General features: G+C 38.1%; 5 protein-coding genes across 5 annotated transcripts; 4 read left to right on the top strand and 1 right to left on the bottom strand.

Moving 5' to 3' along the window:
* The first annotated feature begins 14,832 nt into the window (after window positions 1-14,832).
* Window positions 14,833-21,973, top strand: TAAR2 (trace amine-associated receptor 2). The gene is made up of 2 exons (XM_005551855.3): window positions 14,833-14,890; window positions 20,978-21,973. Exon 2 carries the CDS (start codon window positions 21,053-21,055, stop codon window positions 21,971-21,973), a length of 921 nt encoding a protein of 306 aa, XP_005551912.2. The 5' UTR covers window positions 14,833-14,890; window positions 20,978-21,052.
* A 403-nt stretch (window positions 21,974-22,376) lies between these two features.
* On the top strand, window positions 22,377-51,585 carry TAAR5 (trace amine associated receptor 5). Its single transcript, XM_005551854.3, has 4 exons — window positions 22,377-22,424; window positions 30,100-30,277; window positions 30,863-30,959; window positions 50,444-51,585. The coding sequence occupies exon 4, from the start codon at window positions 50,491-50,493 to the stop codon at window positions 51,502-51,504; it is 1,014 nt and encodes a 337-aa protein (XP_005551911.3). The 5' UTR covers window positions 22,377-22,424; window positions 30,100-30,277; window positions 30,863-30,959; window positions 50,444-50,490; the 3' UTR covers window positions 51,505-51,585.
* On the top strand, window positions 30,159-31,238 carry TAAR3 (trace amine-associated receptor 3). The gene has a single exon (XM_005551856.4). It carries the CDS (start codon window positions 30,185-30,187, stop codon window positions 31,214-31,216), a length of 1,032 nt encoding a protein of 343 aa, XP_005551913.3. The 5' UTR covers window positions 30,159-30,184; the 3' UTR covers window positions 31,217-31,238.
* LOC102136854 (trace amine-associated receptor 4-like) lies at window positions 40,242-41,285 on the top strand. Its single transcript, XM_005552061.3, has one exon. The coding sequence runs from the start codon at window positions 40,242-40,244 to the stop codon at window positions 41,283-41,285; it is 1,044 nt and encodes a 347-aa protein (XP_005552118.3).
* Window positions 51,586-68,688: 17,103 nt separating the features above from the next.
* TAAR6 (trace amine associated receptor 6) lies at window positions 68,689-69,726 on the bottom strand. The gene has a single exon (XM_005551853.3). The coding sequence runs from the start codon at window positions 69,724-69,726 to the stop codon at window positions 68,689-68,691; it is 1,038 nt and encodes a 345-aa protein (XP_005551910.3).
* Window positions 69,727-72,089: the final 2,363 nt, after the last annotated feature.

Below are 72,089 nucleotides of genomic sequence, written 5' to 3'. Positions count from 1 at the left end.
TCTTTAGGTGTTTGTTTATGTCGTTTGATAAAATTTTAAAATTTTTCCATAAACAACTGGCACATGTGTCTTTAAAGGTACTTTTTCTATTTTTTGATTATGTTGCAAAGATAATTTGTATTTTACAAATTACGATTTTGAGTCCTTTCTTGTCACTAGACAGAAAAGCAATATATTTCTGTATTTTAATTTTTTAAAAACTTTTATTTTAGGTTGGGGGGGTACACATGAAGGTTTGTTACATGTATTTTAATATTCTTAACTGGCAACCTTGCTAATCTCTCATATTAACTCTAAAAATGCATACGCATACTTGGATATTTTATATAGACAGTCATATCATTTGTCAATCATAACAATTTTTGTTTCATTTTTCTAATCTTTGTAAATTTTCTTCCAGCTTTACTACACTGGCTAGGGTCTCCAGCAAAAGCAAGAAATTGAAATGGCTTTAGAGCAAGCTTGTTCAACTTGCAGCCCAGGATGGCTTTGAATGTGGCCCAATACAAACGTAAACTTTCTTAAAACATGATGAGATTTTTTTTTATTGCGTTCTTGTTTTTTTCAGCTCATCGGTATCATTAGTGTTAGTGTATTTTACGTGTTGCCCAAAACAATTATTCTTCCAATGTGGCCCAGAAAAGCCAAAAGATTTGGAAACCCCTGCTTTAGAGGGTTCTCGAGACTTATTTCTCATCTTCAAGGAAATACTTTTAATGCTTCATCATTACATAACATATTTGCTAAAATGCTTTTTATTTGTTTTTATAGATACCCTTCATCAGGTAAATTGCCATGTTTTCCTAGTTTGCCAAGAGGGTTTTTTAAAATCATAAATAAGTTTGAATTTTGCCATGTGTCTGTTGAGATAAGTAAATGATTGTTCTCTCTTAATTTGATATTGTGATAGATTACTTTAAGTAATGTCTTTATGTCAAAAAATCAAACTATGCTTATGTCCCTGGGGTAGACCAATGTAGGTATAATTTATCTTTTTTTTTTTCAAGTAACTTGGAACTCTATTACTGTTGCATGTATAGGTAAGATTATGAGTAAGATTAAACTTTAATTTTTCTGTCTTGTACATTCTTGTCAGGATTTGTACCTAGTTAATGCTATCTTCATAAAATCAATTGGCAAGTTAACCATTCTCAGTGTCCTGAATAGTTGGTGTAAGATGGGAATTATTTGTTCCTTGAATATTCAGTAGAGCTTGCCATTGAAACCATCTGGACATGACATGGAGTTTTCTTCATAGGAATACTTAAAACGACTAATTCCTTTGTAATGGTCAAGGACTACTTACTTTGACATAATGTGCAGGTACCTGAAAAACTAATGTCCTTAATATTGTGCACAAAGAATAATAGAGTTGATGGAAAATAGGATTAATGGCAGATCGCCCAAGTACTGTGTAGCACTGTAGCACTGGAACCAGGGACCTAATAAAAGCAATGAGAAGCCTTACAAAAACACTAGCAGACTGAATATCTGTGGGCATTTGCACTCAGCTTCATAGTCAATATCTTGGAGCCTAGAGCTCACACTTGTTCCTTTAAATTGTGGGTCCGCGTGTGCACTTAATTTCAATAGAGATCAATTTAGTTAAAAACATTAAAACTGAAAACTTAGCCTAGGGAGTGCCATTCATTATCAATCAAAAAAATTTTTCGACGCTGGGGGAAATGACTTCACAGCTTTTCCATCTCAATTCTCAGCTTCACCAGACAGCTTAATGCTGTAGAAACTCTGGCAATTTTCATGGCCACCAAAGCAGCAACTGCTTGAACTTCAGGAACACTCATAAGGTCTCCATATACTGTCAAGGCATTTTTTTCAATTGTGAGGTTTAGCATAATCACTTGAAAACATGAATGTGTTGGGGAAAATCATATAAGAACCAACAAATCATTCTGAATTATATTGAGATCATCCTCCTACATATCAATTAGATATGAACACGTTTTTCTTATAGAAATACATGCTGTTGAACCACAGACTGTCTTCCATTTCTTCTTGAGTCAGTTTGCGCAAAATTCATTTTCCCCCAGGATTTGTCAGTTTCACATAGGTTATCAAGTGTATCAGCAAAAGTTATTCAACACATTTTCTTATTGCTTTTTAAATATTTGCTAAGTATGTAGATATGCCATCTTTTTAACTTCTGAGATTGTTTATCTTCCCTCACCACAACCTAGCTTTCTTAATCTTCTAACTATAAGTTCCAGGCTTTGTTGATCCTTTCTATTGTGTTGTTTTTCTGTGTCAGTCATTGCTCCAACTCTTCTTTCCTCTTGTTTCTTTGGGTTCTACACTGTTCTTTTTCTAACTTCTTAATTTGAATGATAATTGAGTTAATTTTAAGTCTTTTTTTCTTTTCTAACATGAGCAATTTGAGAGAAAAATTATCCCTCTAAGTTCTGCTTTGGCTGCCTTTTTCAACCCTTAATAAATTATTCGTTTTCCAGTTCAAACTAAAATCTAATTTAATGTTTGGTTCTTTCTTTAGTTAATGAATTGTTTAGAAGTATGTGTTTTTTTATATCCACAGATAGGGAATATTTCTAGTTACCTTTTTGTTGACCTATTTTTACCTTCTTGATTCATGCTCAGAGAATGTGATATAAATGATTTTAGTTGAGACTTTAGTTTATATTTCAACATTTTTATCAATTTTGTGAATGTTTTGTTTACACCCGAAATGTGTGTTTCCTACAGTTGCTTCATACAATGTTTTACAGATTTTGCTCAGGTGTAGCTTATTTAAAATCTTACTAGGCCAGGCGCTGTGGCTCATGCCTGTAATCTCAGGACTTTGGGAGGCTGAGGTGGGCAGATCACGAGGTCAGGAGATCGAGACCATACTGGCTAACACGGTGAAACCCCGTCTCTACTAAAAATGCAAAAAAAAAAATTAGCCGGACGTGGTGGCAGGCGCCTGTAGTCCCAGTTACTCAGGAGGCTGAGGCAGGAGAATGGCGTAAACCCAGAAGCGGAGATTGCAGTGAGCCAAAATCATGCCACTGCACTCCAGCCTGGGTGACAGAGCGAGATTCTGTCTCAAAAAAAAAAAAAAAAAAAAAAAAAATTAAGGCCGGGAGCAGTGGCTCATGCCTGTAATCCCAGCACTTTGGGAGGTTGAGATGGGCAGATTACAAGGTCAGGAGATCGAGACCATCCTGGCTAATACAGTGAAACTCTATCTCTACTAAAAATACAAAAAATTAGCCGGGTATGGTGGTGGGTGCCTGTGGTCCCAGCTGCTCTGGAGACTGAGGCAGGAGAATGATGTGAACCCGGGAGGCGGAGCTTGCAGTGAGCCGAGATCCCGCCACTGCACACTCCAGCCTGGGCGACGAGGGAGACTCCGTCTCAAAAAAAAAAAAAAATCCTACTAATGTTTGCCAGTTCCAGGCAATATTGATGAATAGGAACAGTTCAGGTCTGTGGCTCCCAGAGAGACCAATGCAGAAGGCGGGTGATTTCTGCATTTTCAACTGAGGTACCTGGTTCATCTCATTGGGACTGGTTAGACAGCAGGTGCAACCCCCAGAGGGTGAACTGAAGCAGGGTGGGGTGTCGCCTTACTCAGGAAGCACAAGGGGTGGGGGAACTCCTCCCCCCAGCCAAGGGAAGCTGTGAGGGAGGGTGCCATGAGGGACAGTGCTATCTGGCCCAGATCCTATGCTTTTCCCATGGTTTTTGCAACCTGCAGACCAGGAGATTTCCTCGGGTGCCTACATCACAAGGGCCCTGGGTTTCAAGTACAAACTGGGCGGCCGATGGGGCAGACACCAAGCTAGTTGCAGGAGGGTTTTTTTTGTTTTGTTTTGTTTTGTTTTTGGATCCCAGTGGCACCTGGAACACCAGCTAGACAGAACTGTGCACTCCCATGGATGGGGGGCTGAAGCAGGAAGCCAGGGAGTCAAGTGGTCTTGCTCAGAGGGTCCCACCCCCATGGAGGCCAGCAAGCTAAGATCCACTGGCTTGAAATTCTTGCTGGCAGCACAGCAGTCTGAAGTCAACCTGGGACACTTGAACTTGGTGTGGGGAGGGGCTTCTGCCATTACTGAGGCTTAAGTAGGCAGTTTTCCCCTCACAGTGTAAACAAAGCCACTGGAAAGTTTGCACTGGGCTGAGCCCACCACAGCACTGCAAAACCGCTGCAGCCAGCCTACCTCTCTAGATTGTTCCTCTCTGGGCAGGATATCTCTGACAGAAAGGCAGCAACCCCAGTCACAGGCTTACAGATAAAACTCTGATCTCCCTGGGACAGAGCACCTGGGGGAAGGGGCAGCTGTGGGAACAGCTTCAGCAGACTTAAACGTTCCTACCTGCCAGCTCTGAAGAATCTCCCAGCACAGCACTTGAGCTTTGCTAAGGGACAGACTGCTTCCTCAAGTGGGTCCCAGAACCCGGTGCTTCCTGACTGAGACACCTCATACAGAAGAGCTCTGGCTGGCATCTGGTGAGTGCCCCTCTGGGACAAAGCTTCCAGAGAAAGGAGCAGGCAGCAATGTTTGCTGTTCTGCAGCAGCTGCTGGTGATACCCAGGCAAAAGGGTCTGGAGTGGACTTCCAGCAAGCTCAAGCAGACTTGCAGAAAAGAGGCCTGACTATTACAAGAAAAACTAACAAACAGAAAGCAATAACATCAACATCAGCAGAAAGGATGCCCAGGCAAAAACCCCATCCAAAGGTGCTCAGCATCAAAAAGATCAAAGGTAGATAAATCCACGAACATGAGGAAAAACCAGCACAAAAAGGCTGAAAATTCAAAAAACTGGAATGCCTCCTCTCCTTCAAAGGATCGCAGCTCCTTACCAGCAAGGGAACAAAACTAGATGGGGAATGAGTTTGATGAATTGACAGAAGTAGGTTTAGATGGTGGGTAATAACAAACTCCTCCGAGCTAAAGGAGCATGTTCTAACCCAAAGGAAGGAAGCTAAGAACCTTGATAAAAGGTTACAAGAACTGCTAACTAGAATAACCAATTCTGAGAAGAACATAAATGACCTGATGGAGCTATAAAATACAGCATGAGAACTTCATGAAGCATAAACAAGTATTGATAGCTGAATCAATCAAGCAGAAGAAAGGATATCAGAGATTGAAGATCAACTTAATGAAATAAAGCATGAAGACAAGATTAAAGAAAAAAGAAGGAAAAGGAATGAACAAAGTCTCCAAGAAATATGGGACTTTGTGAAAAGACCAAACCTGTGTTGGATTGGTGTACCTGAAAGTGACAGGGAGAATGGAACCAAGTTGGAAAACACACTTCAGGATATTATGCAGGAGAACTTCCCTAACCTAGCAAGACAGGCCTACATTCAAATTCAGGAAATACAGAGAACACCACTAGGACACTCCTTGAGAAGAGCAACCCTGAGACACATAATCGTCAGATTCACCAAGGTTGAAACAAATGAAAAAAATGTTAAGTGCATCAAGAGAGAAAGATTAGGTTACCAACAAAGGGAAGCCCATCAGCAGATTTCTCTGCAGGAACCTTATAAGCCAGAAGAGAGTGGGGGCCAATATTCAACTTTCTTAAAGAAAAGAATGTTCAACCCACAGTTTCATATCCAGTCAAAATAAGCTTCATAAGCAAAGGAGAAATAAAATCCTTTACAGACAAGCAAATGCTGAGGGATTTTGTCACCACCAGGACTGCCGTATGAGAGCTCCTGAAGGAAGCATTAAACATGGAGAGAAAAAGCTGGTACCAGCTACTGCAAAAACATACCAAAATATAAAGACCAACAACACTGTGAAGAAACTGTTTCAACTAATGGGCAAAATAACCAGCTAGCATCATGATAACAGGATCGAATTCAAACATAACAATATTAACCTTAAATGTAAATGGGCTAAATGCCCCCAGTTAAAAGACACAGACTGACAAATTGGATAAAGAGTCAAGAACCATCAATGTGCTGTTTTCAGGAGACACAACTCACATGCAAAGACACACATAGGCTCAGAATAAAAAGATGGAGGAATATTTACCTAGCAAATGGACAGCAAGCAAAAAAAAAAAAAAAAAAAAGCAGTGGTTGCAATCCTAATCTCTGATAAAACAGATTTTAAACCAACAAAGAACAAAAAAAGACAATGAAGGGTATAACCTTTCAGTAAAGGGAGCAGTGAAACAAGAAGAGCTAACTATCCTAAATATATATGCACCCAATACAGGAGTACCAGATCCATAAAATAAGTTCTTAGGGACCTACAAAGAGACTTAGACTCCCACACAATAATAGTGGGAGACTCTAACACCCCACCATCAATATTAGACAGATCAACAAGACAGAAAACAAACAAGGATATTCAGGACTTGAACTCAGCTCTGGACCCAGCAGACCTAATACAGAACTCTGCACCACAAATCAACAGAATATACATTCTTCTCAGCACCACATAGCACTTGTTCTAAAATTGACCATGTAACATGAAGTAAAACACTCCTCCGCAAATGTAAAGCAACATAAATCAGAACAGTCTCTCAGACCACAGTGCAATGAAATTAGAACTCAGGATTAAGAGACTCACTCAAAACCATACAACTATGTGAAAACTGAACAACCTGCTCCTGAATGAGTAGTGGGTAAATAATGAAATTAAGGCAGAAATAAATAAGTTCTTTAAAACCAATGAGAACAAAGACACAATGCACCAGAATCTCTGGGACACAGCTAAAGCAGTGTTTAGAGGGAAATTTATAGCACTAAATGCCCACAGGAGAAAGTGACAAAGATCTGAAATCGACACCCTAACATCACAATTAAAATAACTAGAGAAGCAAGAGCAAACAAATTCAAAAGCTAGCAGAAGACAAGAAATAACTAAGATCAGAGAAGAACTGAAGGAGATAGAGACACAAAAACCCTTCAAAAAATCAAAGAATCCAGGAGGTGGTTTTTTGAAAAGATTGATAAAATAGATAGACCTCTAGCCAGACTAATAAAAAAGAAAAGAGAGAGGAATCAAATAGACACAATAAAAAATGATAAAGGAGGTATCACCAGTGATCCCAGAGAAATACAAACTACCATCAGAGAATACTATAAACACCTCTATGCAAATAAACTAGAAAATATAGAAGAATTGAATAGATTCCTGGACACACACACCCTCCCAAAACTAAATCAGGAAGAAATAGAATCCCAGAGTAGACCAATAACAAGTTCTGAAATTGAGGCAGTAATTAATAGCCTACCAACCGAAAAAAGCCCAAGTCCAGACAGATTCACAGCTGAATTCTAACAGGTAGAAAGAGGAGCTGGTACGATTCTTTCTGAATCAATTAAAAAAGAAGGACTCCTCCCTAACACATTTTATGAGGCCAGCATCATCCTGATATTGAAACATGGCAGAGACACAACAAAAAAAGAAAATTTCAGGCCAATATCTCTGATGAACATCCATATGAAAATCCTTTAAAAAATATTGGCAAACCGAATCCGGCAGCCCATCAAAAAGCTTATCCATTACAATCAGGTAGGCTTCATCCCTGGGATAAAAGGATGAATCAACATATGCAAATCAATAAACTTAATCCATCACATAAACAGAACCTATGACAAAAATCACATGATTATCTCAATAGATGTAAAGGACTTTGATAAAGTTCAACACCCCTTCATGCTAAGAACACTCAAGAAACTAGGTATTGATGGAACATATCTCAAAATACTAAGAGCTATGTATGACAAACCCATAGCTGATATCATATTGAGTGGGCAAAAATTGGAAGTATTTACTTTGAAAACTGGCACAAGACAAGGATGCCCTCTGTCACCACTCCTAGTCAACATAGTACTGGAAGTTTGGGACAGGGCAATCAGGCAAGAGAAAGAAATAAAGGGTATTCAAATAGGAAAAGAGGAAGTCACATTGTCTCTACTTGCAGATGACATGATTGTACATTTAGAAAACTCCATAGTCTCAGTCCAAAACTCCTGAAGCTGATAAGCAACTTTAGCAAAGTCTCAAGATACAAAATCAATGTGCAAAAATCATAAGCATTCCTGTACACCAATAACAGACAAACAGAGAACCAAATCATGTCTGAACTCCCATTCACAATTGCTACCAAGGGAATAAAGTACCTAGGAATCCAACTTACAAGGGATGTGAAGGCCCTCTTCAAGGAGAACTACAAACTACTGCTCCAGGAAATAAGAGAGGACGTAAGCAAATGGAAAAACATTCCATGCTCCTGGATAGGAAGAATCAATATCATCAAATTGGCCATATTCCCAAAATAATTTGTAAATTCAATGCTATTCCCATCAAGCTAACACTGACTTTCTTTACACAATTAGAAAAAAACTACTTTAAATTTCGTATGGAACCAAAAAAGAGCCCACAGAGCCATGACAATCCTAAGCAAAAAGAACAAAGCTGGAGACACCATGCTACCTAACTTCAAACTATACTCCAAGGCTACAGTAACCAAAACAGCATGGTACTGGTACCAAAACAGATATATAGACTAATGGAACAGAACCGAGTCCCCAGAAATAACAACACATCTACAAATAATCTGATATTTGACAAACCTAACAAAAACAAGCAATTGGGTAAGGATTTCCTATTTAGTAAGTGGTGTTGGGATAACTGGCTAGCCATATGCAGAAAACTGAAACTGGACACCTTCCTTACACCTTATTCAAAAAGTAACTCAAGATGGATTAAATATTTAAACATAAAATGTAAAACCATAAAACCCTTGAAGAAAACTTGGGCAATACCATTCAGGACATAGGCACAAGGAAAGACTTCATGACTAAAGCATCAAAAGCAATGGTAACAAAAGCCAAAATTGATGAATGGGATCTAGTTAAACTAAAGAGCTTCTGTACAGCAAAAGAGACTATCATCAGAGTGAACAGGCAACCTACAGAATGGGAGAAAAATTTTGCAATCTATCCATCTGACAAAGGACTAATATCCAAAGTCTACAAGGAACTTAAACAAATTTACAAAAAAAAAAAAAATCATCAAAAAGTGGGAAAGACTATGAACAGACACTTCTCGAAAGCAGAAATTTATGTGGTCAACAGATATATGAAATAAAGCTCATCATCCCTGGTCATTAGAGAAGTGCAAATCCAAACCACAATGAGATACCATCTCTCGCCAGCTAGAATGCTGATCATTAAAAAGTCAGGAAGCATCAGATGCTGGAGAGGATGTGGAGAAATAGGAACACTTTTATACTGTTTTTGGGAGTATAAATTAGTTCAACCATTGTGGAGGACAGTGTGGCGATTCCTCAAGGATCTAGAACTAGAAATACCATTTGACCCAGCAATCCCATTACTGGTTATATACACAAAGGATTATAAATCATTCTACTATAAAGACACATGCACCCATATGTTTATTGCAGCACTATTCACAATAGCAAAAACCTGGAACCAACCCAAATGCCCATCAGTGATAGACAGGATAAAGAAAATGTGACATATATACACCATGGAATACTATGTAGCCATAAAAAAGAATGAGTTCATGTCTTTGCAGGGACATGGATGAAGCTGGAAGCTATCATTCTCAGCAAACTAATACAGGAACAGAAAACCAAACACCACATGTTTTCACTCAGAAGTGGGAGTTGAATAATGAGAACACATGGATACATGGAGGGGAACGTCACACACCAGGGCCTGTCAGGGGGTGAGGTCAAGGGGAGGGATAGCATTAGGAGAAATACCTAATGTAGATGATGGGTTGATGGGTGCAGCAAACCACCATGGCACATGTATATTCATGTAACAAACCTGCTCATTCTGCACATGTATCCCAGAACTTAAAGTATGATAATAAAAAAATCTTACTAATATCTAATCCACTTATTCTATTAATTTTGCTAGATGTATATCAAAACATCTCCCACAAATATAGATTTTGTCTGTTTTCTCTTGTAGATGTCACTTTTACCTAATATTTGGAAACTTTGTTATTAAATCTAGAAATATATCTTCTTGGTAAATGAAACTCTTTTTTACTATTTATCCTTTTAATTTGTAATGTTCTTGGCCTTAACATATTTGTTATCTGATATTAATATGAGTATAGATGCTTTCTTTGGTTTACATTTTTCTGGTATATGCTCTTTAAAACTTTTACTTCCAAATTTTCTTTATTCTTATGTTTTAGATCTATGCTTAAGACAACTTACAGTGAGATATTTCTTCTTCTATCAAATCTGATTTTTTTGTATCGATGAGAGGAGTTGTAGGAATTGAGGTCAGATAGATATCTGAGGGCCAGATCATTCAGGATTTTATGCCAAAGTAAGAGCCTTATCTCCATTTTTAAGAAGTGAAGCCATTGGTGAGTTTTGAGGGTAATCATGTCATGCATATCTTTCTTCCTCCAGGTCTTCCTTATTTCTTTTCTTGCATCTTTCCCCCCTTTCCTCTTTCCTTCCTTCTTTTTCTTCTTTGATTCCTTTCTTCCCTTTTCCCATATATTTTCCTCATTTTTGTGGTATAATTTTTTTTTAATATAAAATCTACTTTTTTAGTGTATATTTGGAGTAGGGGAGGACACAGACAAAAATGAAGTGGGAACAGCGTATAGTAATGCAGCATAAACTGTGTTACTGAAGTCTCAAGGAGCGTACCCAAAAAACCTCAATGAGGAGCATCTGAGTGGCTACAAAAGCTTTCACAATGACTGCTTTAATAATTCAGAGAAGTTAACAAGTCTTTATCAGACCTAGGTAATACTAACTCCACTTATTTCAGACTTAAATGGTTAATACACATTTTAAAATATCTTTAATGTGGATTGGATTTCAGAAACAGTAGGAAACATTTCAAGCCAAGTATCAGTGATTTGACTGGAGGATAAACTGTGATGTTTGTTTTCTATATATCATCATAAGATACAATGAGAAAAGTTAATTTTTTTTTTTTGACTGAAATAAAGACTGGCAGAAAGGAAATCCCCAAAGGTTCTGAACTAAGATATCATCTCTGAAAGACTTTTTAAATGTCATAAGAGGTATGAATTTTTTTAAAAGCAGTTTCATCATTTTATAATTATTCCTCAATCAACATCATTCTAGAGGTCTTAAACAGTGCGATATATTAAGAACAAAGAATTGAAGACTTAAAGTATTGGAAAGGGAGAAATAAAATAATCATGATTTGCAGATGATATGATTGACCACATGGAAACCAAAAGAAGCTACAGATAAAATTTTTTTAATGATGGAAGAACTCTGCAAGTTGCCTGGATACAGTGTGGACCAACATACAAAAATCCTATTGAATGTCTGCAAATAGAACATGCCTTTTTAAAAAGTCATAAATAAAAATTATGAGGTATCTAGAAATAAAGCTGTCAAGAGATGTACAAGACCTACTTGTAGACTATTAAGAAAGTTTACTGAAGAGTATTACATAAGACCAAATAAATGTGAAGCTAGTTCAAGTTTATGGAGAGGAAGACTTAATACTGAAGAGATGTTAATGCTATCCACTCAAGATTTAAACATAGGTTTTATGAAACTTAGAAGGCTAATTAATATAGGTGCTTAAAACACAAAAATAACCGTGACACTTCAGAAGAATGAGGAGGAAAGGAAGAGAAGAAGAGGAGGAAGGCAAGGAGAACAAAAAGAAGAAGAAAAAAAAGAAGTCTTGGTCTATTAATTTAAAAAGTCAGCATGAAGCTATGGTAACTAAGACAATATGGTTTGTGCAACAATATACAAGTTAGTAACTTAGATGGAGAGCTCAAAAGACAGCTACGGACTTTGATATATGACATATCTGCAGGGATGATCCATGGAGAAAGGAAGGTCTACTCAATTAGTGGAATTGCAAATAATGGTTTACATGAAAAAATTAAATTCTGTCTTTACTTCATACCACATGTAATTCCAGATAAATTAAAAAGTTAAATGTTAAAAGTAAAAGTTTGAAATTTTCAGTAGAAAATATAGATGATTATTTCTCTGACTTTGAAGTAGTGAAAGAATTCTTAAATTAAAAACACATAAAAAAACATGAAAGATTGAAAAATTGAGCTATATGAAACAACTTTCGGTTATCAAAAAATGCCTGAAAGGCAAAGGCAAGCTATCCACTGGGAGAATATATTTGATACATATGTAACTAATAAAAGTTTATTATTAAGTATATAAAAAGAATTTTTTTGTTGTTGTTTTTAGACAGAGTCTCACTTTGTCACCTAGGCTGGAGTGCAGTGGCGTGATCATGGCTCACTGCAGTCTCAACCTCCCCAGGTTCAAATGATCCTCCTCCCTTTACCTTCACAGCTGCTAGGGTTGTAGGCATGCACCACCATGCCAAGCTAATTTAAAAAATTTTTTTCGTAGAGACAAGCTCTCACTGTGTTGCCCAGGTTGGTTTCCAACTCTTTGGCCCAAGTGATGCTCCTGCCTCAGCCTTCCAAAAGTGCTGGGATTATAGGCATGAGCCACTGTACTCAGCCATAAAAGGAATTTCTATAAATCCAAAAGGAAAGAAAAATCGGCCAAAAAAAAAAAAAAAAAAAAAGGCGGGATTCCACAGAAGGATAAACAAATGACAGTAAATACATTTTCTACCTCTCTGGTAATCAGGAAAATGCGAATCAAGACTGCAATAAAATACTGTGTTTTACTTGTTAAATTACTGTCACAAATTTAACTTTGAGAATACTATGTATTGGATATAGGTCAATAGAATTTCTACATGTTGATTGTGAGGATATAAATCAGGATAGCCATTTGGAAACACAATTTGGTTTTGTCTTGTGAGAATGAGTATTCATATTCTTTCTGACTTTGCAATTACTTTCTCATGCATATTTCCCAGGAAATTTCTTGAATATACACGCTCCAGGAGATTTGCATTAGAATTTTCAAAATAGCACTGTTCATTGTAGCTAAAAAACTAAAAGAAAATGCAAATAACAATTGTTAGAAAAGATTTGTTAGATGGCAGTGAAATGAAAGAAGTGCAGCTACAAGTAGTATAAAGTTAAATGAAAAAATAAGAGCAAAACAAATTCCAAAAGACAGTAAAACACATTCCAAAAGGCAACATGATATCCATTTTATAAAGAGTTCGAAAAACAAGCCAAACAATGTTTTGATTTATTTATATACATATACACGACACAACTATTAAATGAATACCAAAAATGATAAGCACAAAAGTTAAGAGAGTAGCTACCTGAGGTGATAGGCAGAAAGTACCATAGAGATGTATACAAGCTATTGTTAATCTAGTTCACAGTCATGTATGTTCATTTTGTTAGAAACAAACACATAAGGAAAGCAAGATGTAATTGGCATAATTATTGTAATTAATTCAAATTCTTTGTACCTGAGTTTCATTAAAAAATGTGAACTTATCTTCATGATCTACCCCTTTTCTTTAGCGTAAGGTACAAAATAAGATCATATTTCTTTGTAATATTCAAATTAATTTGCATTTTTCCCATTTCCCTTGGGGGCTTGTCTTTTGGTTATATTCTCTGGGGACTGAATCCAAAGACTGTTTTCTCAGGCTGCCAGCAGGTGTCACTGTCGAAAATAGATGGTCACCCTGTCTGATGATGCCATTCCGACTGCCATGATGTGGAGACACCAGGTTGTGGGGGGAAGCTGTGGTTTCTAAGGGCTTAGAAAAAACCAAGAGGAATGAGCTGATACTCATTACATTTGCATCACTGCAGAGCTGTTATTCTTAAATCTTGTGTTCAGGATTGGAGACACTGGTTCTGAAGACTTTTCTTAGGCTCAGCTGTATATTGTTTGTTTCCGGGCTTTGATTTTAACTTCTCATCCCTGGTTCTCCTCCTGCCATTTGTCATGGTCTGTCCCGAGCTAATTTTTTCAATTTTTTGTAGAGATGAGGTCTCATTATGTTGTCCCGGCTGGTTTTGAACTCCTGGGCTTGACAAGTCTCATTCTCTTTGCTCCACATAAGTTCCTTTGCGTGTTAAAAATACACATTAAGTTCTAACCTTCCTCTCCTGCTTGTCTCCCATCTACATAATTAAAAGAGAACACTTAAGTAATTCTTTACAGAACCCAGGAAATTTGTTCAAAATGACTTTTGGTCTCTCCCAGAAGAAATAAAAGTTACTGGCAACTTTTGAGTAGCAATGTGTTTTGCTATTTCTATGCTTTTGGCTAATAGGTATAAAGATTTCTTTTAAAAATACTTTCATATACATGATCTCATCTTATTGATAATATAAGTCATTATTTTATCTCATCTCATTCACAATGTAACTATGAATATACTTCGAGATGAAAAGAGATATTTTGTTGTTGTTCCTCTTTCACCTCTTCAAGAAGAGCTACTAGCCAGGCGTGGTGGGGGCATGTACCTGTAGTCCCAGCTACTTGGCAGGCTGAGGCTGGAGGATCGCTTGAGCTCAGAAGTTCAAGGCTGTAGTGAGCTGTGATCATGCCTGTGCATTGCAGCTTGGGTGTCAGAACAAGACTTTGTCTCTAAAAAAGAAGAAGAAGAAAAAAAAAACTACTAAGGGAGGTTCAGCCAGGACTAGCTATATATTTTCACAAGGTCCAGTACAAAATGAAAATGTAGAGCCCCTTGTTAGAAAGTTATTAAGAATTTCAAGAGATCACATCAGAGCATTAAGTTAAGCATGACTTCTTCAAAACTCAGTTCCTTGTATGACTGCACAATCTGCACGCCCATGCAGTAGCCCTAGGCAGAGCTGACCCAGATCACACAGAGCACTGTAATTTTTATTCAAGCAGGACCCTGGTTTCTTCTAATGACCAGGGTTATATTTCATCTACATCTGGGATATCTTGCCTCCCAAGGCTGTCCCATCAGAGCAACATGAACTTTCACATTCCAAAAGAACACAGACAAAAAAGGTAGGCCCTTAAACATGAGTAGATTTAAACCAGTAGCATCTGAGACGATTTTGGTATAATCATGTGAATTATTTACAAAGATAATAATTATGCTAAATTCCTCCAGATCTAAAAGTGTTGATGAGTTCTTTTAATCACATTTATACAAAGAAAAAATGAGGAAAGCGATGGGTAAGCCCTCAGTGACTAGCATGTGAGACAAAATATGGACTGTGACTGTCAGATCTTTCTGAAATGATAGAGGACAAATGTCCATTTTTCTGCTTGAACCAGAGATCCCATCCATGTGTGGTTGAGATCAGGCTCCTTAGAACCCTGCATAACTCAAGGGCTCAGAATTGTTTTATGTAATAGCAGACTTAGAGTCTTAAATGCTGTAGGTGATAACAACTTAGGTAAGCGGAGACTCCTGGGAGGATGGAGGAGTGGTTTAAGCACATTGAGCTGTTAAACTTTTGAATGACGAGGATTTTGTTTTCGTTTTTTTTTTTTTTTTCACTTTCACATTTAATACCCTTAAGACGAATTGTTAAGTTATAAATCAGCACAACTCACATAGTTTAGGTCTTCTGGTTCCATACAAACATTAACAGTAGTTAGAGAAGAAACAAAGAAAACAGTTCGTTCAGTAAGGAGTTAACAATGGAATCTTCTGCAGTGAGACAGGTATGTGGAAGATGAGGGATCATGAAACAAAGATCTGTTTTCTCTTCCTTGAGGTTTCCTTAAGGAGTAAATTTCCATCCTAATAATGCTGTCGATTGCTGGTGCATTGGGTCTTTCTTTTTGAATTTTGGTCATGTGTAGAGAGAATGTGAAGGCATGTGGAAGATTGTGGAAGGTGCAGGACTTAATATGAATCTGTAATAAAAGGCAGTCATTTTAATATGTGAACGAAATAACACGCTGCCTTCTGGCAGTGTAACAAGTTTCCTGGGAAGAATATTTAGAACCCTGGAAAAGGTTACCTCCTTATAAGTGGCTGAGCAAATGATCTATCACTGTCTTAACTATTAAGTGTTTATAACTGTCTTAAGTATTAAGTATTAAGTATTAAGACAGTTACCTGGCCTTTTTCCTTACAATCCCATTTCCTCTCTTTCTTAGGAGAAGTCTTTTCTGGTCAAATGTGTCCTTGAACGTGGTGATTATTTACAACAATGAAGGAAGGAAAAAAGGAAGGAAGGAGGGAGGGAAAGAAAGTAGCTTTTGATAGCATGCTATATATCAGGCATTGTGCTAAGGCTATTCGTATTATATATTATACCATCCATTTAATATGTTAAGATTCATTAACTTTAAATATTTGATAGAAATTGAACAATCAAAAGAAATCAACAGCTTAGGTAAGGGCAAAATAATTCAAGGAAATGAGAAATAATGATTAGCTGGCAGAAAGACATAGTGAAGTCCATTAAGTCTTAAAAGTGGTTACTAGGCAGGGCATGGTGGCTCACGCCTGTAATTCCAGAACTTTGGGAGGCCGAGGTGGGCAGATCACGAGGTCAGGAGATTGAGACCATCCTGGCTAACATGGTGAAACCCCGTCTCTACTAAAAATACAAAAATTAGCCAGGCATGGTGGCGCATGCCTGTAGTCCCAGCTACTCAGGAGGCTGAGGCAGGAGAATCACTTGAACCCAGGAAATGGAGGTTGCAGTGAGCCGAGATCATGCCACTGCACTCCAGCCTGGGCTACAGAGGGAGACTCCGTCTCAAAAAAAAAAAAAAAAAAAAAAAAAAGGTGGTAGTTACTAAAGCAGAGGAATATTTATTTACTAATGAAGCAGTAATCAAATCTAAAGACTAGGCAAAAAGAAAAGACATCACATAAGAAAACTCAGAAAATTCTGCTTCCTCCTCCCTACCCCTTAAAAAATAATAATAACAAATAATAAAAAATTTAGAAAAAATAGAACACTCCTTATATTGTGCTCATGGTTCTGTAGTTTGATCACTTTCTCAGGGAATATAGAAAACACTTTTATTTTAACAATTTAGTAGAATAAAGTTTATTTATTCATAAGCGGAATGGGCAAACAATTCATTATGTTACAAATCTTTATTTCTTTGTGTCTGAGCTTCTTTCAGAAACATAGCAGCAATGACGACAAGATCTGACTTTCCATTTAACTCTACGGCAATCCATGTATCTATAGATGCTTACATTAACAAGTTTAAAAAATAGAAAAAATGACCCTTGAAAACTATAACCTTTAAAATACTGCTTTTACATTTATCTTTCCTTAGACAACAAATGTGAAAGATATGGTTTTTGAAAGGTTCAAACTGATGATAAATGTCACATGAAGGAACTACCTCAAATAAATTATGGCGGATGTGATATTTAAATGGAATTAAAATTATTATTTGATGAATTCATCAAATAATCATTTGATACACCCCTCCATACTTTGTGGCATGTGTATGAGGAATTCAAGTGTGAATGTAGACATCATATTATGTGTTTCAAAGAACTTTAGTACTTAGAGCTAATTATCTAATTAAAATTTCTGACGGTTAAAAGGAAAATTAGTCAAGCTCTGCAGCCTATGACTTTAGACTTAGAAGGATTCAGCATGATTTTAACAAAAGTGGGATGGCAAGATGATTAATAATATCAAAGTGATTAAGCCAGGGACACAAAGAAGTTTGCAGGCAATTAAATCTTAAAATGTACTGTTGTTGGAACAGAAAATCAAGCACCACATGTTCTCACTCATAAGTGGGAGCTGAACAGTGAGAACACATGGACACAGGGAGGGGAACATCACACACTGGGGCCTGTCAGGGGGTGGGGGGCAAGAGGAGGGAGAGCATTAGGACAAATACCTAATGTATGCGGGTCTTAAAACCTAGATGATGGGTTGATAGGTGCAGCAAACCACCATGGCACATGTATACCTATGCAATAGACCTGCACATTCTGTACATGTATCCCAGAACTTAAAGTAAAAGAAAAAGAAAACAAAGTATTGTTGTGAAATTGCCTTTAGCACAAGAATGTTGAATGTGTTTTAAAAGGACATTATTTGTTGTTGTTTTTGTTCTTTTTTTTTTTTTTTTTGCATTACTTTCTAAGAAGTAAAGTGATTTAAAAATAAACCAACAAATTTTGCTTTGGATTTCCTATGCTTTTTAATGAGCATACTGAAGATGGTCAGAAATCCTTTTTTCTTTTTGATAATACTGCATTTTCTCTCAGTATTTTCTTCTGTGGTGATGCCTAACTGGTCAGTAGGTGGCTAACAAGAAATGACAAGTAACTAAAAACCTTAGTACCAAGAAGGAGGGAAATCTCTCACCTCTCTTTTGTTTTTCTTGCTATCTTTTTTTTTTCTGTGACAATGTTAGGAAGAGCAAAATGCTATATGTGCATGTTAGAAACCACTACTTTTTAATGTGTCTGTTTTTTAATTTTTATTTTTATGTTTTTTAACTTTTATTTTAGGTTCAGGGGGTACATGTGAAGGTTTGTTACATAGGCAAACTCGTGTCATGAGGGTTTGGTGTACAGATTATTTCATCACCCCTATATTAAGCCCAGTACCCAATAGTTATCTTTTCTGCTCTTCTCCCTCCTCCCCTCCTCCTCCCCACTCCGGCCCCAAGTAGACCCCGTGTCTGTTGTTTCCTTCTTTGTGTTCACAAGTTCTCATCATTTAGCTTCCACCTATAAGTGAGAGCATGGAGTATTTGGTTAGAAACCCCCATTTCAGCTGCTAAAACTGAATATAGTTTAATAATTGGTTGTACACATTTTAGACAGATCTGGATAAAACTGTTCTGATGAAACTCTTTCATGGATAAGTCAGCTGTTTCTGTAAACAGCATTTAGGGTGTCGGCAGAGACCTAAAATGCAGTTTGGTAGTGTTTCTATTTTGTGGTATGCAATCACCCAGGTAGCGGGTATAAAGACCTTTAGTTCTATTGCTCAAATACGTCCCATCATGTATCAGGCCGTTAGTTCTCTGCAAGTGGGGACAAGGCCCCCGAGGAGGAAGAATAACGAGGAGAAAACTGCCTTGGAGTCGCCACTTGGCATCAGTTGGAGGAAGCTTTTAATTTCAAATCTGTACTCACTCTCTTGTAACTAAATTAATTACTTTAATTAAAAAAAAATCATTACCCAAATTTAAGAACAAAGTGGGAAATCCCTTTTGACTAATGCTGGCTAAGAACACTGGCTTGAGGTACAACAGTGGAACTAGCAACACTTTCTTCTCTCACTCTCTTCTCCCCTCCACCCTGTATTTTCTCTGCGGTGTTTTAGGGGTCCTGAGAATTCCTTTTAGAAGGTCACGGAACACATACAGCCTTGTGTCTTTTCTTCATCCTACCTTCTGTGTAGAACAGGCTTTTTCTCTTCTGTTCAAACCCTACTCACCTATTGAGACCCAGATCAAAGTCATATCCTTGCTGGAACATTCCTGTGTAGCCCAGCCTGAAACGATCTTGTCCATTTTTGATCTTTGATTGTACATTTTGCCTAGATCTCTTTTTGGTCAGGTAATTGCCGCTGTTGCTTTCACCTGTGGTGCAGAATCACGTAGGTTTTAAGTGTTGATGTGCTTTGTCTCTTCAGCTGCATTCTAGAATCTCTGCTGCAGGGTTTGTCTTCATGCTTTCTTCTTCCCTTCCTTGTGTCTTGCATATTGTGGCCATTCAAGAAAAATGTCTTACTCTATTTGTGATGTGCTCTTATATCATAGAGGCCGAGAATTTATTGGTTTATCTCTTGGAAACTCGTAAGGTCTGATATGTGTGAGGTCACTGAAGGCCAAAGGCATTTCCACAATATTAAGATTTATGCTTTATAGACAGCTCTTTTTTCCCTAACATCCTTTTTCAAAAGAAAATTATTCTAACTCATAAACAAGTTACATTTCAAATATGTATGGAAAGAATAACATGCAGATTTTAATATGTAAAATGAGCATTCTGGGCCAACACAAGGAGGGCATGTGCTTAATTTTCTTGCAGTGGAGACGGCTTGCTTTCTAAAAGCTCTCTAGCCCTCTGCTCATAGCCTTGTGTGTGGCCTACGCATGGCAACTTGTCAGGCTGTCATTGCACAGGGCTCTGAGGAGGTGCAGTTGCTCTTCACAAAGAACTGAGGGTAGTCCAGCTTTGGTCTCCGCCCACCTCTGACTTAGCTGCTCTGGCTGATGCAATGCTTGTTAAGACCTCATGATTTGCCTTATAGATTGACTCTACCAGATAATTAGGGGTCATTAAATAATTCTTCCCCCTTAAAACAGCATTGGTATGAATAAAACAAAACAAAGCACAGTGAAAATAATAGAACACAAGATTGAAATTTTTTTCAAATAATAACCTCCTGATCCCACAGGTAATAGATCACAATCAAATCAAATCTCATTATATATTTCCAACTCCTTGGAGGAAGAAGTACACGTATTGTCTAATAGATATCCATTCTTCCTACACACGTAAGAGTTAGCTCAATAATTTGATTTTTCTTCTTTTAAATTTCAAAGCCTGGCATAAAGTAAGAGCTTCCTAAATGTTGATAGTATAGAGGAAAGTATGGAGTAAATAATGATCTTTTTTTTTTTTTTTTTTTTTTTTTGAGATGTAGTCTCTCTCTGTCTCCCAAGCTGGAGTGCAGTAGTGTAATCTCATCTCACTGCAACCTCCACCTCCTGGGTTCCAGCAATTCTGCTGCCTCAGCCTCTTGAGTAGATGGGATTACAGGCACGTGCCACCATGCCTGGCTAACTTTTGTATTTTTAGTAGAGATGGTGTTTCACCATGTTGGCCCGGCTGGTCTCAAACTCCTGACCTTCGGTGATCTCCCCGCCTCGGCCTCCCAAAGTGCTGGGATTACAGGCATGAGTCACCACACCTGGTCAATAACCATCTTTTAAGCCAATCAGGTTACAATTCTACAAAATTACAAATAAAGGTTAAAATAAGTAAATGGGAAAGATCATGAGTAATATTGCAGCATAAATCATCTTCCTTGATTCTTCTCTGCCTTTCTTGAGTTTTTCTATGAAAGCATATATAAAACATAGAATGTTTATATTCTGACAAAATTCTATCTGTTCCTTTTTTTGAAGGAAACATTCAATTGCTCTGAATATGGAAATAGATCTTGCCCAGAAAATGAAAGGTCTCTGGGTGTCCGAGTGGCCATGTATTCATTTATGGCAGGAGCCATATTCATCACAATATTTGGCAATCTTGCCATGATAATTTCTATTTCCTACTTCAAGCAGCTTCACACACCAACCAACTTCTTCATCCTCTCCATGGCCATCACTGATTTCCTCCTGGGATTTACCATCATGCCATATAGTATGATCAGATCAGTGGAGAACTGCTGGTATTTTGGGCTTACATTTTGCAAGATTCATTATAGTTTTGACCTGATGCTTAGCATAACATCCATTTTTCATCTTTGCTCAGTGGCCATTGATAGATTTTATGCTATCTGTTACCCATTACATTATTCCACCAAAATAACTATTCCAGTCATTAAAAGATTGCTACTTCTATGCTGGTCGGTCCCTGGAGCATTTGCCTTTGGGGTGGTCTTCTCAGAGGCCTATGCAGATGGAATAGAGGGTTATGACATCTTGGTTGCCTGTTCCAGTTCCTGCCCAGTGATGTTCAACAAACTATGGGGGACCACCTTGTTTATGGCAGGTTTCTTCACTCCTGGGTCTATGATGGTGGGGATTTATGGCAAAATTTTTGCAGTATCCAGAAAACATGCTCATGCCATCAATAGCTTGCCAGAAAATCAAAATAATCAAGTGAAGAAAGACAAAAAAGCTGCCAAAACTTTAGGAATAGTGATGGGAGTTTTCTTATTATGTTGGTTTCCTTGTTTCTTCACAATTTTATTGGATCCCTTTTTGAACTTCTCTACTCCTGTAATTTTGTTTGATGCCTTGACGTGGTTTGGTTATTTTAACTCCACATGTAATCCGTTAATATATGGTTTCTTCTATCCCTGGTTTCGCAGAGCACTGAAGTACATTTTGCTAGGTAAAGTTTTCAGCTCACATTTCCATAATACTAATTTGTGTATACAAAAAGAAAATGAGTAAACTTATTCTGCATGAATAAATTGGAGCAATAAACTCGAATTTAGAAGAATGAAGTTGTTTAAAATGTGTGTTTTTGTGCATGTGTGTATTATTTTAGCTACCATAGAAAGCTCTTGGTTTCTAAGATGAGAATAAAAAAATGGAAGCTTCTCTTTGAGCCCAAAATCCCTGCAATAGTTTTCAGAATTCTTTACACATCCACTACTTCCTGGTAGAGAAAAAAGAAAGAAAATTAGAAAAGTAAAGAGAACATGGGGGAAAGCCAGAGATGGAGCAAAGAGGACACACAAAAGCTTTTATACTGTTCAAAAAGGGTCAAAACATAGGCTGAGCTTGGGAACTGCTTGTCCCCCACTCCACCACAGACACTTTGTGTGATATTCCCATTTCATTTTTGTTCCTCAGTATCTTATCAGATGTACTTTGGAACATCAGCAACTAAAAATGATAGGTGAGTAAATATGGAAATAACAATTTCGAAAACCCATATTCTTCCAGGAGTCAGTTATGTGTTAGCTGAGGGTTAAGCCTTTGCTAGATTCTGCTGTTGTGAGAACAAACGTTTCTTAACTAAAAGAAGAAATGGCAAACTGAGTAACTGGGGCCACAGACTTCAGGCAGGTTTTCATTCAGGAGCCATCCTAATCACAGCAGCTAGTTAGTTTCCATGTTACATGCAGTAGAACTCTGTTCAGTGTCTTCCTTTCCTCCATAGGCTCATCCACATTTTGTATTGCTATTTGGTGTTCTGATGTTTCAATAAATGTGAAATACCTACTTAAGTTTGTTTTGAGTCCATCTTTCCTTTTTGCTTGATATTTATACACATACTTTTTAATAACACAAGAATGAGAGGGAGAGATAAAGAAGAAAATTATTAACTTCAGGCTGAGACTCATTAAAAACGGATGGGCTGTGACCAGTGATGTGTTGGTATAAGTTCAACACTGGGCTCTAAAAAAAAGTCCTAATTTGTAGAGTTTGAGGATTTCCATGGTATATACATTTAAAAACCCTTTCCTTATAAGTGATTTTAACCTATAAGTGTAATGTCCTGAAAAGTTAACAAACTCTTCTTGAAAATAATCATAGGTGGCTCCAGTAAACCACTGGCTGCAAACAACATTTTTAATGAAAAGCAAATTAGAATAGAAGAAAATAGAAAACAGATAATATCAAAATACATCACTTGCACTGAGGCTAAGTATAGCTTCATGAAGTTTTATTTTCAGATGTATCTCTGTGAATGTGTGTGTGTGTGTGTGTGTTTGTATATGGTAGTGAACTGTGTTTCACTGAAATATTCCTTGTTTAATTTCTTCATTTACATTATAGCAATGAAAATTGTGAGTTTTCAAGAAGATAGTAGTTGTATCCAGGTGCAGTTATGAAAGCAAATCTGTCAGTACCTTTTCAATGTCCTTTTACGTTTCAAAATGTAATCACCTTGCTGTGTTCTAGTGAGGATGACAGAGCGATCCCCCATCCTGCATACTTGCTGCCTTCTACCGTTCACTCTGCCTTCATTTCCCAGGATTAGTAAAGTCATCTTCCTCAACACCCAGAATTTTATAGGAAGTTACAAATGCAAAAACTGAGCCTGGGGGATTTAGTGGTTTACCCTGGATTATGCAACTAGTTATAAGTGCAGGACTAGAGCCCAGCTTTGTTGACTTATTCTGGGTTCTTTGTTTACTGAACTTTTTTATTTTTTCAGATTTGTGACATTTTAACTGGATTTTTTTTAAAACAAAGATTTTCAAAATTCAAACTTGTACAAATCACTGAAGTAAAAATAAAAATTCTCTCCCATCCCAGTATTTTCTCATTACATTTAGGAATCAAAGTATAAACAGAAACCTTTTATGATTCAGACAATTATTCCCCCCTTGGATATTAGCCAGCATTTAATTAAGCCCATACATCTGTGTATTTTCAATATATGGAAATGTCTATACTTAATCTTCCTAGAATGATCATGAAATCAGATATAAAGTAGTCTTTCATTTGGAAAAAAAAAAATAAAACAAACTGGGCCATTAAAAACACACAGGGATGCCTATAATCCCAGCACTTTGGGAGGCCCAGGTGGGCGGATCATGAGGTCAAGAGATGGAGACCATCCTGGCCAACATAGTGAAACCCTGTCCCTACTAAAAATACAAAAATTAACTGGACGTGGTGACGTGCATCTGTAGTCCCAGCTACTTGGGCGGCTGAGGCAGGAGAATCGCTTGAACCCAGGTGGCGGAGATTGCCATGAGCTGAGATCGCACCACTGCCCTCCAGCCTGGTGACAGAGTAAGACTCTGTCTCAAAAAAAATCAAAACAAACAAACAAACAAACAAACAAAAAACCCAGGGTATTTCAGTATCTCTTGAGAAAGTTAAAAGAGTAATCCCACCGGGACTCCACAGTTACTGCCTATCTGGAAGCTCCTGGATCTGAGTTCTCTACTCCAGTTCTCCTGAGAGCAGAAGCAAACTTATATAGGAATCAGATATCTTAATCCTCTACACTGAACTTTCCGGAATTTCCTGATATCGCACCTGTGAAGCCACAGGAAGAGGGTCATTGATTCACAACTAACATATCAGGAAAGGGAAGGTACTGGGTCAATAAAAAGAATTGGAAATGTTCTATTCTTTTTAAATTATTGCTGATTTATTCTCTTCTTCAAAATAAGTGAATAGTGACAGTTGCATTTTATAAAGAATCAGAAATTGTTGAAATGGGTTGCAATTGAGAAGATAGTTTTTAACTAGAAAATAATCATAATTTTCTGGTGAAAGAAAGGTCTTAATTTTTCCATAAAAATTCATTTGACAAGGTTGGTAAATTTTTATATAGTGGCATATAAAATACTTTTGCAAAGTACAAGAACTATGCAAGACATGATTCAGTAAACGTAGTTAGGTATTTCAACAATGCTAAAATGCACTTTCCTCTCTGCCATTATATATCAATAGTTTTAGACTTCAGTCTTAAATTCCAAGAGCCCTAGGGCTGTCAGAATTTAAAGGAGAATTATTTATGACATTATCCAAATTTGTGTTCAAATGAGAAACCTTTAAAAATCTGCTTCTTTGTACATATAATCTGAGTTAATACATTGAAGAAGTGGAACACTAATAGCTCATATCTTCCTTTGCTTATCTTTCTTACCTGTTTTTCCAACAAGGAAAAATGAAATTATAATTTATATTGATTTATATGTTTGTACATACATACATAGGTGGCAATGGCAATTGTAAGTTCTTTGCCCAGATAGGTAGGTTCTAGAAGAGGAGAACATGTTTTATGGCAGTAGTGACACCTTTATTTGGTGCCAGATAGAGCACATGTACAAATGCTTGCCTCTATGGTCAGAACCACGATTACAGTCTGCTACAGGTTATATGGTATTCATCCTGGAAGGCTGTGAAAATTAGATTCCTAACTTGGTATTGCTGTTAAGTCATCTCTGCCTCCTACTAAAATGAATGTGTCCAGACAATCAAAGATTCTCTTCAACAAGCATTAACTCCATGATATATTGCATTGCAAATCTGACTTTTTCCAAATGTATGTGGCTGGAGATACGCTAACCTTAGTCAGTGCTTAAAACTAAAACTTAAGGAGGAAAAGGAAAAGGTCCCAGCGGGAAATTATTTGTAATTATTAATATTTGAACATTTGTAACTTAAAAACTGAGAATTTCATAGAGGCTATGTGATTCAACATAATAGATGACATAAAAGTCTAAAAAAGCTAAAGGAGCTAGCATAATTTTTATGAAGAAAAGCAGGGAGGAAGGTAGGAACAATGTTAATGACCGCAAAGATCTGCATGTCAACTTCAAATGTATAAACGTATTATGAAACAGTAAAAGTTTATTTGCAAATCAGTTATTTGGAAATTAGAATACAGTTTTCCAAAAGAATATTGTTAGTTTGTTAAAGCTGGTTATTGTGAGCCTCACTGTGTTCTTACTACACAGATGCCCACTGTGGAATGTTAAGATAACGATGAGGCTAGAAACTGCACCACATAATACATATTTGTAAATATTTCATTTATGGCCTTCTCCAGTTCTGAAAGTATATGAATTTTCCTTGTGTATATAGGAAGTTGCACATAGTGAAAGATTTGATCGCGTGTTGAAACATCTTATAGAATCCTCCCAATACTTAAAACACGAAACAGTTACTTATACGTAAGACCTATGTGAGGTTGCTTAAATGTCGTGACTGTGATCAATAAGGTCATAGGGGCAACTGGGGTGTGGCTGAGTCTCCTGTGTAATCATAAACATTAACTGCATATGTATTAATGGATTTAAATACTGTATGAGTTTAACTGCAAGTCTGTATTTTGCAAGAGTATTTCCTTTTATCTTTGAGAGTATGTGAGTTTTAGGTGGAAGAAAATCCCCAATTCCTCTAAGTGGTAGATAAGGTGGGAACATCACATATGGGACTGAAAAGAGCCAAGACAATCCCATCTTCACACCTCAGTGGGACACTGAGGGGTGTCATGCCACTGGCAGCAGCACCTCCCAACTGCATTTAGCTGAAATACTTCCACTTTTGTTTTCTTCTACTAACACTGTCTATCTCTGTCCAGAGTCAAAATCTCTGGTTTTCTCATGCTACAGGATCAGTAAATTATGTCTACACAAAATCTCTCAGCTCCTTCTGTCTAAATGCTACTTTGGGAGGGGTTATTTTATAAGAACACCATCAACAATTCAATTCCAGAAGAAATTTCCGTGAAGTGTACTCCTGAAACGAGTCCATTCATTTATAGGGATGATTTAAGCACATTGAATTAATTGCTTTCATTGAAACAATGCAGATATTTTTAAAGCAGTAATGATTTACAATTTATGTGTAGGTTTATTCGTTGAAACATATGTCTCTAGTGTATACTAGAAGCCTTAACTTAGATACTGAGAATCCAGTGGTGATGGATAGACAAGTTACTTGTCTCATGGTGGTGAGTTCATATATTTTTTAACACAGATATAAATTCAACAATTATTTCTCAAGTGCTATCACTAATGTGCTCAAACGGGGCCCAGGCTAGATGTTCACAACATTTCCTTGGTGAAAACCAAAGAATAAAGAGAGGCAGTGAGTGGAGGACTATCTATAATGGAGAGAAAAGTATCCTCAATATAATTTTTAACAAGAGAAAAGCACACATGTTTATTTAATATAAATTTTACATGACACAGGATACTTCAATAATGAATACTGCCTCAAAACAGTAAAAACTGTGCATTTTTATGAACAGTCATGCAAAAGTATGACAAAAAGATATGATATAATAGTAATAAACTGGGCGCTAACTTAACAAGGCCTGTTTGTTCAGATTCTTCCTGGTATCTCTGTGTGACATTCTTTTCCCCCGAGTATAGGACACAAGAGGGTCTTATGACCTATTTTAGGAGAAGACCAGATCATTCTTTTAGGGTCTGCTTTAGGGAAGAAGTGGGAGAAGGCCAGAGTAAACTTACTTCCACTATTTCCTCAAATGCCAAGGTGCCATGTTTTGGGGTACCCTATCCTGAACCTGATCAACTTTTCCTTTAAAATTTTTTGAAATTACGATGGATACATAATAGTTGTACATATTAATAGGGTACGTGTGATATTTTGATACAGGAATTCAATGTGTAATGGTCAAACCAGAGTAACTGGAGTAACCATCATCTCAAGCATTTATTATTTCTTTTGTGTTAGGATTATTCCAATTCTACTCTTTTAGTCATTTTAAAATATATAGTAAGTTATTATCAACTATAATCACCCAATGTGCTACTTAATACTAGATTATATTCACTCTATCTAACTGTATTTTTGTACCCAATAACCATTCCCTCCTTATCCCCCTCTCCCCACTATCCTTTCCAGCCTCTGATAACCATCATGCTGCTCCCTATCTCCATGAGTTCAATGCTTTTTTTTTTTCTCTCCCTAAATAAGTGAGAACGTGAGACATTTGTCTCTCTATGCCTGGCTATTGCAGCTAACATATTGTCCTCCAGTTCCACTCATGCTGTTGCAGATGACAAGATTTCATTCTTTTTTATGGCTAAATATTAACTAATATTGATCAGGCATGTCCCAGAACTGAAAGTACTATTCATTGAATCTCTGTATTGAACCCCAAACTTTATTTCATATCTCTCTTTCATCTTGTTTCTCTGCTCTTCTGTTTCTTATTTGTTTACAAGAAGATGATTTAAAATGAACCACCTTTCTGTTACCAGTGATTCCACACTTTCAGAGCTGGAAAAGCCTGCAAGGCTCCTCATCTACCCCAGCACACCTCCCATCACTGAGAGTTCACAGCTGGCTGATGACAGAAGCTGGACTAGGAGAACTCTCAATGCAAGCCTCTTTTGCTACCTCCTCTTTGGAAGTCGTTGATGTAAACCTTTAACTTAGAGAAACGAGGGAGTCACATGCAACAGTCAGCTCTATAAAAGGTCCTCCTAAGACTTTCCAAAGAGACACCTTCCTGTGACTTGGCAATAAGAAATGTCTCTAACCAGCAAAATTCAGGTTCTTTTGTCACCAGGAAGTTCCTTTTCTTCCCTGTCAGTCGGGAAGAATGACAGAATCAAAAGGAAGGAAGGGAACTAATAGCACCTTGAGATGAGGAAGGGGTCAGTTTTTGCTCTTTCTCGGAGGTTATTTTTGTGCTCTTTCTTAGGATTCTAAAGGAAAAACTAAACTGAATCTGCCTAACTAGATGCATTTGTTAAATGTACACTGCAGTTGAATCTTCATATAACTTGGGAGAATTCAGCATAGGCCCAGGGTGTCTCCTCTGTCTGATTCACTCAAGATTGAACCTACTTTTCTGTGACCCACTAAGCAGACTCCGTGCTTTGTTATAGGCACAGTGTCAAGCTTCTTTTGAGGTTGCCAGGGAGTGGCTTTTCAAGGTGATGTGTATTCCAAAGCAAATAGCAAAGCAAGTGTGACAATTCATTGGAAGTTTTTATTTATGCGATGTGTCCACCCTCCTTTAATCAGCCCACTATGACCAAAAGGAGTCATGTGAGACTTGAGTAACTGGGTCTGTGAGTGTGGAATTTGTGATTTTTATTGGTCTCTCAGGGATGGAACATATGACATGGCTTCACTAGTTAGAATCTCAGAGATGCTATAAGACTTAAGAAGTACAGGGAAGGAGCATGAAGACTAGAGGACAGGAGAGGCAGAAGGAAGGACGGGAAGAGAGTAGCAAACAGAGAAGCTATGAAGCACTGACCCAGATGCATGGTTTAATCCATAGGCACATGGCTTGCAACAGCCATGTTTCATGGTACTGCATGTTTTGGCAGCAATATGCCATTTATAACTCTTAAAACATTTGCACACTGTTTACAAATGAAGATTGCAGGCCGGGCGCGGTGGCTCAAGCCTGTAATCCCAGCACTTTGGGAGGCCGAGACGGGCGGATCACGAGGTCAGGAGATCGAGACCATCCTGGCTAACACGGTGAAACCCCGTCTCTAATAAAAAATACAAAAAAAAAAACTAGCCGGGCGAGGTGGCGGGTGCCTGTAGTCCCAGCTACTCGGGAGGCTGAGGCAGGAGAATGGCGTGAACCCGGGAGGCGGAGCTTGCAGTGAGCCGAGATCTGGCCATTGCACTCCAGCCTGGGTGACACAGCAAGACTCCGTCTCAAAAAAAAAAAAAAAAAAACAAATGAAGATTGCAAATTATCAAAAGAATGCCTAAAGAAAAACTTTGGCATTTCACTTGGTTTTTGTGTATTGAGTATTTTTTATGATGCAAGAGATGTTAGCAGCCACATTCAAAACAGTTTCTAGGAATGTGTCTGTTCAAAGTGAAAGCTGACCAAAAATTCTTGAAAATCTCCCAATTCTTTACCAGGAATAAAACAGTCAATAGATAAACCTATGTTGGATACATGGATGGATAGATGGATGAAATAGAATTAAATAGGATAACACAAGAAAAAATACACAATTGAAAAATTTCATTTTTATAATGCAGCAAGTAACTCAGAAAGCAAACACAGTTGATATAATTTAAAATATTTAAATAAATTGCAATTGAAGTGAATTAATAATAGATAACTTTGAACACTCTTGTACTATTAGGAGCTGAAATTTACTGGAATCATTTTAAGAAGAGAAGAAACAGTGACTCATCCTTCTGGAAAGAAATTTCAAGTGGTAAAGCACCATGGATCTAATTTACATTCCCGAAGACCTATCCAGTTGTCCAAAATTTGTAAATAAATCCTGTCCTCCCACCAACCGCTCTTTTCATGTCCGGGTGATAATGTATTCGGTTATGACTGGAGCCATGATTATCACTATTTTTGGAAACTTGGTTATAATAGTTTCTATATCGCATTTCAAACAGCTTCACTCTCCCACAAACTTTCTGATCCTCTCCATGGCAACCACGGACTTTCTGCTGGGTTCTGTCATTATGCCATACAGCATGGTGCGATCAGTGGAGAGCTGCTGGTACTTTGGAGATGGCTTTTGTAAATTCCACACGAGCTTTGACATGATGCTCAGCCTGACCTCCATTTTCCACCTCTGTTCCATTGCTATTGACCGATTTTATGCTGTGTGTTACCCTTTATATTACACAACCAGAATGACGAGCTCCACCATAAAGCGACTGCTGGCATTTTGCTGGTCAGTTCCTGCTCTTTTTTCTTTTGGTTTAGTTCTATCCGAGGCCAATGTTTCCGGTATGCAGAGCTATAAGATACTTGTCGCTTGCTTCAATTTCTGTGCCCTTACTTTCAATAAATTTTGGGGGACAATATTGTTCACTACATGTTTCTTTACCCCTGGCTCCATCATGGTTGGTATTTACGGCAAAATCTTTATCGTTTCCAAACAGCATGCTCGAGTCATCAGCCATGTGCCTGAAAGCACAAAGGGGGCAGTGAAAAAACACCTATCCAAGAAAAAGGACAGGAAAGCAGTGAAGACCCTGGGTATAGTAATGGGGGTGTTTCTGGCTTGCTGGTTGCCTTGTTTCCTTGCTGTTCTGATTGACCCATACCTAGACTACTCCACTCCCATACTAATATTGGATCTTTTAGTGTGGCTTGGGTACTTCAACTCTACTTGCAACCCTCTTATTCATGGCTTTTTTTATCCATGGTTTCAGAAAGTACTCAAGTACATAGTGTCAGGAAAAATATTTAGTTCCCATTCAGAAACTGCAAATTTGTTTCCTGAAGCACATTAATAAAAAGCTGTTGTGAAAGTGAATAGAATATTGCAAATGAGATTGTTATTATTTTGACTTGCGACATATACCTTACATCCCCAGAACACTACAAACATGATACTATTAAATTTCAGTAATTGAGGTAAGTGTTCTATCACCTACACAAGAGGTACATTCACTATCTTTGACCGGTAAATCTATTATTCAATTATTTGTTAATTGTTAACTCACTTCCAATCCACACTTACCTCTAACTGGTGGGGAAAATGTACAAAAGAAATATAAAACATAGTTCAGAATAGGTTGGCCTAGATTTACATACATGAGACAATTAAAAAGCAATATAAGAATTTTTTATAAAGTGTTGGCTTTGGTTACTATCTGATACCATTCTAGGAATTCAGGAAAAGGAAGATCATTGCAGCCTGTGGGTCCATGAAGGAAGTGTGCCTTAAGGTCGGCTTTTATTATCAACTAGTGGCCTGCCTTATCATATGTCTTGGGAGAATCATTAACCATCATTTTATAAATTATTCAGTTATTTTCTGATACCTTTAGGCTCACTACAAAGAGTTTTCCACAGGTGAGGCAGATTGATTATGAATCAACATATGCAATTTGAGCTTTTGCTTTTGCAATTATTTACTTTGTGGTTTACATTTGAAATGACTTTCTGGTTCCTGTTTCTCTAGCATCTTAATCTGCTTGGTATGTCTTCATGATTGGCCAGCAATCACAAGGTCTCTCCTTGTCCTTGTTTCAACCACTTTCTCCAAAAGTCTTCCTTAGGGTGCCCCCAAACAAATTTCATCACACCGTAATACCTACAATCTATATCAGATCATTACCTTTGGTGAACATTTTTTCAGTGACTTTTCTGTGAAGCATTAAGAGATCCACAGAACCTTCATGAGTTGGGAAATACATGAGCACATATGTCAGTCATGTCCACAATCCCCTCATACCTGGGATTATGTTGTAGGAGGGAGAAGAGGAAAAGGAGAAGGAGACTAGAATATTCCCTTTTCTTCCTTTTTTTTAAAAAAAAAAATTAAGTTTTTTTGTACGTTTGTTTTTGAGACAGGGTCTCACTCTGTCACCCAGGCTGGAGTCCAGTGGCACAATCTCAGCTCACTGCAACCTCCACCACCTGGGCTCAAGCAATCCTCCCACCTCAGCCTCCCAAGTAGCTGAGATTACAAGTGTGTGCCATCACATCCAGCTAGCTTTTGTAGTTATAGTAGAGACAGGGTTTCGCCATGTTGTCCAGGCTGGTCTTGAACTCATAGGCTCAAGCAATCTGCCCTCCTCAGCCTCCGAAAGTGCTGGGATTACAGGCATGATCCACCCCCAGTGCACCCAGCCGAATGTTCCTCTTTTCCTGACCAAGGTCAGCCTTAGGTCAAACTTTGAAATAGGATATTTTAATTTTGTCTTTTTCCTGTCTCTTTTCTAAGTTGTTTTCTCCCAATACCCAAATACTCTTTGTCCTAGATCCAATCATGGAAAATTATCCAGGCTCAACTTCCATCTCAAAGGGCATTGTAAGTCAGTAAGGGCTACCTCCCTGTCACCATTGTTACAGTTTTTATTCCTTCTACTTGTTAGGCAAATAGTAAATGTGCCTAATAAATGCATAATTGATAGCCGTAAAATATTCTCATTTTTACCAAAGGATATTTAACTTTGCATAATTACCAACGGATAATCCAGTCTAAAGGCTGATCTAGATTTGAATAATTTTGGCTCTATCTAGGAAGGGACATTAGGGTGAGAAGCACTGCCAAGCGCCTTCTTTCTGACAGTCTCACAGGACAGTAGACATCACCCAGCCATGCCTCTCCCTTCGCAGGTGAGGACATTAAAATTAACTTTCTCCACTTCTGTAGTGATAGATTCTTTATACCCGGTGGTCCTTCTACTTTTGGCTTCTTTTCAGTTCCTGTTTTAAAAATTCGTATTTGTTTCTCCACTTATTTATTTATTTAATTTGGAGGGATATTTATTTAAACTTTTATTTTAGAATTAGGAGATGCATGATCAGGTTTGTTACCTAGGTATATTGCACGATGTTGATGTTTGGAGTATGGATGAATCCGTCATCCAGGTAGTGAGTACAGTGAACTGTAGGTAGTTTTATTCAAAACTTCCTTCCCTCCTTGTCCTCTCTTGTATTCCCCAGTGTCTACTTTTACCATTTTTATGACTATATGTACCCAGTGTTTAGCTCCTACTTATAAGTGAGAACAGGCGGTATTTGGTTTTCTGTTACTGTATGAGTTCGCTTAGGATAATGGTTTCCAGCTACATACACGTTGCTGCAAAGGGCATGATTCCATTCTTTTGATGGCTGTATAGTCTTCCATGGTGTGTATATACCACATTTTCTTTATCCAGTCAATTGTTGTTGGGAACCTGGGTTGATTGCATGCCTTTGCTATTGTGAATAGTGCTGAGATGAACATACGGGTGCATGAGTCTTTTTGAAAAATAATTTCAATGTTTATCTAAGATTCAGGGGGTACATGTGTAGGTTTGTTACATAGGTATATTGTGTGATGCTGAAGTTTGGGATATAAATAATCCCATTAGCCAGGTAGTGTCTACTTCTTTACTCTAAAAACTTTGGTGTATATGTTTATCTCTTTGTGTGTGTGTGTGTGCGTGTGTGTATGTGTGTGTGCGCGTGTGTGTGTATGTATGTGTGTGTGCCCATGTACTACTCTGGAAGCAGCATTAGATGATTTAAAGAGGGGAGGGAGCAGTATAGGGACAGATGGCTTCAGTATTGGGACATTGGCACACGGCTGTTAGAATGAGAACTGTCTGTAGGTATAAATATACCTAGATAGACCTGGGATAATCTTTTTGGATAGACTTAGCTAAGTAGCTGCATGAAACCTATAGCTGTAAGGTTATATGGGATCTGTGTATATTCATTAAGATAGACATTGAGTACTCATTAAAGAATAGAAATATTCATTTGGAAATTCATCTGTAATATGCCTTGCCTCCCACCCCTGTCTTCTTCTCTCCAGTTTCACAGCTTTCCAATAGATTCTGCACAGTTATCTGTCATTGACACTTTTCTCTTAAGTATTTTAAACAGTTTCTATGCTAGATCCTTTCATAGGCCCCAAGCCTTCTCCACCCAGTCTGGGTAGGGGGTTGGCCTGTACAAACTGGATTAAGGCGTTCTCCTGCTCAAGGTTTCAGATGACAGTTCACCATTGGGAAGCACCCGCAGGAGATCAGCTGGTGGAAGGAGGGTGAAGTCGGGTACTTCTCCCAGGCAACCTTTCTGCCACATTGCCCTGGGGCTGGTTGTGTTCCTCTAGGAAAGGCCATTTGGAGTCCCTCTCCATGCAGTCATCCTCTCAAATTTCCCGTAACTGCTTCCTTCCCCTGCCACTTCTGATCTAGCTGAGGTGGTGGTTCCCTGCTATTGCTACCCCTGGCTATGAGACTGCTTTTTTCTAGTTCCCTTAAACACTGCCCACACCACACCCTAGTAAATGGTCCTTTATTAAGCTCTCCTCAATCAGCCAGGTTCACTGTGCCATCTGTTTCCTGTTGGAGCTGACAAAGGTAGCTTTTCATTGCTCTGAGATAAAGTTTTGAAATTCTTCCCAAAGGCATCACATTTTGCACGTACTCAACTTGGTCTTCTTTTTCCTTGCACATCGAATGTCTCCTCCCAGCTGCATACTCCTCTGAAGGAATCATTGCCCCCTCAGTTAGTCATTCACCCTGTTTGCCCTATGTGGAGGCTATTCACCATCCTCTTCCATTTGGCTAATTTCTTTTTTAATTTTTAAGATCAGTTTGAGTTTTCTGTGTTCTTTTTGTGTGTAGAAAAGATATGTCAGCCTGGCACGGTGACTCATGCCTGTAATCCCAGCACTTTGGGAGGCTGAGGCGGGCGGATGACCTGAGGTCAAGAGATCAAGACCATCTTGGCCAACATGGTGAAACCCTGTCTCTACTAAAAATACAGAAATTAGCTGTGTGGTGGCGCACTCCTGTAGTCCCAGCTACTCAGGAGGCTAAGGCAGGAGAATTGCTTGAACCCGGGAGGTGGAGGTTGCAGTGAGCCGAGATCGAGCCACTGCACTCCAGCCTGGCAACCGAGAGAGACTCCATCTCAAAAAAAAAAAAAAAAAAAAAAAAAAAAAAGAGAGAGAAAAAGAAAAGAAAAGATATGTCAAAGTAATTTTGGCTTTTATAACCAATATTTCATTTAGAAAATAATATTGAAAAGCCTAGATCTTCCTTAAAATTTTACTTAATATGTAACTTTTATTTAGCTTCTAATTTATAAACTTTATTTAATTTATAACTTATAAACAGAAGTTATTCTGTATATACATTTAGCAACTTTTAACAGCTTTCAAATGGCAGTTACAGACTAGTGAATTTAATTCCCTTAGTATTTTATCTGAATTTATTAAATAAGTTCTATTATTGATGATTTAGTTATCAGACACATAAAAACTTCCATAATACTTAAATTGTAAACTTAATTACTTACTTACTTACAAATACAGTGAATTTGAAGATCCTAAAATTATAATACCTTTTACATTAAACTTCTCTTGTGCCTTTCAACTTAAAAATTATGTCTAAATCAATTATTTAATAATATATTTTAAGTGGTAATCACAAAGTTATTTTAAGTATTTTAACATGCTAAATTCTCTTAAACATTACCAATATTATAAATGACAAATATATAAAGATCATTTCCAAAATGAATACCAGCGATATCGATTTCCCTTGTCATTTCTTTTTTTTTTTTTTTTTTGAGAGAAAATGTATTAACTATATGCACATAATACATTCATGCAAATGCACATATCCTAAGATTTACAATGGGAAAAACTGGCTTTGATTGACCATTGTTTGTACTAAATAAGAATACTAATTTTGCATCATTAGATTTGTCCCAAATAATTGCTGACAATTTTCTTTTCTTTTCTTTCTTTCTTTTTTTTTTTTTTTTTTTTTTTTTTTTTGAGATAGGGTCTTACTCTGTCACACAGGCTAGAACGCAGTGGCACAATCATGGCTCACTACAACCTTGACCTCCGTGGGCTCAAGAAAAGATATAAATGAGTCAAACTTTTACTAGAGATTAAAGAATTCACAGGATGAATGCATTATCTAGCATTTGGTAATAAGTGGACGGAGCATGAGTTGTATTTCAACTACATTTTCTCCTTCCTCTCTCCCACCCTTCTTTCCTTCCTCTCTTCCTTCCTTCCTTCCCTCTTTTTCATTCTTTCTACCTTTGTTCTTGTGTGAGGCTAGTCCTTGTTGTCCCTCTGAGGTCATAGCAATGTTTGCACAGAACCGAAGCTCCCTCCCAGAGCCATTTCTCTGGTGACTTAGTCTAATCTCTTGCTGGCAGCACACTGAAGGTTGTGAAAAGACACACTGCTCAAAAGCAGGACATAGGACACTGCCCCTAGAGGCATATTTTAGGCATAAATACTGGTAACAGCACAGCCTGCTAGGAGCCTACCTACAATAGTGTGGCCCCAGGTTCCTAGGAAATGAGCAGGGCAGACAGCGAGAGAACACAGTGCAAATTTGCTTGGTAAGAAACCAGATAACTCACCTTTCAATGATATTAATTTTACCAGCCTAATTAGCCAAATTTTGGCAAGCCAAAGGAGAATATATTAGGACAGAAAAAAATCAGATAGGTTTATTTTCTTCATTGCTATTTTTGCATGTTGAAAGATACCCCTCTTAAAATACTGACCCATAAAAATAAATCTGGCTCATTTTCTTAAATGGTTGAGATTTGAAAGAAACAATGATGCAAAGACCCACAGCAAATCTTTCTTAAGTCTAACTTACAAATAATTTCCCTTACCTATGCTACTATTGTATGGATGAGATACATCAAAGTAAGACAAAATTACTATTTTTGTGAAAGTGGCTGCAGAAGTAGATTGTTTGGGCTATGTAACCAGTAAGAGAAAAATCATGCCTGATAAAGCAGGTATGATATGTCCTCTCCTAATTTTTTCCATTTATTTACAATGCATTGTTGAACTAGTTGAGCTATATTTCCCCCTTTTTATTTGATGGAAATATGTATATACTAATATACTTTTAGAGTTCTAGTACTGGAGAAAAAAATTATTGCATAAAATCCCCTTTTCCTTGAAATTCCAATAATTGTTTACATTTGCAAAATTATTATTTCAGAGTTCTTGTATAATGTTTCATTAGTCTATCATCTTCTCCCTTAAAGAACTACATTTGAACTAAAAAACTATGCAATTCTTGCTCTTCTCTCCAGAATTGTCAACGGACGTTTCTTTCTGCCTCCTAGAAGAAATAACTAATAATTTCCATGGGTGGTTGTTTGCAATGTTATAATTAATTTAGCCCTTTGTTGCTGATGCTTGGGGAAATGCTATCAGTAAAAAAGAGAAAAAGGCACAATCATATCCAATGATAAAAGTGAGATGTCATAAAGGGCTTAACTTTATTTTATTTTGTTAAAAAAATGCTGTATCTATCTTTTCCGAAGGCGAATCTCCAAATAAAAGGAATCTCTATTCTGTTAAGTTTTAAATAATAAACAAAACTCCAACTTGATTTAATTGTATAATCATTTCCCTTTAGCAAACAAGCAAGCCAGCAGTCATATTTGCATGTGGTTACTTGTTTTCATAACTTTTCGCCAAGACCTTAAGATAGGAGTTTGAAATTATTCTTATCTTTGACATTACCTTAACAACTCACCCATGTAATAATTTTTAAAATATATGTGTGTCTTACTCTATCTTCTTGTCTTAATCTAACACTTAAATGTTTGACCATTTCCTTAATATATGTAACTGTAATATATGAGAGAATACTGTTAATTTCTAGAAGTTGTTTGATGCCATGTTTTTTAAATAAATAAATAAATAAATAAATTCACTTTACAAACTGAGGAGGTTAACTTATATTTTTTCAGTGAATAGATTTTCAAACATGGAACTTAAAACTTTAAAACCTATATAATGAAATGTAAAATTTTGTATGGGAAATGCTCTATTTATGAATATATAGTCGCAAATGCTGAAGTGACTTTGTAGTTAGCTTTCTTACAGATTGATTTTTAAAAGAATTTTAAAAGAATTGAGGAAAAGTTTTAAAATTACACATGCAGGGGAGATAAACAGCAGGCTAAATTTAACTTATTAAATAAAGTATTAGATATTAAGATTGGATTATTTGCAGCCTTTTAGAGCTTTGGAACCAACGTGACTAGTAAACAATTGATTTTGTGTATTCTGATTGCTAGTCTGCACTTTATAAAGGAACTGAACACATCTTTGTTCTTCTTACATTTTATTTCCCTATGGCTTGGTGTTTCAAGTGAAACTTAATCGTTTGGTATGTGATTGGTATTTTTTTTAAAAACCCTAAAACAATTTAAGAAATCAAGTTACTATACCCAGAGCAAATAAAACATGTCATAATGGTAACATTTCAAATAATACACAGATATTGGAGATAATTGCTAAGCTATTATAGCAAATAGTGAAAATAGTATTTTTAAAGGTGCTTGTATTTTTATTAATGTCTTTCTCAATTAAATCTGGTGAGGACGTGCTTGTGGGTTCATTTTCCCAACGGACAATTTAGTTTGAGGCTATTCTCAGGCCAAAGTCCATTTCAACTGGCCTTAGATCGCATTGGTCACCAGAATTACACATCCAGCTCCAGCACTGGAAAAACAAATCAAACCATGTCATACTCTGGGTGAGTCAGTCTCATTATTTTCACATTATAAGGGCAACTATTAATTATACAAAATGATAGATTAAGCAGTGAACACTCACACATATCACGTTTGTTACAAATATAAGACAAAAACGAGGGGAGAGGACCTCAACTTGAATTCGGATTCATGAATATAGCTGCTAAATGAAAGGAGATAAGCCACAGATTATAAAATATTTTATTTGTGGGTTTTTCCTTTATATTTTTAATTGTTCAAGTATAATTTTGTTATCCTCAGTATATTTTTAATTTGCCATAGTATAGCTCAAAACTCTAAAAACTATGTTGTTCTCCACGCTGGAGACAGAAATGTTTCCTTAATTGAATAGTATGTCATAAGTGGCAGGATGGAAAGCACTGGCAAATGCCCACACATAAAGCTAAAAAGAAGCATCAGCCTAATCTTCAGATCATAATTATTGATTAAGCTAAACATTAAAAAATAGTTCCATAGTTCTTCATAATCCTTGAGGAGCTTTTATTGTTTAAAAATTGTCCAATATAAGTGGGACAGGAAAAACTCAATCTGCCTACGGATTTGGAATCCTGAGTTAAGGTTAATATTAGGGCAACTGGAATGTGCATTCACCTGCATTACTGAGATGACGATGACCTAATAGCAATCCAGTTTTCTTTAGCCCCTTCCTATTCTAGGGGTGGTTCTTGGACTAACAACACTGGCATCTGCTGAGAGCTTAGATGCAAACTCTCAGCCCTCCCCCAGAATCAGAATCTGTGTTTTAAAAAGATGCCTCTGTAATCCCAGCACTTTGGGAGGCCGAGACGGGCGGATCACGAGGTCAGGAGATCGAGACTATCCTGGCTAACACGGTGAAACCCCGTCTCTACTAAAAAATACAGAAAACTAGCCGGGCGAGGTGGCAGGCGCCTGTAGTCCCAGCTACTGGGGAGGCTGAGGCAGGAGAATGGCGTGAACCCAGGGAGGCGGAGCTTGCAGTGAGTTGAGATCCGGCCACTGCACTCCAGCCTGGGCGACAGAGCGAGACTCCGTCTCAAAAAAAAAAAAAAAAAAAAAAGATGCCTAACTTTGTATGCATGCAAAGTTTTAGGAAGCAGTGCTCCTCGTCAGTAGGGAATTCATACTTGGATTGTACATGCAGGCTTAATTTGGCTTCTGAAAAAAAGCTGTGCTGCTGGTGATTTGTATTGTTGTACTGTGTCTTTCTCACACAGAACTGAGAGGAACACAGCCCTTTTGAACAAGATTCATAGTACCCATAAGACAAAGACGATGAATTTGTCTGACCCTCAGAACCCCCCAGCGGTACAATTTTGCTTTAGCTCAGTTAACCATTCGTGCCCTAGAAATGTGAGGCCAGTGCTGAGTGTCTGGGCCATGTACCTGGTCATGATCGGGGCTATAGTGATGACTATGCTGGGCAACATGATCGTAATCATTTCCATCGCTCACTTCAAGCAGCTCCACTCCCCGACCAACTTCTTGATCCTCTCCATGGCCACCACTGACTTTTTGCTGAGCTGTGTGGTCATGCCCTTCAGTATGATCAGATCCATCGAGTCCTGCTGGTATTTTGGAAACCTCTTTTGCAAAGTCCACAGCTGCTGCGACATCATGCTCTGCACCACCTCCATTTTTCACCTCTGCTTCATCTCAATTGACCGTTACTATGCTGTTTGTGACCCATTGCAATATGTCACCAGAATTACCATCCCTGTCATAGAACTCTTTCTACTCATCAGTTGGTCCATTCCCATGCTTTTTGCCTTTGGCCTGGTATTCTCAAAACTAAACATAATTGGTGTAGAAGAGTTTGTTGCAGTCATTGATTGCACAGGTTTGTGTGTGTTAATATTTAATAAGCTCTGGGGTGTACTGGCCTCCTTTATAGCTTTCTTTCTCCCTGGGACAACCATGGTGGGAATTTACATACACATTTTTACAGTAGCCAGGAAGCATGCTAAGCAAATTGGCACAGGTTCTAGGACTAAACAGGCTGGGTCAGAAAGCAAAAAAAAGACATCCTCTAAAACAGAAAGCAAGGCCACCAAGACCTTAGGAATAGTCATGGGAGTGTTTGTGTTGTGCTGGCTGCCCTTCTTTGTCTTGACGATCATAGATCCTTTCATTAATTTTACAACCCATGAAGATCTGTACAATGTCTTCCTCTGGCTAGGCTATTTCAACTCAGCTTTCAATCCCATTATATATGGCATGTTTTATCCTTGGTTTCGCAAGGCATTGAGGATGATTGTCACAGGCATGATCTTCCACGCTGACTCTTCCACCCTAAGCCTGTTTCCTGCCCTTGCTTAGATTGTGTTCCTCATTCAATAGGACTCTTTTCTGGTGGGGAATCTGGGATGCCCCTTCTCTACACAAGTAGGGGCATGAATTGACTAGATAAGGAGGTCCTTCCAGTTGGTGTAATGATTATCTAGGTAGGAGTCATAGATCTAGCCTTCCAAGTATACTAAAGCTACCAAAGTGGTCCATTTCTGGGCTTTGGGGAAAGACAACTCCAATAAAAAGAATCTCTCCCAAGTCTTGCTGACTCCTGAGATTCCAAATTAGGGATCTGGAATTTGAGTCTTTTGGCTTAAATCATATAGAGATTTTCTCACTTTAACTTGAAAACATCAGATGCAAAAGCAAAGTTGGTTTCCATAATCATTGACAGCCTTGTATGTCTGAGTTATCTAAATCTTTCTTGAGATTGTCATTGCTTGTTAGGGGAGTGGGAGAGAGCCTGGGCATACAGGAAGTCTGAGTTATGGAGGATGCTTGTGACACGGAAGGGGAGAAGGACGCAGACAGTTATAGTTACTTCCAATTGTAATAATTTTGGCTTAAACCCCTTTTCAGAAAGAATTGATGTGAGATTTGCAATATTTGATAAAATCGGACTGTCTTACTAAATGAGATAAATGAATAAAGAGTTTAGGAAAATATGCTTTCTTTCTCGCAATATACACTTTTGATCCATGTATGTATGCAGCCTGTGTGTACACATAGTGGGGATGCATCCATGTCTTGCATAAGTGTGTACACAACATATTCATTATCCTCCCAGATTGAACTTTACATGGGTGTCCACAAACATTAGCTCAATTGTTTCTCAGAACAGCTCCACATGCTCTTCTTAGGCTAAATCAAGGAGAGTGAAGCAGCCTTTTTCATTCCTAAACCAATCTCCTCTTCCCAGGACTCATCTAAGTTGAGCAGAGTAGCCATTATCTCAGGGGGAATGGTAACTTCCATGATACTTGCTCTCTGTATTAAAAACCACTCGGTTCAATGAACATTTATTGAGCACCTACTATGTGCCAAGTGTTGCTCTGATTGCTTGCGGTTCAGAGATAAATAAAACTCAAACCCTGGCCTCACGAGAATTTTGACTTCATAGGAGAGACCATAGCTGCTCAGTTACACTACAGGGTAATATGTGTTATGACAGAGCCAGGCACAATGAAACCAAGAGAGCATGGCAGAAGAAAATTTAGCCTGGCATAGGGTTGTGGAGAGACTGCCTGCATTTTTGACCAAAGGACTGTAGCAGCAGGTTTGGTAAGGGAACCAGCGCCTCTGTTAGAGTCAAGGGAAAGCTGGGGAAGTGGAGTCAGAGCATCAGAGAAGGGGTCACTAAGCCAACTTCCTGAAGATCAGCATGAGGAAGCAAGTTTAAGCAAGTACTTTCACCCACTGAAGTGAAATTGCAAAGATAGGGCATGTGCAAAGTCTGTGGTAAGCTGTTGCCGCTGGGTAGCTACTGTTCTGCGTCCTTACCCAGGAATTCAGTGGTAGACCTGACACCACTGTTGCTCAGCAATGTCAGCAGAGAGGAAAAAGAGCCGGGTGCAGAGTGGAGCTGGGCCAAGGGTAACTTATAAATAAGAAGTTTAACTGGCTCAAGGTTCTGCAGGCTGTACAGGAAGAATGGCTGGGGAGGCCTCAGGGAACTTACAATTATGGCAGAAGGCAAAGGTAAAGCAGGCACATCTTACAGGGCTGAAGGGGGAGGAAGAGGCAGGAGGGAGGTGCTACACACTTGTAAACAACCTGATCGCGTGATAACTCACACACTATCAAGAGAATAGCACCAAAGGGAAAATCTACCCCCAAGATCCAATCACCTCCCACCAGGCCCCATCTCCAACACTGAGGATTACAATTTGACATGAGATTTATATGGGGACACAGACCCAAATCATATCAGACAGATTTTGAGGAATCAAGAATTATTCTGTCCTATGTGCTCTCAAAGGCAGGCAAAGACTGTCCGTAGACAACATGCTATAGCAAGACAATCTCTGAACCTGAGTGAGGATTGCCAGTTTGAGCTTGTACTAAGAACACTTCCATCTGGCTTCATAATTTCAGGTTAACATAATTAACACAGTCTCATTACAATTGATTTTGTTAAAGTTGGCAGTAATTTGAAAACAAATTTGGTTTCTAGAATTTGATAGCAACACTCCAGACCATAAATGAGAATTAAGTAACAATCTCTAAATATTCCGTGAAACATTTTCAAATCCTCATGAAAAAAAATTTCTCAAATATGCATAGGTGTATTCAAAATAAGAAGGAGCTAGGCGATCTAGATAATTTTTAATCTAGAGTACTACTCTGGTAGATTTCATGCACGGCTAATAGTATAAAGACTATATTGTCACTGGCTAAGAGACCTGAGACAAAGTTTAATATCTGAGCACAACCATGACCCATTTTTTTTCCTTGGAGTAAAAATACAGATTTTTTCCCCTTTGGTAAAAGTTATGCATGCTTATTACAAAGAATAAAATGAAACTTCAAGTACTCCAGAAAAGTACAATAAGGGAAGTCATTCCAAAACCAACCAGAGACCCACTGTCAACTCTCTCCTTGTATACATGGACCCACAGGGATCGATTTTGCTAATTTTGTTTTCTGTCTTTTGGTATCTGTTGATTTTATTCAGGAAAATGTCATGAATATATTGGTCAATAGCAATAGAACTATATCATTAATTTTAATGACTGCAAAAGATCTTATTGCATGAATTGTACTATAGTTACTATCGTTTGTTTAATCCATCCCCTACTGGAGAACATTCAGGTTGTTTCCATTTTTTACTACTATTAATAATGCTTCACAGAATATCCTTTAGCATGCAAAGTTTATCTTGTGTGATCATCTCCCTGGGACATATTCCTTGAATTGGTACTGTTGGTTCCAAGGATTCATTGTAACTGTAAGATATATGTTACTTCCACTTCCACCCCTTGTTCCAAAAGGATTTAAGAATGGCTTACATGAATGTATACAAGAAAAAGAGACTTGACTAGATTATTTTTTTAAGTATGTTTATAAAAAAATGAAAACAGAACAAAGTGGGAAATGAGACTAGGAAAGGCAGTATGAGGACACTGGAACCAAGAATGGTTCAAGGCTGTAAGACTCAGTCAAATGCAGCTGGAGATTAATTCCAGCCTCTTGACCCCTGGGCCTATGCTCTTCTTGTGAGTCTCATGATCATCCTCTCTGTGCTTCCTCCCTGCTCTTCTGAAACCACTTCCTGGATCCCATTACTCTTGTGCTACCTCTGGGGGCCACAGGCCCTTCTGTCCAATAAAATCTCTCCTAGAGCAGCAACATAACTTCTTTTAATTTTACTGTAAATTGACACATAATTGTACATATGAATGGGGTACATGCATACACTGTGTAATGACCAAATTAAGATATTTAGCATATTCATCACTTCAAACATTTATCATTCCTTTGTGGTGAGAACATTCAAAGTCCTCTCTTCTAGTTGTTTTGAACATACTATACAATATTGTTAACTATAGTCACCCCACTGTGAAACAGAACACCGGAACTTATTTCTCCTAACTGCAACATAGTACCTATTTACCAATTTCTCCTTACCATCCACTCCTCCCTACCCTCCCCAGCCTCTGGTAACCACTATTCTATTCTGTACTTCCAGTAGATCAGCTTTTTTGGATTCCACCATGAGTAAGACTGTAATATTTGTCTTTCTTTGACTGGCTTGTTTCACTTAACGTAATGGCCTCCAGGTTTATCCATGTTGCTACAAATAATAGAATTTCATTCTTTTTATGGCTGTTTAGTATTCAATTGTGTGTCTATACCTTTTTTAAAATCCATTCATCCATATATGAACACTTAGTTTGATTCCACAGTTTGGCTATTGTGAGTAGTGCTGCAATAAATATGGGAGTACAGATATCTCTTCGACATACTGATTTAATTTCCTTTGGATAAATATCCAGTAGTGTCATTGCTAGATCAGATAGCAGTTCTATTTTTAATTTTATGAGGTACCTTCATACTGTTATCCACAATGGCTATATTAATTTATATTCACATCAACAGTATATAAATATTCCCATTTCTCCACATCCATACCAGCATTTTTTATTTTTTGCATTTTTTATAATAGCTATGCTAATTGGGACAAAGTGATATCTCACTGTGATTTTGATATGCATGTCCCTGATAATTAGTCAGCAGTCCCCAGCCTTTTTGTCACCAGGGACCAGTTTTGTGGCAGACAATTTTTCCACAAATGGGGTTGTGGAGACGATGGTTTCAAGATGAAACTACTCCACCTCAAATTATCAGGCATTAGTTAGATTCTCATAAGGAGCGCATAACCTTGATCGCTTGCATGCACAGTTGACAATAGGATTTGTGCTCCTTTGAGAATCTAATGCTGCTGCTGATCTGAGAGGAGGCAGAGCTTAGGTGGTAATGCTCGCTTGCCACTGCTCACCTCCTGCTGGGTGGCCCAGTTCCTAACAGGCCACGAACGAGTACCATTACTGGTGCCATTATAAGATACATGTTACTTCCACCTCCATTTCTTGTTCCAAAACAATTTTGGAACCCTGGTCCATGGCCCAGGGATTAGGAACTGATACAAGTCTGTGGCCCAGGAGTTGAGGACCTCTGAATTAGTGATGCCGAGCATTTTTTAATATATCTATTGGCCATTTGTGTGTCTTCGATGTTTTTCTTTAGAAATGCCTGCTTCAATCTTTTGCCCATTTCTTAATCGGATGATTTGCTTTTTCTGCTATTGAGCCACTTAAGTTCCTTACCTCTTTTCAGATGTAGAGTTTGCAAGTATTTTCTCCTATTCTGCAGGTTGTCGCTTCACTCCGTTGCTTGCTCTCTTTGTTGCACAGGAGCTTTTTAGTTTGATCCAATCTCATTTGTCTACGTTTGCTTTTGTTGTCTGTGCTTTTGAGTTCTTACCTAAAAAAATTTTGGTCAGGCCAATGTCATCAAGTGTTTCCCCTATGTTGTAGCTTCAGGTCTTACATATATTAATTCATTTTGAGTTGATTTTTGCATATCGTGACATATAGGGGTCTAATTCCACTTTTCTGCACGTGGATGTTTCATTTTCCCAGTACCATTTATTGAAAGGATCTTCCTTTTCCCAATGTGTGTTCTTAACTGTCAAAAATCAGTTAGCTGTAAGTACATAGATAAAATCAGTTGGCTGTAAGTACATAGATTTACTTCTGTGTTCTGTATTATTTTGCACTGGTACATGCATCTATTTTTATGCCAATAGCATACTATTTGGGTTATAATAGCTTTGTAATATACCTTGAAGTCAGGTAATATGATGTCTCCAGCTTTGTTCTGTTTGCTCAAGATTGCTTTGGTTATTCACGGTCTTTTGTGGTTCCATATTAATTTTAGGATTATTTTTCTATTTATGTCAGAAATGTTACTATATTTTAATAAGGTTGTATTGAATTTGTAAATTACTTTGGGTAGTATGAACATTTTAATGATATTAATTATTCTAATTCGTGAACATAGAATATCTTTCCACTTATCTGTGTCCTCTGAAATTTCCTTCAGCAATGTTTTATAGTTTTCATTGCAGATACCTTTCACCTCTTTTTTTTTTTTTTTTTTTTTTTTTGAGATGGAGTCTCGCTCCGTCGCCCAGGCTGGAGTGCAGTGGCTGGATCTTGGCTCACTGCAAGCTCCGCCTCCCGGGTTTACGCCATTCTCCTGCCTCAGCCTCCCGTGTAGCTGGGACTATAGGCGCCCGCTACCTCGCCCGGCTAGTTTTTTGTATTTTTTAGTAGAGACGGGGTTTCACTGTGTTAGCCAGGATGGTCTTGATCTCCTGACCTCGTGATCCGCCCGTCTCGGCCTCCCAAAGTGCTGGGATTACAGGCTTGAGCCACCGCGCCCGGCCTTCCTTTCACCTCTTTGGTTAAATGTATTCTTAGGTATTTCATTTTTTGTAGCTATTGTAAGTAGGATTGCTTTCTTGATTTTCTTTTTCAGATGGTTTGCTATTAGTATATAGAAACACTGATTTTTATGTGTTGATTTTGTATCCTGCAACTTTACTGAATTTATTTATTAGTTCTAACAGTTTTTTGGTGGAGTCTTTCAGGTTTTATATATATATATATATATATATATATATATATATATATATATATATGATCATGTAATAACAGTACAACTTCTAAATTGGGTTGCTCCCCATGTCTCATAACAGATTTAGTACCTGAGTATTAGGAGAAAAGCTGCTGATAAAAGTCACACAATGTGAGTGATCTATTCATACCATTCCTACAATGTTAGTTTGTTCAGGGACTAATCAATTACATTCAATTTGTTTTTCTTGTGACTAACAAGAACCTTAATATAATAATAACTAATAATAACACACCCAGGAACTGTGATAGGTATCAGGCTGTATTGGTGAATAAGACATAGTACATCCTCTCATGAAGGTTATACTGGATGGGGGACCAGAAGTAAACGCTAATCTGTAACCCAGTGTCTCAAGGGTGCTGTAAAAGAAGAAAGTACAGAGTATTTACAAAGCATGTGAGTGGGACACATAGTATGGTCTTTGGGAACTGGGCACTGGTTATTTCAACATGTGAGTGTAGTGCAGAGGAGGCTACACAGGACGCAGTGGGGAGATTTAAAAGAAATCAAAACGTTCCTCTATTCAAGACCTTTAGCAGCTTGCTGCAACATTACTGAATCCCCAAGGTAAGCGAGAAACTTTAGAAGATCCCGAATCCAATTACTTTTGCCTGTGATTGTTATGTAATGGAATGTATTTCTAAAAGTCAGTGGAAGAAGGGATAAGAGCCCTAACTTGGGAAGGTTAAGAGTTTTATGCACTAGATATCCACTGAAACTCCTGTCTGCCCAACTCAACTTTCTACATGCCAGAGGCTGCACTTTATGAATTTTAACTCATTAATATTCACAACAAAATTGTGACATAGATAATGTATTATATTCAATTAATAGATGAGAAAAATGGACACAGTGGCGTTAAGTAATCTGAGACATAGAGATCATACTAGAAACAGTCTATAAAATTCTGCATTTTCAAATACAATTGTGTTACATATTACATTTTAGTAGGTTTGATGTAATCTATCCCAGAACCAAAAACCTTCCTCTGTTTCTTCTTCAGTCCTATTCCAGCTACAAGACATTTGTTTGTATTTTTCACAGGTTCTTGGTCAAATTAAATATAAAGTCATAGGACTCCTTAGCCAATTATATGTGCATTATGACTTTTAAGCTAAAGGGGTTTCAAGGTACATAGTAATGCAATATTCTTTCTTGGTCTGATTAAGTTCTAGAGCCAGAAATTTATTTCCACACCTATGAAGCTGGGATAAGGCAAGATTCCAGTGGTCACCAGGCCAAAGGAGCTTTGCCTTGGAAAACACTGGGTTTAGCTATGGATTTGTAGAGAAAGGAGAGGTGCATACTAACCTCCTTCCTTCTTTATAACCTGACCCACCTCCTCTTCCAGGCCCCTCTGGCAGATGAATTTAGTGTCATCTCTAGAATTCTGTCATTTTTACAACTTTAGTTTGACTGATACTGTGAAGTGGTTTCTCTGTAACCGTAAAGAGGCATACCAGCTTCTAAGATATCAAGAGGCAGAGAGCAGAATATGACTCAACATGTTATTTTCCTTGATAACATCCCTGTGAAATCAAGTTACACAGGTATAATTGTACATAATCTTACCAATGGGGGAAGCAGAGGGAGAGGTTAGGTGACGGCACAGGAAAGGATGAAACAGTAATTTAACTATTCTTTTTCCAGGTAAACTGTTTCATCTACCATGCTTTCTTTCACCACCACAAAATACAGTGCTCAAAAAACACATAATAATGAATCCTGTGTGGAAGTCACAAACCACCCCTTGATGAACCAAAAAACTCATGATCAATTATTCTCAGCGACTTCTCATGTTGAGAGAAATATACACAAATAACCCTAAGGCAGAAGAGAAATAAAGAAGTCACTAAAAATGAAATTAGAGAATATATAGCAGCCATCAGCAGGCAAGAATACCTTCAAAACATCCCAGAACTGAAGAACTAAAAAAGAATATACACATCCAGTGTCTTTAAATTTTATCTGTAATTAATTGTCAGGGTAAGTGATTCTGTACTGAGCAGGAACCTTAAACAACTGAGACTTGCGAATAGTGCAAACTAGGTCCCATGGTGCCTCTTCACAGCTTATTTATATCATAGCACATGAAGGAGTAGTTTCTATTGAGAGTATAAAATCATTAACTGATTGCACATCTGTCATTGTGGCCAACAGAAGAGTACTCTAACATTCCCTATGTCCACCTGCTCCAAGAAACATTTCTTCCCAGGAAGGGATTCTGATTCCTACCTGTGTAAGTAGCTTAGAAACCCTGAATTCAATATATTAGGACTTGGTTAATAGTTCACAGACTTACGATGTTAAACAGATAAAATCATTTTGCCTATCAAATAGTTCTACCAAGATGTGTAAACGCTTTGTGCTATCATCATAAAATGTGCAGCATTTAAAACTAAACTAGAGCAATTTTCTACCCTTTTAATTATTAGTATTTGCATGCTGAATTCTTCTCTTGGGAACAGTTGACATGTAGCTAAAAAGCTTAATCTGCTGATTTTATTGTCAATGTATGTAATTCTTACATAGGGAAACTAGAACTTACACTTTTTCCAAGGAATAATTTAACAAGAATTAATTGGTCACTTGATTCAGATCATTGCTTTAAATTTCACTTTACATTTGACAAAAAGTACCTTATCAAAATGCAAGAGACACTCTTTATTATTTAATACTACCTACTGATATAATCAAGGTTTCTTTGAGGAAACATTCAGTTTACATCCTTCTTTTCTTTCTTTAAGAATACTATCTACACTCGTTTTAAACTACCTAGTCATATAAACTAGGGCTAGCAGAAATAACTCTCATGAAACCTTGAATACCATGCTGCATTTGATTTTCAGGGCACAGTTGATTCAGTACCCAGGGACATGCACTAGGTTCCAAATTGTACTTTAGTTTCCTCCTCTTCATTTCACGTTGTGAGTATGTAGCAGACAGATTTTTTTTTTTTTTTTTTTTTTTTTTTTTTTGCCCCCCAGTGGAGAAGGTGGCCAGTTCTCAGACAGAGGAAGAGTAGAAACCATAAATGAGAGCTGTCTTTATCCAAGGTGCTGAAGAGCACCCTGCGGCGTTCTGCTACCAGGTGAATGGGTCTTGCCCCAGGACAGTACATACTCTGGGCATCCAGTTGGTCATCTACCTGGCCTGTGCAGCAGGCATGCTGATTATCGTGCTAGGGAATTTATTTGTAGCATTTGCTGTGTCCTACTTCAAAGCGCTTCACACACCCACCAACTTCTTGCTGCTCTCCCTGGCCCTGGCTGACATGTTTCTGGGTCTGCTTGTGCTGCCCCTCAGCACCATTCGCTCAGTGGAGAGCTGCTGGTTCTTCGGGGACTTCCTCTGCCGCCTGCACACTTACCTGGACACCCTCTTCTGCCTCACCTCCATCTTCCATCTATGTTTCATTTCCATTGACCGCCACTGTGCCATCTGTGACCCCCTGCTCTATCCCTCCAAGTTCACAGTGAGGGTGGCCCTCAGGTACATCCTAGCAGGATGGGGGGTGCCCGCAACATACACTTCCTTCTTCCTCTACACAAATGTGGTAGAGACAAGGCTCAGCCAGTGGCTGGAAGAGATGCCTTGTGTGGGCAGTTGCCAGCTGCTGCTCAATAAATTTTGGGGCTGGTTAAACTTCCCTTTGTTCTTTGTCCCCTGCCTCATTATGATCAGCTTGTATGTGAAGATCTTTGTGGTAGCTACCAGGCAGGCTCAGCAGATTACTACATTGAGCAATAGCCTGGCTGGGGCTGCCAAGCATGAGAGAAAATCTGCCAAGACCCTGGGCATTGCTGTGGGCATATACCTCTTGTGCTGGCTCCCCTTCACCATAGACACGATGGTCGACAGCCTCCTTCACTTTATCACACCCCCACTGGTCTTTGACATCTTTATCTGGTTTGCTTACTTCAACTCAGCCTGCAACCCCATCATCTATGTCTTTTCCTACCGGTGGTTTCGGAAGGCACTGAAACTCACACTGAGTCAGAAGCTCTTCTCACCGCAGACACGCACTGTTGATTTGTACCAAGAATGATTCCTTCTACTAAATGCAGGCAAGGAGTAGAACCTCACAGGAAGGATGAGCGGCACTGTGACCGTGGGCTGTGTGGTGTTGGGTTTGTGGGCATGCTTCCAGGACAGGAAGGGTTAAGTAGAAGAGAAAGACAAGCTCCTTAATTTGGAAAAGGGTAAGCACTCCCCTCATTCAATGGTATTATAGTACGTTGGAGGAAAAGGAGAGCAATAAATCGTCTTAATATCCACTGGATAAGCCTGAACACTGTGCACGTATTTGATTCCTCATCCATTGCTTCCTTGAAACAACTAAGATGCAACGATGGAATGAACAGAGCACTGAGGTCTGGCTTCCTGAGTTCTCACACTGGTTCTGCCACACGGAGCAGTCAGGAGAGATATCAACAACCTTTGAATCCTCCCTCCCCCCACCACAGAGTTTCCTCAACTAAAATTAGGTGTTTGTACTATTTCCTTTCTACTAGGTTCTTAAGTGAAAATATGGCGTAATCTAACTTCAGGAAACCTGGTTTCATATTTCATAATCATAATCAAGTGTCTAGAATGTCTCTTTCTCAAAGTGTTCATTTTAGAATCCCCATCTCCTAAAATCCCAAGCACTAGGCTGACTTGTCAGCCAGGTTTGTCCATTGTGATAATCACTGAGTAAAAGTATCATATTCTTGAAGGAATGTTTTTCTTATCTTTTTGAATAATTTAAACCTGAACATGCTTGGAATATTTCAAGTGGTAATTATCCACATCTTTTCATCTTATTATTTCTTCCTTTAAATTTTTCTCACACAAGTTAGACCTGCTATCTTTCCAGGAATACCAGCACATGTTTTTGGTTTTGCTTTTTGTAAAAACAAGCTCCTGTGCCACATGCTTGCTCAGAATTGAACCAAAGGTTTCTCAGCAGCGATTACTAGTAAGGGCCCGAGCACCTTTATGTACAGCCTGCCTGTCTTCTCCTGAATATTTTCCTAAAGCCTCTAATCACCATTCCTTTATATTTATTACTGAGATTTTTTCAAATTAATAATTGCTTATTTGAAAAACTTCTTTATGAATTAATTCAAAGCCTCAAAGCCTCTCAACTACAGATGCACAGATAGGTGTAGCTATAGATACAGATACAGGTGTATCAATCTCAACAGGTAAACTTAGACAATGAAGGAGCAAATGTGTTTCAAGAGCAATTCATATGTCAATAGTCAGATAAGCAGCCATTAAACAAGTACTTAAAACAACCATTCACATCTCAATAATAATCATTAAAAGAGTGACTGGGTGCAGTGGCTCATGCCTGTAATCGCAGAATTTTGGGAGGCCGAGGAGGGCAGATCACCTGAGGTCAGGAGTTCGAGACCAGCCTGATCAACATGGAGAAACCCTGTCTCTACTAAAAATACAAAATTAGCTGGGCGTGATGGCACACGCCTGTAATCCCAGCTATTCGGGAGGCTGAGGCAGGAAAATCCCTTGAACCTGGGAGATGGAGGTTGCAGTGAGCCAAGATTGCAACATTGCACTCCAGCCCGGGCAATAAGAGTGAAACTCTGTCTCAAAAATAAATAAATAAATAAATAAATAAATAAATAAATAATCATTAAAGGAGTAAAAATCTTATTTTGTCAATTAAGTTAGCTAAAATGGGTTTATCCCATTTATGTATATATAGATTTATGGAGAGAGAGAGAGAGGTGCTATTAACCCCAAACTTTCCTCCTTATTTAAAAAAATTGTTGTAAAAATATTTTTCTATATGTATTCTTTAGTGCTTAATTTTTCTTTGGAAGTAATTATAGCTTCTTTTTTGTTAACTCTTAGGCATTATTAAATAAATTACAGATAAATTATAAACTAAAACTTATCCGAGCATATATAGTTTTGAGTTATTAAGAAGCTAGAAATACTGTGCCTTTTGTATAACAATAAATATAATTTGCAACCTATAAGTGAGTCATTACTTTAAAAAGCATTTTTTTTCTCTTACCTTTCTAGAAATAAGCCACCCCATTCCCAATCAACCAGGCATAGCAGTCTCCATCTTGGAAGTAAGAGACCCGGCTGCTTCACAAGGTGGAGCTCTGAACTAGTCACTTAGATAGAAGCAAGAAGTGATTCTGCTTCTTGCATATATTATTGTTTCCTGTTAGGTGGAGAAGGCTGCCTTAGCCAGATAGGCCCCCAATGAAAAGAAGGGAAGGAACTAACAGTTACTGAGAACCTATGATGTTCTGCAGCTCACTTAATGCCTATAAACCTATGAGGTGGATATTATTACCCTTACAGGGCACAATAGATGAGGCCCACAAAGATCTGGTAATCTACCTTGGCATCCTTACTTGAAAGCTCTTAACCTATCTTCTTACTTGAAAGCTGTTAACCTGTCTACTATTTCTCTGAAATATTGGGGAAACCTGGACAGCTAATAAATCTGTGAATAGGACTAACACTGAAGAGCAGATAGGAGACTCCAGTTTCCAGTGAATCACAGAAACACCAGGACATGCGTGTCATGATACAATGTTTACATCACCAAAGAACCAGGGGAGAATGAGAACAAGAATTGCACCTTCAGTGGACACCACAAAGGGAAGTGTGAGCTGATGGGTGGAGAGGGGAGGTGCCCAACCCCAGAATTTGAAGCCCAGCTTTTTCATCCTCTTTGTTAGGAGAATAGAATGTAAGAAGCAAATCTGTTGCACCCAGAAAACTGGGTTAGGCCCTTGGACAAACAAAGGCCTGTACTCAATGACATTCTCTTGAGATCTCAGTAGAGTGTCTGTGGTGATAATAACCCTTAGTCACTCTCTCTAGTTGAGTGAGAGTTAACCACATGGAAGGCAAGTGTTATTGATTTTTTGTGCCATGGATGTTTTTGACACTCTGGTAAAGACCACAGACCCCTACTCATGATGAAAACTTCTGAGGGAATAAAGTTTTTTAAAACATGGAATTATAAAGAAAAACAATTATTAGAATATTTTTATATAAAAATCTTAAAAATAGTCAAATTTGTAATATAATCATATGTGTGCTTCTTTTTGAAAGCATCAAATAACAAGATCTGCTGGCAGGTGCAATAAAACTACTGTAATTTCAAGGTAGTGAGGAGCATAAATGAAATTTTATTTTATTTTATTATTTATTTATTTATTTATTTATTTATTTATTTATTTTTGAGAGGGAGTCTCGCTCTGCCGCCCAGGCTGGAGTACAGTGGCCGGATCTCAGCTCACTGCAAGCTCCGCCTCCCAGGTTCACGCCATTCTCCTGCCTCAGCCTACTGAGTAGCTGGGACTACAGGTGCCCGCCACATCGCCCGGCTAGTTTTTTGTATTTTTTAGTAGAGACGGGGTTTCACCGTGTTAGCCAGGATAGTCTTGATCTCCTGACCTCTTGATCCACCTGTCTCGGCCTCCCAAAGTGCTGGGATTACAGGCTTGAGCCACTGCGCCCAGCCTAATGAAATTTTATAATATCCACAACAACTATATTGAGATATAAAACCATTAATTTCTATTAGTGACAAACATGAGAGGTAGTGCTAATACCACTGTGGTTTTGCCTATATTTAAAATGGAAGGAAGTGATAAAATTTCAGATAGAGGTTAGTAAATGTAAAGATAGAATTTTTTCCTATATAAGTTCAGGGACCTCCTGATTTAAGAATCTCCTTTAAATGTGAACACTGGGGCATTCTTTTGAGCATGAAAACTTTGTGATCATATGTGAACAGAAGGCAGTGACAGTCACACTTCACCATTAACTACTGAAAGGCTGGAGCCTAATAAAAACTCATGTTTATCAAGACCATTCTGCTGGAAGATTGCTGAACAAGCACAATCATTTTTTGGTGCTTTTGTGCTTGCTTAGAATTTTTTGGTATTTTAAAAAACTTCCTGCTTCATTAAATGTATCAGCATGGTTGTAAATTTCATGATAGATCTTTCTTGTTTTATATAAACCTGACCATTATATTTTTCTACAAAGATCTCTCAACTTAATTATATTATTTTCTTACAACTTAGTCAAACCACATTATAGCTCATCCCAACTGGCAGCGTGTTTAAGTATGTAATACACTTGAGTGTATGTGTGTATGAGTAGAAATAGCTATGTATATGTGTGAGTATATGTTGTGAGTATGAGTAGAAATATGTGACCTATATGCCATATAGATGGACAAAGGTTCTGAGGAAGGCAATTTCCCTAGCAAGGGCCCCTCTGTATTGCTTCTGATTCACTCTGTTTCATAAAGTTAGTTCTGTAGAGAGCACCGAGAATCAAGAGGTCACACTAACAGTAGCCTACAAAGTGAGAAAGAAGGAGGCCCCTTCTCCTATGCAGAGCTTTACAGGTTGCATACCTTGTCTCTGGAACTCTGATGGCTGCAACATTGCAAATGTAAAGGAAACCTCTGACCATCAAAAAGAAGGGATTCACCATCCTCAGAGCTGGCCCTGGGCACCTATCATATGTTGTCACTAAGAGGTTTGGTTTCTACACTTTCCACCTCTATTTTATGCTCTTTTCTCACTTTAGTTTTCCTCACTCTTTACTTTGTTGGAAGGAGCAAATGTCTCAGACCCACTGATGTTGGGCTTGGTTATGTGACTTGCCTCAATCCATCAACATAGACTGATGTGGCACTTGCTATATTCAAACAAAATTTTAAATGTAATTGCACCTTTCAGTCCAGGTTTTGCACTTCTTCGTTCTTCCCTGAGAACAGATTGTCTCAGTAGGAGCTGCTGCTTTAGCCTGGGTCCTAGAGTAAGAAGACAAGAAGAGCAGACCCATAATTAGCCCACAGCTGGAGCAGAGCTGCAGCCATCCTGCAGCCCTCATGGAACATAAGCAAAAATAAATGTTTATTGTCATAAACCACTGAAAGTCTGTTTGTTGTGCTGGAAAGTTGATGAATGTAGGCAAAATCCCTGTGTTTGTTCCATGCTGCCATCTGTCTATTCCGTTTCTGTCCCGCTAACATTGAAAGTACCTGCCAACATTAAGAGTGACCTTTCTCAATTTCCACATCTTGATCTCACCTAAGTGTATTGTGAGGGGCAACACCAGTGATCCTGGAATAGTTTGAATTCACAGGGCAGGCAATTTTCCTGCATGCCTATTCAATTCTTCCCTCTTAGGGAGGGCTTGGAGATCCACTGTGGACCTGGGTCCTGAACAGAAAGCCCAGGGGCTCTGAAAGCCTTGCGTATGTAGCCTGAGGTCCAGAGCGCATGGCCCTGAATGACTTCTCCCAGGCCTTAAGTTTGAAGAAGTGCAATATTACTTCAAATACTTCAAATGTGATTTTTGTCAGCCTCTCTATGTTTATTGGAAACCTGCTATGTGCAGAATGTGATGCTAAAATCTGTTGAATCCAAAATTCCAGAAACGTCAACACTGCACCAAAAAAGCTTTCAGTCCAAACAAATGGAAATAACTATAAGTAAGAATAAACAAAGCAGTGTAAAATCAGTTCTCAACAGAGGTGGAACAAAGAGCTACCGTGATCACAGGAGGGAGTTGTGGCTTCTTTCTAGAGGGGCCAGTATTCAAAAGCAAGGGCTAAGGAGTCAGACAGGCCTGGCCAATTTCAAATTGAAGCCTTTTCATTTCCTGTGTCTTGGGTGAGTTACTTACCTCTCCTTAGCCTCAGTTTTGTCATCTGTAAAATGAAAATAATAACACCTATCTCATTGTGTTGTGAAAATGAGATGAGATAATCATGTGAATAAACCAATTGTCATAGTACTTGGCACATAGTAAGTTCTCCATAAATTGTCACAATCACAAAGACTTGATTTAAAAAGAAGTGAAATTTGAACTGGGTTTTAGAGATAGGTCACTTCCCATAGGCATAAAAGGTAGAAAAATATATTTTGAAGTTAAACCAAAAGAGCAGTATACAAACTAATAGCTACTTTTTAAAAACCACCTTTACTAAACTTGAATTCTTATTCAGAAAATCTCTGCAAAGGGGTAAAGTTCAGGTAGGTTAAGAATGTGGTTCGAAATTCATACAGTCAGCAAGGAAAAGAGCTGAGACTTAAACAATCTGTGCTCTCCTGAAGTGTCTATGTGATTTCTGGAACACTACTCTTCCTCTTTTCCAGGAGCAAAAGTTAAAGGACTCAGCTGGGTTGAGTATTGCTGGACATGGGTAAGGTTGAGACAATACAGATGATATGTTTTTGCTTTTTATTTCCTTTTTAAAATAAGTTCTTTGGTTTATAAACATTATAACTCATTGCATATGTGTGTAATTTAGGAAATGCCCAAAAGCACAGAGAAGAAAATAATTTTTTTCTAACTCCCACTTTCTAGAGAAAACTGCTGTCAACATTTTATACGTTCTAGTCCTTCCACTCAAAGCATGCTGTTTTGAAATACAGTTCTTTGATTGTATTTCTCTATATTTATTTTTCTGTGGGTTTGTAATAATTTGTGAAGCTGATATTCATTTTCTGATTTCCAGGAGAGGCTTATAGTGAGAGACCGAATTAAGGATTCCAGATATGTCAGCATGGTAGGGATGGAAATGGGACAGACCTGAACACCATCCTCGCTAAAAGATGAATCATATCAAAAGGCACTGTGCTATTTTCCTATTGCTACAGTAATGAATCACCACAAATATAGTGGTTTAAAACAAAAAAAAAAATATTATATAGTTCTGGAGGTCAGAAATCTGAACTGGGTTTTATAGGGCTAAAATTAAGATGTCAGCAGGGCTGTGTTCCTTTAGAGGCTCCGAGGAGACTCTGTTCCACATCTTTTCAAGCTTCTAGGGCTGCCTGCGTTCCTTGGCTTGTGGCTGCATCACTCTGACCTCTGTTTCCATTATTGCATCTCATCTGACCCTGGCCCTCTTACCTCGCTCTTTCCCTCATAAGAACTCTTACATTACATCGAGTCCATATTAATAATCCAGGGTAATCTTCACATCTCAAGATCTTTAATTAAATTGCACCAACAAAGGTTCTTTGACCAAGCAAGGTAACATATTAACAGGTTCTGGGGATTAGGATATGGGCATATTTGGGGAAGGGGGCATGGTGCTGCCTACCACAGGCCCCTAGGATGTTCTTCCCTTCTACTTAATCCAAGACCTTATATCTTCACTATCAATTACTTTGAATGCTGTACTATCAAAGCCACACATTCCCACATGCTTCTGACTTAAAAATGACTGCATTCTCTTGGCTTCCAGCTACACACCCTAATTCATTTCTGGCTTGAAAAAATGTGGCTTTAGCCTGAAGGCACAGCACAGCTACTAAATGACACTAAAGAAAGCACAACTTAAGCAGGAAGACATTTCAGTGGTTGGGTGTGTTAAGGGCAGCTTTCTAGATAACACAACCATCCTAAGGAACAATCAGTAGCTTAGATGAGTTTGACTCAAGTCTTCATGCAGTTAAGTGATGGGAAAGGAGAATTTATTTCATTGACCTGTTGCTCCCACAACTCAATCCAAGGACTATTTCTGTGTGTTCTTTTATTTCAGCCCAAAAAGACATTAAGAGAAAAAAAACTCCCCAGGTCTCAGCACTACTCTTTTCTGTGAGTCCCAGGTAGTTCATGTTCTGCTGCTACCGTGGCACTGGTTACCCTGGCCTCTGACACTGAGTTCCACCACAGTCCTCACTACTCTCTTCCTCTTCCCAAGTTTTCAAACTGCTCCACTTTGCACTACAGGAGGCTCTCCTGCAATATGCGGCAGCTCAGTCAGGCAAGCTTAGATCATCTGCTTCCTAACTGACTGTATTTGATGGTAAATGTAGCATGACATTTGAAAGTCTGTGTATTGAAGTCTCTGGGTAGAACCCTGTACAATGCTCTCTGCTACATTCTGACACTTACAGACACTCCTGATCCTAGTCATTTGGTGCATTCCAGACCTGCTCTTCATCCATGCTGTCAGGTGAATTCCTTGCCTGCTTGGAGCTCATTTTCCAATACTGCTTCCCCTGACAGTGCTTGGGGTAATTTTTTCTCTTTTTGTTGTTTTTGGTGGTTTCCATATAACCCCATGATCAAGTCTGTGAATTACAGTCCCAGTGTTGGCTTGACCATCTCTCAAGTAACTTGGGTTATCATCAACATCGGCTTCTGAGAGCCTTAGCACATCAAACTCCACTGTGGGTACACAGAGAAAGCCCTGCTATGTTGCTCACATGTGCTTTGTATTAGAATTTCTAGGACTGGAAGAAACTTTAGTGGCCATGGATTGGAGTTAACATTATTTCACATTAAGGTCCAATAAGATAAACTGACTTGTCTGAAGTCCCACAAACTATGACTGGCAGAGACAGGACTTGGAACCCAGAAACCTAATGTTTGGCCAGCACACTTTCCATCACCTCAATCTTGCTTTGAAGGAGGATTACACAGTAGGTGAAAGTAGGACCTTTAGAGTTAACAGAGGTGGTTCCAAATCCCAGTCTGCCTCTTACCAACACTGCTCTGGGCCATCCTGCTTGAATTGTGTAGGCTTCAGAAAGAGTGCAAGCCGGAAAACAGCTTAGAGGTTTCTCTGAAAATGATCAGCAAGCAAAGATATGTTTAATAGTAACATGAAACTCATGAATGGTTCAGAGCTCAGGTCTCAAATATTTTCCAATAATTTTTTTTCTTTCTTTTCTTTCTTTTTTTTTTTTTTTTTTTTGAGACAGTCTTGCTTTGTCACCCAGGCTGGAGTGCAGTGGCATGATCACAGCTCACTGCGACCTCGGCCTTCAGGGTTCAAATGACTGTTGTGCCTCAGCCTCCCAAGTAGCTGGGATTACAGGTGTGCACCACCATGCCAGGCTAATTTTTTTGTATTTTTAGTAGACAGGGGGTTTAACTATTATTGGCCAGGCTGGTCTCTAACTCCTGGCTTCAAGTGATCCACCTGCCTTGACCTCCCAAAGTGCTGGGATTATAGGTGATTATAGATGTGAGCCACCATCCCCAGCCCCCATAAACTCTTTAGGAAGATTTTTTTTTTTTTTTTAATTTCAGAGAGTGAGTCTTTTGAAATAGTTTTCTATGATTGAGTTTTATTGATTGAGTTCTAAGAATGAAAAAGCTTGCTGAACACTAGATGTTAAGAGATTTAGTGGCACATTCAACAAGTCTTCAGATAAGGCCAACCTAGCTATTTTATTCTTTTAAAAATGCATCTAAGGCTGGGCACAGTGGCTCAAATCTGTAATCCCAGCACTTCAGGAGGCCAAAGTGGGAGTATTGCTTGAAGTCGTGTTTGAGACTAACCTGGGCAACAAAATGAGATCCCTTTTCTACAAAAATAAAGTTTTTTAAAAAATTAGCCAGGCATGGTGGCACATGCCCGTAGCCCCAGCTACATGGGAGTATCACCTGAGCCCAGGAGTTTGGGACTGCAGTTAGCTATGATCATGCCACTGTATCCCAGTCAAGGTCAGAGCAAGACTCTGCCCCGCCCCCAAAAAAGTTTATAAAAAGAATGCATTTTTCCAGGCTTAATACCTAGGTAATGGGTTGATAGGTGCAGCAAACCTCCATGGCACACATTTACCTATGTAAGAAATCTGCACATCCTGCACATGTACCCCAGAACTTAAAAAAAAAAAAAGAATACATTTAATGTATCCTCCCAACGCTGGGGAATCGATTCCTATTTTATGTATTTACTCATTTATTTACTCAACTGACCAAAGTAAAACAACAACAAAGTAGCAAAGAAATAAAACACCAGTACAAGCTATCTGATTTACTCATAGTGATACTTCAGCAAGTATCTGACCTCCTAGAGCTTACATGTCATTAGGAGACAGACAGTTAAAACACAAGAAAATAAACAGATGAATAAGATTGTAACACATTCTGATCTGTACAATTAAGGAAATGAAAGAAAAGCAAGGTAAATAAAAGAATAAAAAATAGATACCAACATTAGCTGAGATGGTGATTTTTCTGAGGGAGTGATGTGAAAGCTGAGACCTACATAAGGAACCAACCCTGTGAAGATCTGAGGACTGAGTGTTCAGCAGATGAAATATCCTGTGCAAATCTCCTGAGTGACCTCGTACAATAGATGGGATAGCTTGTGCACAGCTCCTGAGGCATCCTGTGGGGGGTAGTCAAGGGGCTGGGACTGGACAGATATATCTGGAGCATAACAAGTAAGGGGAGAACAGAATAGGCAGTGGGTAAAGAGTTGTGCAGGGGTAAGACTATGCAAAACCTCATATATCAGAATCACAGAGTTAGAATTTGATTCCAAACACAACAGAAATTAGGCTTTGGGCTTTGAATTATGAATTAATCACACAGCCCACAGAGACCAAGATCTGATGCTGGAATTAGTCAGGAGTCTATAGGACCTTGTGGGCTTTTCTGTGTTTGCTGCTGTGGTTAAAATTAGCCACAGCATCCCCTGCCCTCCATCTCCTAGCCCTGCATTGTGACTCCATTACCCATCTGGTAGAGGGCAGCCTTACTAGTGAAATATTAATTGTTCTTGCATTTAAGTCTTTAATCCATCTTGAGTTAGGTCTTGTATAGGATGTAAGGAAGGGGTCCAGTTTCAGTATTTTTGCATATGGCTAGCACCATTTATTAAATGGGGTATACTTTCCCCGTTGCTTGATTTTTGTCAGGTTTGTTGAAGATCAGATGGTTATAGATGTGTGATTTTATTTCTGAGTTCTCTATTCTGTTCCATTGGTCTATGTGCCAGTTTTGTACCAGTACCATGCTGTTTTGGTTACTGCAGCCTTGTAGTGTAGTTTGAAGTCAGATTGCATGATGCCTGTAGCTTTGTTCTTTTTGCTTAGGATTGTCCTGGCTATACGAGCTTTTTCTAAGTTCCATATGAATTTTAAAATAGTTTTTTTCCTAATTATGTGAAGAATGTCAATGGTAGTTTAATGGAAATAGCATTGAATTTATAAATTGCTTTGGGCAGTATGGCCTTTTTCATGATATTGATTCTTCAGTGGGAGCTGAACAATGAGAATACATGGACACAGGGAGGAGAGCATCACACACTGGGGTCTGTTGGAAGAGGGTAGGGTGGGGGCAGAGAGCATTAGGGAAAATAGCTAATGCATGCCTGACTTAATACCTAGGTGATGGGTTGAGAAGTGCAGCAAACCACCATGGCACATGTTTACCAATGTAACAAACCTGCACATCCTGTACATGTACCTTGAAATGTAAAATAAAATAATATGCCTTTACATGTTTCTACTGATTGCTCCAAGACTATAACAACCAGGCTATTTCAAATTCTGGGGACTCTGTTCCTGGTGCTGACCCACTGTGTGCTCTCCAGCAAGATATCTTTGTCCCAAAATAGGACTGGCTGTCTGGCTCTGCTTGTAACCACTACCTTCTGGAAAATAATGAAAACTCTACTAAAGTGACTGAGTCTCATTCATTCTCATGACTTCTGCATTGTCAACAGGGCATTTACTATTTAATACATATATAGTGCATGTTCATTGGCTGAAAATATAATACTAGATAATACAAAATGAGAAGTTTAAGAAAAAGATGGTATAGAGGTCTTTGAGAAAACCTGTTATTTCTTCCATTCTCTTTTTCTCAGTTCACTTTTTTCTGGATTTATACAGCAAATACTTGTAAGAGAATTTGGTAAGAAGTTTTATTTTCACTTGTTAGATTTCATTTTCTAGATTACTTCATGTGGCAGAAATGCTTATTTCTCACCTAACAATCATTGGGTTAATTTCCTCCATAGCATCAGAATCTTCTCTCCCTTGAGGAAACTGAAGTTGTCAAGTAGGGCTTCAGAGAGCCCCATCTTCCTGGGTCTTCCTCCTCCCTATTTCCAGGAACATGTATGATTTGGCTGGAACTCCTGTAGTTACTTTGGAACCATTAGACAAGCATCAGGAAAATCTGTACAGCATCCTTGACTCTAACACACTTGAGTCACCCAGCCGAAGCCAGCAACTATCTCATGTAGACTTAATATTAATTAAAATAAACCCTAGTGTGTTTAAAGCATTTTCTGCCAAATCCAAACCCTGAAGGATACATCATTCACACAATGTGATGTCCCATTCAGTAAAACAGTGTTTGGAAGAGGCCCTACCATGCAGCAAATATTGTGCTTACTGTCCTGCATTTTTCAAGACATTAGGTGGACTGTCTGCTTAGTTCTGGCTAATAGGTTAAGGTGTTCATGTGTTCTTTCAGGCTGAAGTATAGAAGTCTCTTGTTGAAAAGATGGAGCCATGAAATCAAAGCAGCCTGCACTATGTTGAAAACAACTGCTCTTGATAGCTCCTCAGACTCATAGTGGACTTCACATGAGCAGGAAATAAACTTTTGTTGTGCTAAGTCACAGAGTTAGTTGAGGTCGTTTTCACTTCAGCCATGTCTAGTCTATGCCTAAACAATGTATCCACGACCTATAATTGGCCCCAAAGGTTATGGAACCCCCAGCATAGTACACTAAATATTGTGTATATGTGATTGTGTGCATTTTTCTAGAGAAGAGAATACATAGATTTCAGCATATTTCATTGTGACTATGATCTAAAAATTACCAAGAACCACTGACTTACGAGAGAAACTCTAAGTGCTAAATATCTTCCTGTGGATAGCATTTATTTAACTGTACTTCTTTGTAATATCCTTTCTTGTTTCTCCTAAACTCTCATTTCCATGTCGAGGAAAAAAAATGAGCTTAGAATTCAAACAATTTGGGTTCAAAGTATGGCAAAGATTTTTTCCTAGCTGTATAACTTCTTCTTCTTCTCCTTCTTCTCCTTCTTCTTCTTCTTCCTCTTCCTCTTCCTCCTCTTCTTCTTCTTCTTCTTCTTCTGCTGCTGCTGCTTCTTCTTCTTCTTTTTCTTCTTCTTCTTCTTCTTCTTCTTCTTCTTCTTCTTCTTCTTCTTCTTCTTCTTCTTCTTCTTCTTCTTCTTTTGTTGAGACAAGATCTTACTTTGTTTCTAGATGCGATCACTGCTCACTGCAGCCTCGAACTCCTGGGTTCAAGTGATCCTCCCACCTAAGCCTCCTGAGTGGCTGGGACTACAGGCATTCACCACCATGCCTGGCTAACTTTTTCATTTTTAGTACAGACAAAGTCTCACTGTGTTGCCCAGGCTGGTATCAGACTCCTGAAGTCAAGTGATCCTCCCACCTCTGCTTCCCAAAGTGCTGGGTTTACGGGCGTGAGCAACCACACCTGGCCTACTAGCTGTGTAATTTCATGCAGGTTAATTTGTTTCTCTCTGAGTCCCAATTTCCTCATTTATAAAATGGCCAGAATATAAGATTAATATGGGTTTTGTACCTCTGTTTTTAAACATCAATTGCTAAATAAATATTATTTAACTTTTACCATAGTTCATGTATATTTACTTCATTGTTTATGTTTACGCATTGTCTCCCCATCCTGATTTTTAAGTCCTAGAGGGCTAGAATTGCCTTATGGCTCATTTTTATTTTCTCTAGAGTAGTGCTGTGCAACAGAAATATAATTTAAGCTACATGCATAATTTTACATTTTTCTAGTAGCCACATTTTTAAAAGTAAAAAGAGAAAAGAGAGATTAATCTAAATAATACATTTTATTTAACCCAATACATCTTCAAATTGATAATTTCAACATGTAATCAATATTTTAAAAAGAGACATCTTACATTCTTTTGTTTGTCTTTGAAATCTGATATGTAAATTCTACCTATAGAATATCTCAGCTCAGACTAGCCACATTTCAAGTCCTTAATAACCACATGTTTCTCATGGCTACCATATTGGACAGTGCAGATATAGGGCTTAAAATAGTATCTTGACTGATGGATTGATTGATTGTGACTCTCCTACCCAGATGGTGTGCTTTAGGCAGACTGATCTTATTGGCTATCCTTTTTTGTATGCTTAATTGCATTTGATGTGCCGCTAAATTTATACCTTTCTTGAAAATTTTATTCTGCCTAGAAATTCCTTTTCTATGTTTTTTTTTTTTCTATTTAAACCAATCCTCCACTGCTTAGCTGGTATTGTATTCTGGGTTCTCCATGGAACTGTCTGAGATTTTTCAGCCCACAGCATCCAGTCCTTCCTTCAAAGTCACATAATTTATCCCATTTTACGTACTGTATAATTTATCTTATACATCATAATTGACAAAAAAAATGTCATGAATGCTTACTCATTATTATACCATGGGTTGGAAAATCACCTCTACCTTTTAGAAACATAAATTGAATGAAGTATATTGTGTGTAAAAGACCAATACAAAAATTAAGAATATATTTGGCAAGAACCAAATCAATGATAGAGATGGTGTTCCTTAAATGTTTTCCTTGGACAACAGCTCTGTTATTCAGTTCCTCACATCAGAAGAGTCCCCATGGTTTAATAAATTTTTAGAATGCATATCTAAACAAAACTGGACAGGTTTTTGCTCAAACAGGGCTTCTCCGAGTCTTTAATATGCCAATGTATAGTGTTGTTCTCCAAGAGCAGAAAACAGTATGCAACAGTTCCAAAACATTGTTGAATCAGATATCTTTTTCCTGTTGAATCAGATATATTTTATGTGATGACTGTTTTGTAAAACCTCATTTGAGAAATGTTTCTTCGAAAACAATGAAAATTCTAGGAGTTGAAACTTGAGCAGAGTGGGGAGAATGTCTCCAAACCACAATGGAGGATGCCCAGGAGAAGTAGAGGTGCAGGGTTCAGATGCCAACCTTGGGAGGATTTAAAAGGGTGACTACTTCTTGGTGGTTGTTTAGTTTTTTTTTTATTCCTTCCTTCCTTCCTTCCTTCCTTCCTTCCTTCCTTCCTTCCTTCCTTCCTTCCTTCCTCCCTTCCTTCCTTCTTTATTTTTCTTTTTTTTTTGATGAAGTTTCGTTCTGTCACCCAGGCTGGAGTGCAGTGGTGTAATCTCGACTCACTGCAATCTCCACCTCCTGGTTCAAGAGATTCTCATGCCTCAGTCTCCCGAGTAGCTGGGACTACAAGTGCGCACCACCACGCCCAGCTAATTTTTGTATTTTTAGTAGAGATGGAGTTTCATCATGTTGGCCAGGCTGTTCTCAATCTTTTGACCTTGTGATCCGTCCACCTTGGCCTCGCATAGTGTTGGGATTACAGGCGTGAGCCACCATGCTCAGCCTAGTTGTTTTACTTTCATATTCCCTGAACACTTTGCACTTTCTCAGTTTCTTTGCTCATGCCTGAAAATCCCTTCCCATCTTTTCCCTCCTATAGAAATCCTTCTTAAAATGTAGGGCCCTACTTAAATTTCACTTCTTTAATACATCTCCTTCATTTTCCATCCAGGTCTGAATTCTCCTTTCTCCTGTGTTCTTTAAACACATCCTTTTATAGCTTAAACTTCTATGCATTCCAAGTCATAATCACTGGTATTTTGGGTTTTGCCACAAAATATTCTAAGTTCCTGGTTTTCTATTCCTGATCACACTGAACCAAGAATCTAGTACACACTAAGTCTTCAAAGATATTTTTGGAATGAATAAATGAATGACTGGAAGGATAAGTGTGTTGTTGTCGTCACATAGACAGGCTAGAAAGTTTATCAAGCAGGAATTGTGAACTCTATATTTTTTGAATAAACTTTTAATTTCAGAATAGTTGTAGACTTACTGAAAAATTGCAAAGATAGTAAAGAGAATTCCTATATACTCTGCAAGTAGTTTCTCTTATTATTAACATCTTAGACTAGTATAGTACCTTTGTGATAATTAATGATCCAATATTGTTATCAATATAGCAATAAAATTTCCATTCATTATTCAGATTTCCTCACTTTCCCTAATGTCCTTTTTCTTTCTAGCTTTCCATTTAGGATGCCATACTACATTTAGTTGTCATGTCTTCTTAGTTTCCTCTAGATCATGACAGTTTCTCATACTTTATTTTTGATGACTTTGACAGTTTTGAGGAATACTGATCAAATATTATGCAGAATATTCCTCAATAAAGTTTTGTCTGACGTTTTTCTCATGACTACATGGGGGTTATGGATTTGGAGAAGAAAGGTCATAGAGGTAAAAGCCATTCTCATTACATAATGTCAAGAACACACCATAGCCACATGCCTTACTACTACTGATATTGAGCCTTAATTACCTGGTTGAGTTAGTGTTTGCCATTTTTAAAATTTTCAGCGACCAACATTGCTTCTTGCCAGAGGCACAGAATTGGGATGTTATGCCTGTGTCTAAGGCATCTAGCACTGATTTCAGTACAATATAGGCATAGCTCTCATGTTTGGTAAATGGAAAAAAAATGGATGAATACCTGAATGCTTCTCATTGACGTCTACTCCACATGGCTTCTAAAACTTGCAAATTCCTTGCTGTAATTAAGTTTTACTATAGGAAAAAAAAAAAAAAAAAAAAAAAAAGAAAAAGAAAAGAAAGCTAGAGACTGCACTTAAAAGATATCCTCTCTAAAGGAACAAGTAATATTCAATGTGTATGAACTGAATAATGTAACATAGAGTTCTATTCATACCAACTCTCTAAACAGTTTTGTGAAATAGCAAGAACAGCAACCAAATAATCATCCTAACATCATTCTGGGAAGTACAGTGGCTTCTGCTTCCTACTTTGGGGAGGAAATAATTACAAGAATGGCAGTAACTGGTTTGATAATTACAACAGCCTGGTCAAGATGATGTCTACATTTGCAAATCGCCCTACACACCCTGAGATCTCTCCCAAGATTGAATAGATTAAACTGATATCTAAAAGGGCTCCTGTGGTAAAATAACCAAAGCAAAAGAAATCAGGAACTCGATAAAGGCTATTCACAAATGAAATTTTTGGCAGGCTGAGAAAGAGTAGAAAGCTTTGTAAAGAAAAGAGGAAAGGGAATCAAAAAAAGAACAGAAATATTTTTAGTAAAAATACCAGAGGAGAGGGAAGAGTCAATGGATTAAAAGACAAAGAGTATCTGCAGGGAGTGGGATATGCTGAGCTCTTAAGCAGTTGACAAATAGGAACTTAACATTTATTAGTCAAGTAAATACTTTTGCAGAAGGGACAGGAAAGTGTACATCTTAACAAGACTGAAAAACATTGATTTATCTTGTTTCATTTGAAGAGCAATTTATTTGCTATTCATTCATAATCTTACTTGATTTTTTAAAACTCAGTTCACTTGGTAATTTTAAAGGTATCTTGAGCTTCTTCTATCCAACTGCTTATACATGTTCAGAGAACAAATTCATGGTGGCTGAACTGTTCTTTAAAACCTGACCAGTCACAATAACTTTTATTGCTTTCCTAAACCATGGGTAAAATAAAGCATAAATCAAAGGATTCACGGCTGAGTTATAATAAGCACACCAACAGCAAATCTCATAAATATAGGGAGGGGTTATAAAGCCCATAAAGGCATCAATTAATGAATCAATGCTATATGGTAACCATGAAACCATAAATGCTACCACTGTGACCCCCAGGGTTTTAGCTGCTTTTCTCTCTCTCCTGGCCACTCTGGCTTTGTAACTCTCTGAGGATGATTCTGTCTTGCTACCAGTATTTTCTATCTTTTTAGCCTGTCGTCTAGCCACAAGAAATATGTTACCATACAGAATTATCATAACAAGGGTAGGTATAAAGAAGGATAGAAAATCTATTAACACCCAGTTTTGATTTACAATGGTCTGACAACCTCCTATACAGTTCAGGGCATCAGATAATTCTTCCAGCCCATCATTGTAGACACCTGTGTAGAACACAGCACCGCTGTACACAAGGGGCAGGATCCAGGACATGCTGATGCAAATTCCTGACACAGATATGGTGAACTTGGTAGGATAGACCAGAGGGTCAGTAACTGCAATGTACCTGTCGATGGAGATGAAGCACAAGTGAAAGAGAGAAGAGTAACAAAATGCCACATCACAGCAGGTGTGGAAAGTACAAAAACTTCTCCCAAAATACCAGCAGCTCTCCATGGTCCTGACCATGCTGAAGGGCATCACAGTCACACCCACCAAGAAATCAGCACAGGCCAGAGAGGCAATGAGAAAATTGGTCGGAGAGTGCAGCTGCTTGAAATGGAGGATTGAAATCATAACCAGGAGGTTTCCAAACACAGCCAGCACAGCCCCAAAGCCAAACACTATGTACAGAATCACCCGGGATCCAGGCGAGTAGGGGATTTTCACACAGGACCCATTCACATTCGCGTAGCACAACTGCACAGCTGCCAGCAGGGATGAGTTGCTGCTCATAACGCTGTTATTTACACGTAGAGAAGTTTTGTCCTTGTTGATTGTCACAAAAAATACAGGATTGTTTCTGATTTTCAGTGCTCCTGGGGAAAAAAAACACATATTCACCAGGATGTCAGAGGAAATTATAAGATATTATCTCCAATATAATTTTTCAAGTTTCCATTTGTATTATAAATCCCAAATTTTTTTATGGCAAAATAAAATTTGACAAAAATTATATTGAACAATATTACTGGAGATTGTTTCAGCTGACAAATGTCTCATGCTCTTAATTTGATAAAATTCCCTTTTGGTCATAAATATCCTTTTATATTTTATTTTTACCTTTTGAGTTTCTCTGTGCAACAGTCGCCGATATGGGATGTAATCACGGAGCTGAAAGATCACCTTCTGTTACCTTTATCTCGGTTATCTGTCTTGCATTACAGCCTTAAACATGAAGTCCTTTTAGCTAAATAAATGCCTTCAATGGGAAAATCCCTCAATGGAATCCCTGTGGTGCGAGGTGTGAACTAGTAAGATTATTTTCAACAGTGACTACTAGGAAAGTTATTCTACAAAACAGGTCTCTACTGTGTATTAAATTCTATTACCATTATAATTTTAGGCCAAAGATTTATTTTTCCTTAGTGCATAGACTTAAACCATTCCCTTGTTCCCAATCACAACTTAGACACCCGGGTTTTTGTTACAAAGATACAATAGGGTGTAAACAGTAAGCATCAATACTTGCCTCTTTCTCTCCTGTTAAGAATCACTTTTTCATCTGCACAGGTTACCAACAAGCAGAAATTATTATAATGTATAGCGAGGGGAACTTGAGATTGATAAAATATATTGCATGAAAGCATTAAAGAACGACATGGTGTTTAGACACAACAGCATTTCTGAGATGCTGGTGGAAACAACAGTCCTCCTTTCAAGACGGCTACTGGGAACACATCTGCAACATGTCTGCATCCACATGATAAATGAGCAGTGAGCCCTCCCTCTGGCTACACATTCGTTTGCAATTCCTGGTGACTGGACTTCGTGCTCCCAATCCTAAAAGCAGTCAAAAAGTAAGAATAATGAACAGGAAACTGGAAAATGGGAAGAGAATCATCAGTAACGTTCCCAACCCTGGAATATAAAAACACTGCAGAGCAAAGAAAAATATTATTCTCTGCCGGAAGAAGGATTCAACTCTCTTTCCAGTACAGGGCTGTGACTTTAGAGACATTTGTGAACTTGCTTTTCAAGTTATAAAGAGTGATAAGTATTATGATTAATTCATCTTGCTATCTGATTCCTAGTCAATAAAATTAACACTCTTAACCAAGTAATTTTCAGATTCTTCTTAATATTTTCTGAATGTCTGATTTTGTGAAATGATGTCAATTGCTTATATAGACAAAACCCTGTTCAGGGCTTTCTTAACTTGAGCACAATAGACATTTGAATTCAGGTAACTCTTTGATATAAGAAGTTATTCTGTTCATCACATGGCTTTTAGCAGCATCCCTGCTACGAGATGTCAGTAAAATCCTTCTAGTTGAGATACCAAACATGTCTCCAGACATTGCCAAATTCCTCAAGGGACAAAATCAACCCCCTTCCGCCATTAAGACCATTGTGGTAGGCAATAAAAAGTGTCAAGTGATGCCTCCATTTCAAATAGAGAAATACCTGTATACCCCTTCATCATTCTGATACTTATTAATTCATCTGTTCAACACGTATTTATTGAATTTCAGTAGCTGTGTGTTAAGATAATGAACAAAACTGTTATGACCACAATACTCATGAAGTTTATAATCTTGAGAGGGAAACAAAACTTAAGGAAATAGAAAGACAGATTTATGATTTCAAATTGTGATAAGTACTACACAGGTGAAACACAATAGCGTCTACAGTAAGCACAATGTCAGGCAGATGAGACAAAGGGGTCCCTAAAAACATGAGAAAATAAAAATTCTACTTTAATATTAATAGAATTTTGGATATTCTTTTTTAAATTGTACCATCTAAACTTACTAGAGGATTCTGTTTTATACTTTTATGTTTTGGATTATTGAATAAAGAGCCCTAGTCCAGTGCTGAGATGGGACGTCAATTTGAGGGTGTTTTCAAGGCCTCTAAAATTATTGCACATATACAACTCTTTCACTCTCGCTCCTAAGGTAATCATCATAAATGGATTTGGATCAGATAAGATCGAGAGTAAGCAGAAGTCCTCTTTCCCAGAGTTTTATGATTCTAACACCCCGGGCAAAATTTAGAGGCAAACTTTTGAGTGTCGTGCATCAGCTAAAGCTTTCAGTCTCACTGCCACACTTGCTCTTTAGTTTGCAGGTTGTGAACTCCTTAAAGACATTTCT

The sequence above is a fragment of the Macaca fascicularis genome, chromosome 4, assembly GCF_037993035.2.
Source record: "Macaca fascicularis isolate 582-1 chromosome 4, T2T-MFA8v1.1".
Lineage (NCBI taxonomy): Eukaryota > Metazoa > Chordata > Mammalia > Primates > Cercopithecidae > Macaca > Macaca fascicularis.
This window is presented reverse-complemented; position numbering and strand designations above follow the sequence as displayed.

Excerpts from the sequence above, each read along its gene's own strand:
- TAAR2 (XM_005551855.3), top strand. The coding sequence starts at position 21,053 with ATGTATTCATTTATGGCAGGAGCCATATTCATCACAATATTTGGCAAT.
- TAAR3 (XM_005551856.4), top strand. The coding sequence starts at position 30,185 with ATGGATCTAATTTACATTCCCGAAGACCTATCCAGTTGTCCAAAATTT.
- LOC102136854 (XM_005552061.3), top strand. The coding sequence starts at position 40,242 with ATGAATTTGTCTGACCCTCAGAACCCCCCAGCGGTACAATTTTGCTTT.
- TAAR5 (XM_005551854.3), top strand. The coding sequence starts at position 50,491 with ATGAGAGCTGTCTTTATCCAAGGTGCTGAAGAGCACCCTGCGGCGTTC.
- TAAR6 (XM_005551853.3), bottom strand. The coding sequence starts at position 69,726 with ATGAGCAGCAACTCATCCCTGCTGGCAGCTGTGCAGTTGTGCTACGCG.